The 69512-nt window shown below is 40.1% G+C and overlaps 4 protein-coding genes across 10 annotated transcripts in view; 2 read left to right on the top strand and 2 right to left on the bottom strand.

The window, feature by feature from the left end:
• The window catches only part of LOC108274609 (venom phosphodiesterase 1), a 55621-nt gene extending 52663 nt beyond the window's left edge, over positions 1–2958 (bottom strand). The window contains exon 1 of the mRNA XM_053686017.1: positions 2797–2958. Coding sequence (XP_053541992.1) covers positions 2797–2841 — 45 coding nt within the window. The 5' untranslated portion in view covers positions 2842–2958. The remainder of the gene's footprint in view (positions 1–2796) is intronic.
• A 6897-nt stretch (positions 2959–9855) lies between these two features.
• On the bottom strand, positions 9856–35296 carry LOC108274607 (ectonucleotide pyrophosphatase/phosphodiesterase family member 2). The gene is made up of 25 exons (XM_017484822.3): positions 35141–35296; positions 28617–28725; positions 28358–28504; positions 28073–28198; positions 27792–27852; positions 26381–26478; positions 25233–25312; positions 25002–25121; positions 24743–24798; positions 22402–22467; positions 22226–22298; positions 21781–21889; positions 21000–21122; positions 20820–20851; positions 20594–20721; positions 20384–20453; positions 20214–20301; positions 19532–19704; positions 16633–16690; positions 16369–16508; positions 15811–15946; positions 15552–15629; positions 14407–14539; positions 14087–14240; positions 9856–10558 (listed from the first exon to the last, which is right to left on the bottom strand). The coding sequence occupies exons 1-25, from the start codon at positions 35156–35158 to the stop codon at positions 10388–10390; spliced, it is 2547 nt and encodes an 848-aa protein (XP_017340311.1). The 5' UTR covers positions 35159–35296; the 3' UTR covers positions 9856–10387.
• An 8161-nt stretch (positions 35297–43457) lies between these two features.
• On the top strand, positions 43458–52753 carry LOC108274614 (DEP domain-containing mTOR-interacting protein). 2 transcript variants are annotated; one of them, XM_053686019.1, is made up of 5 exons: positions 43458–43614; positions 44385–44445; positions 46411–46481; positions 46690–46794; positions 49339–52753. In XM_053686019.1, exons 2-5 carry the CDS (start codon positions 44442–44444, stop codon positions 49465–49467), a joined length of 309 nt encoding a protein of 102 aa, XP_053541994.1. In that variant the 5' UTR covers positions 43458–43614; positions 44385–44441; the 3' UTR covers positions 49468–52753. The 2 variants fall into 2 exon arrangements, with proteins under 2 accessions (XP_053541994.1, XP_017340315.1); XM_017484826.3 differs by having other exon boundaries at positions 44385–44486.
• Positions 52754–62788: 10035 nt separating this feature from the next.
• The window catches only part of LOC108274605 (collagen alpha-1(XIV) chain), a 99188-nt gene continuing 92464 nt past the window's right edge, over positions 62789–69512 (top strand). For all 6 annotated transcript variants that reach the window (XM_017484819.3, XM_017484820.3, XM_047159964.2 and 3 more), the window contains exons 1-2: positions 62789–63088; positions 65018–65127. In XM_017484819.3, coding sequence (XP_017340308.1) covers positions 65043–65127 — 85 coding nt within the window. In that variant the 5' untranslated portion in view covers positions 62789–63088; positions 65018–65042. The remainder of the gene's footprint in view (positions 63089–65017; positions 65128–69512) is intronic.

The following is a 69512-nucleotide window of genomic DNA, read 5'->3' as shown; positions in this document are numbered from 1 at the left end:
ATCCCCTCACTGACTTAGCCATTAGTTTAAATACATTTGTTATTTTTTATTTAATATACAAAATTGAGATTTAGGGTTTGTGGTACGGCAATGGATAATTCTGACTTAGCATCGTATTATGTTTGTTGTGCCTAAGGTTGTGTTTGCTCTGATGTCTGCGGTCACGTGTAAAGAAGGAAAAGCTATATGTGACGTCGGTTAGTTTTTAGGTGAGCCGATGGAAAAACGGGGAGCTCGGTGTTGGATAAGATTTTTGATAGAAATAAAACACAAGGGGCAATAAAATATGGAGAATGAGAATTTAGTGAGAATAAGGGAAAAAGCAGAGTCATGCTCTCTTCCTTATAGACAATGTCTCTTAAAAGTTCATTATAGCAAGGCCTAGGGCCTGACCAAAAAGAGGATGTGCAACGCGCAGCACACACACCCAAGAGCATGAACTCACTCATACACAGACCCAGAGTAATCAGAATAACAAAGTAATGGCTAATGATTATTTTACTAAATCATACTGTACATATGCTAATGACAATGCAGAAAAAGCAGAAGTTGGCTTTAAAAAACAAAGCACCTAAATGTGCAAACTCAACAGGTCTCGAGAAGTCTGAGGCAAAAATAAGCGGATTGGAAAAGGATCTAAAAAACCCCAGACAGGACATCACCCAGACATCAGATGTAATGGTATTTTGGACAAACCAGTTGTGTTTCAACTGTATAAAAAGGAAGCCCCGTTTCAGGGGACTTTCAGATCACTCTTGAACGTCCCTCTGTGCGGATTTCGTGTGGTGAGCAACAATAAACCCTTGCTACTCACGGCTCGCTGTGTTTTTTGTCATCCTCACACTGATGTACGGTGCATCTGGAAAGTATTCACAGCGCTTCACTTTTCCCACATTTTGTTATGTTACAGTCTCACTCCAAAATGGATTAAATTCATTATTTTCCTCAAAATCCTACAAACAATACCCCATAATGACAACGTGAAAGAAGTTTGTTTGAAATCTTTGCAAATTTATTAAAAATAAAAAAGAAAGAAAAAGCACATGTACATAAGTATTCACAGCCTTTGCCATGACACTCAAAATTGAGCTCAGGTGCATCCTGTTTCCACTGATCATCCTTGAGATGTTTCTACAACTCGATTGGAGTCCAGCTGTGGTCAATTCAGTTGATTGGACATGATTTGGAAAGGCACACACCTGTCTATATAAGGTCCCACAGTTAACAATGCATGTCAGAGCACAAACCAAGCCATGAAGTCCAAGGAATTGTCTGGAGACCTCTGAGACAGGATTGTATCGAGGCACAGATCTGGGGAAGGGTACAGAAACATTTCTGCAGCATTGAAGGTCCCAATGAGCACAGTGGCCTCCATCATCCGTAAATGGAAGGAGTTTGGAACCAGCAGGACTCTGAGCTGCCGCCCGGCCAAACTGAGCGATCGGGGAGAAGGGCCTTAGTCAGGGAGGTGACCAAAAACCTGATGGTCACTCTGACAGAGCTCCAGCGTGTCTCTGTGGAGAGAGGAGAACCTTCCAGAAGAACAACCATCTCTGCAGCACTCCACCAATCAGGCCTGCATGGTAGAGTGGATAGAGCGGTCTGAAGGATTCTCAGACCATAGTTTGAACAAAGATTGAACTTTTTGGCCTGAACGGCAAGCGTCATCTCTGGAGGAAACCAGGCACCAGTCATCACCTTGCCAATACCATCCCTACAGTGAAGCATGGTGGAGGCAGCATCATGCTGTGGGGATGTTTTTCAGCGGCAGGAACTGGGAGACTAGTCAGGATCGAGGGAAAGATGAATGTAGCAATGTACAGAGACATCCTTGAAGAAAATCTGCTCCAGAGCGCTCTGGACCTCAGACTGGGGCGAAGGTTCATCTTCCAACAGAACAACGACCCTAAGCACCCAGCCAAGATAACAAAGGAGTGGCTACAGGACAACCCTGTGAATGTCCTTGAGTGGCCCAGCCAGAGCCCAGACTTCAACCCGATTGAACATCTCTGGAGAGATCTGAAAATGGCTGTGCACCGACGCTCCCCATCCAACCTGATAGAGCTCGAGAGGTCCTGCAAAGAAGAACGGGAGAAACTGCCCAGAAATAGGTGTGCCAAGCTTGTAGCATCATACTCAAAAAGACTTGAGGCTGTAATTGGTGCCAAAGGTGCTTCAACAAAGTATTGATCAAAGGCTGTGAATACTTATGTACCTGTGCTCTTTTTTTGTTTTTTATTTTTAATAAATTTGCAAAGATTTCAAACAAACTAAGTTGAGTTAAGTTTGATGTCGAGGTTTAATTATCAACAACTTTTCATTCATCTTTTGGTTTCTGTAAACAGACACTTCATATCAGCGGTATGCGAGGAGTGTGTGTTAATCCAGCCAGGCTTCCGAATTTTTTCTGGAATGCAACAAATGATCGACACGACGTTTCTTAGTGAAAGATGAAAACCTACCATCACTTAGTTCACTGCGGAAAAGGAAGAAAATCCAACCCATGAAACCATGCAAATCATAAATACCAGAAAATTATTTACACATACTGTAATGTGTAAATAAAATTATTCACACATACTGTAATGTGTTATGACAAGACTCCTGTTTCAATAAAAGTTTATGTACGTTTATTACAAGATGGCATGACGTGTTAAGTGTTACCAAATAAAACATTTTTCAACTCCTCCAATAAATCAATAAGTAACCCAAACACACACACACACACACACACACACACACACACACACACGCATGTTTTATAAAGTCATCAAATCTGGCGCTGGCTCTACTCACAATAATGCGTTTCCTGTTGTTTTTCAGAGTCTTTGTGAAGTCCATGCTGGTCTATGAAGTGTCTATTTGTTGTTGAGATGAACTGCAGGAGATCAGTGTGTGAGTGAAGATAACAGAAAATAAATATGTGCAAAGTGAGCAGGGCAAGTACTCGGTAACCTTGATAGTGTGTGTGTGTGGGTGTGTGTGCGAGTAAAACTAAAGATAAGCTGTAACTTAATTGATACACCATAGGGAGCATTCACGTTGAAACAGCAGCACAAGTAGGAAGAGTAACATCAAAGACAGGAAAAGAATTTCCATATGTAGCATAAGATACAAAAACAAAAACAAAACAAAACAATATACGATAGATAGAAATCATAAAAATAATAGAAACAATGAAATAGATCAGTGTGTATGTATATAGTTCTATTTGTATATATGCATGTGCAGTATCCTTGGTATTTATATACATGTGCAATATCTGTGGAATGACAATTAAGTGTGTGAGTGTGTGAGTGTGTGTGTGTGTGAGAGACTCAGTCAGTGGAGTAGGAGGTACTGGGTACTGTTGCATTGTGGCGTCTGATGGCTGATGGCAGGAAATAGCCCCCCAAACAAACCGTCTTGAGGCACATGGGTGAATCTGTGGGTGAACATGCACTTCAGCTCAGCGTAGAGAGTATGAGAAGGATTGTCGGTGATTTGATCTGTTCTGTAAACATTAACTCACATCACGTCATATATACTGGTGATATTACCGTATTGTTTAGACTATACATCACTTTTATTTTTTTGCTCTTTGGAAGCTGCTGTGACTTATAATGTTTAGTCTACCTGACTTCAACAGCTCCTGAGCTTGTCCTGATTTTTGTATGAGTATGATTGGGGCCTTGCCAGATGTAGAGGGTTTTCTCTTGTATTTTTGTATTGGATTGTAGTTTTCCTCACCAGTTTGAGAATTCTTATCAACTGAAGGCTAAGTTCTACTACTGACGATGGCCCCAAGAGGTGTAGCCTGGAGATTGCTGAGATTGGCGCCACTTAAAGTACCATAGGAAATGGTTTTCAATCTCAATTCCACATGGACAGTTGCACTGTGGTTGCTGGGACTACGGTTGCTGCGATAGCGTTTGGACTGCAATTACCACGTACAGAACAGTGGATCAGTTCGACAAAACAGACTTCATATAAAAACCATAATGAACTTCCCTTTACTTTCACACTCTTCGTTGTTACACAGATAAGGACGGGTTCCCGTCTGAGTCTGGTTCCTCTCAAAGTGAAAATCATAAATACCTGGTTGAATACATTAGAAAGTGAGAAATACTGAGAAAAGGTTTTGTTTATTATGTTATGACTTACCTTAACAACTTAATGGATGACTTATGACTTAATGGATTAATGAAGAACCTTGTAATTGAAAGGCATCCAGGTTCCTGGTCCAAATCTCAGTACCTGGGCAGCATTGAGACATATTCTGCTTTTGAGGCTTGTCTCTAACTGTGAGTTTACAGACACGTTTTTAGTTATTGAAGACAGCCTAATCAGCATGGCAGACTTCTGGCTTCAGGTTAAGACAAGGTAAGCAAAGGTATCAGGTATCTGAGGGTAACAACACTGGAGCTCAGAGTTTGGGCAAAACAGCTAGTCTGGACAAACATCTTGATGAAAATACACACACACGCATACACTGACACCTATCTCTAAGAATATATCTTCTCTGTCTCTGTGGCATAAACACTGCACTCACCCCTCGCATGCTAAAATGGTTTCAGTGTCTAATCATGGCACACACCAAAGCCAGCATCCCAGACGCCACAGATCTGACTCAGTTTTCCTTCCAGACCACCTAGAAGCAGATCATGCAAACTCGCTGCCACGCGCATCACACGAACCCACTTTGATTACAGAAACTCACCTTGGACGACTTCAAATCTGCATTTAACCTCTCAATGCCTTAAGCTTTGTTGACACCGACACAGCCAACAAACAAACAAAGATAATACAGCCCCTTTTGCATGTGATTTCAATTCCTACTGAAATTCCTGTGGCTCATGGTGGCACGCTCTCTGTGGGTTCTCTCTCCGGCTTCCTCCGACCTCCCAAATCCTGATGGTAGGTGGATTAGCAACTCGAAATTGCCTCATGTCCAGTGTTCCTTTAATAGGCTCTGGATTCACTGTGACTCTAACCAGTATAAAGTGGTTACTGAACATGAATGAATGATGAAATGAGTGAATGGCATGCAAGTATTCTCCACTGTAATGCCACCCTAGAGGGCAATTTATGTTTTATCTTTCATAAGAGCACCCTACAGGGCACTTCCACTGCTTTCTGTCAACCATGGGGGCACCTGTGCAAAGTCTTATAGTCCGAAGAATACGGTAATACACCGATATCACACGCACTGATGTGATTTTCAATAAAAAGATAACTGGATCAAGTCCATTTTGGGGTTAGAGTTTTATTGAAGTGTGCTAAGGCTTTAATGCGTTAGATAAGAAAGTCTGATGTAAACAAAGCTGTGTTTCATCTAAAGTGCAAACGCAGCACGAGGTTCGACCTGCTGTGTTAATTGTCCGTTGAGGAGACACTTTTTACTTCAGAAAATGAGGGCCGCATAATCGAAAGTGTGCAGCGTGACATCCATTATAATTTATACAGAAAACAAGATAAAGCTACAGATTTTCTTACAAATAAAACACAGCAGGAGATGAGGTGGATCATGTGTAGAACTGTGAACACATACCTGTGTGGGTGGACCAAAAGGGGAAAAGTGTCCTCATAACTGCCATGATTTTAGAAAATAATTCAAGTTTTTACACACACACACACACACACACACAAAAAAAAAATTTTTATAAAAGAGGCAAAAGATTTTCTTTGTTAAGCGTCAGAGTGACGTGGAAATCAAAATGGGGTCTTTCGGAGTTGTTTTTTTTTTTTAACCTGTTACTTAGTGTTATGGACGCTGATATGATACTACAGTATATATGAAAGAAGAAATACTTTTGGATATATTCTTTATTTTAATTTGGCAGTTTATGACGTGAACACGATCAAACATTTATGTTGACCCATATCCACGCAAAACGTAGTGATCATTCAATTAACCGCTCTCTGGAACCATATATCCAGCTTGTGGAAGTGTGTCTTGCTCTGCAGCAGTAGCTTATTACAAGCAAACGTGGTTCGTCAGTGGGTTTTTGGCTGTGTGTCCTCCAACACACCTTTTCCAACCCTACACTGGCGGAGAAAGAAAACATGGTTGTAGTTTATTCGTTTTGAACAGGATGGAATTGGCAGTTTTGCATCTTCGGACACTTCAGTGTCGGAAGATTTCGCTTCTTCTGACGGAGTGAGAACATGACTATATGTTTTCACAACGTCAGAGCTTCTCGTCAGAAAGATTCAATAAAAATCTCGTTATTCTCTTTGCCGCTCTCCATGTTTAGCTATCTCGCTAAGCTACCGTCGGTTTTGTTTAGATTTGGCATTTGTTTAGTGTATCTTGAATGCTACTGGCTGTTGTGTATGTCAGTCACGCCCTTCAACATGATGTCACCCTCGCGTCCCGTTTCAGAAAGAAATACGTCGACACATTAAAGTTAAGAAGCCATTTTCTGAGGACTTTAAGTGTCTGTTTAGGTATAGTAGTGAATATAGGGACGTGTTGAAGCGTGTTAAAGTGACATGTAAAAATTTTCTGAAGCTTTATAATATCTTGCATCATAATGCATTAATGCAAAGGATTACATGTCTGATGTTTTCTTTATTTTGTTTGCACTGGAGCATTATGGAAGTCTGACCCCCCCCCCTTTATTTTGGGCTCATTTACTTGCTGGAAAGAAAATTGGCAAGCTTGATGCAGAGATGAAGCCCAAACACACATCGGACGCTAAACATGCCATGGCTAGTCATCTACACACGGAGCAACGGGAACGTTGTGTACCGTACATTTTATTTCTGGATGAATTGTTCCTTTAAGCTTCTGTGCTGATCATAATAAACATCACGTGAGACACTGTACTCAGTACTTGTTCCTAATAATCATGCTCCTACACACATAAGAGTTTATAATCTGATTGTAAAAGTATATATCTAATAGTGTGTATTGCTTTATATGGTATGTATGCTGTAAAATGAATGGACACAATTTCTTGTAAGTAAAGATCATTTACCGCTTCATTATCGGCAGCTTTTCATTTATGCTAGCATTACCAAGTAAAGATAGGGCATGTCTTATCTTTGGAATTTAGTGCCACACACACACACATACAAGTTCCTACTGATCTGACCCTAGACATAGACAGATTTTTATTTTTTTTAATTATTTATTTACCCAATATAGCTGTTATGGTCAGTGAATTTTCTTTCACGTCAGGCAAAAAAGAAACAGTGTCACTATCATCACTTGTGGCAGTTCTAATGTTCATTTATTATATATTGGGTTAGTCTTACTAGCATTTCAAACTACCATCCCTAAATCGACATTTTTATAAAACCACACATCTAGAACGTAGCCATAATAATATTTCTGTACAGTGGACGTTTGTGACAGGTGTATGGGAATGAACATGTGGACAGATGCAGGACGTAAATATATTGCTAGCTGGCCTCTTAACGTCTTAATCACATGCAGGTAAGAGATCATTTATCATGTTCGCTATACTCACAGCGTAGCACACAATTGCAATTCCAGTCAGATCAAGTGGTTGAATGAAATCAGCTTGAAATCAGTTGAAATAAAATCTATGAATTAGTTTTGCTGCATGACAGACGAAAGTCTGAATAGTACATTCACAAATGTACATTAATTGGCCTGTCTTGTAGCTAACATGTTTTAATAATCATGTGTAAATCATGTGTGTAAATTTAATGATATAATTCATTCCCATGGTTACATTTATCTAGCTAATGTGATGCAACTGAACAGGCAGCATATGTAAGTCGCTAGCTGGTATTAGTTATATATAAGTGCCACCACAAGTCACCAGAACATCTGCAATGCACCTTGGGACGGATTCTACAAGACTCTGGAACTGTGATAAACCTTGTTCTTCCAAAATGAAATTCTCTCGGTTGGTGTTTCGAAGATGGGAGCGGAGAGTGCTTTCTAAAATGTCGTTCTAAAAATCTCAGATTTTCAACACAGATGTTCGGCTGAGATCTGGTGACGGATAAGGCATTTCTCTACATCTTCATAGAGCACTGAATGTATTTTTCAGCAATGAATTGTTTTTCTATTGAGGGAGTACGTGCACTGTTACTATAATAGCTCTCTCTATGTAGTGTGAAGTGTCACAGCGAAACTTTGGACTGATCACCTTTATCCTATGATGAAACATTTCTATTCTGATAGGAGCCGTTTTGTCCAGGATGACTCCGCCCCCATCCACGGGATGAAAATGATGTAAAATCATATTCCCTTCACAGTCACCAGATCGCAACCCGATTGCACGCCTACCGGACATTACGGTGCGACATGTTAGACAGCGCTCTCACCACCGTCAAAATATTCTTTTCACTGAATGTGAATTTTATGAAAACGTATTAGAACATGGTTACTCTGACTGCGCAATGCATTTACAAATATAGGCTAAGTGTTTGGCTTGAAGCTTAAATTGTCCTAATGGTGTATGTAGAAGTCATTACAGTGGATAAATTTAGCTTGAAGACATCATCCTGAACAGATATGTGGAAACTCTGTTGGAAACATTAGCTATCTAGCTAGCTTTTCTGGTTCATTTGCATTTTAAAACAAAAGATATTGACACCATCATACTGCCATTGTCAGACCCTTCAGTAAAGCCCTAAACACACTCTGCTCCAGGGATGCAGAGACCCTGTATACTGACCCTAACGTCCTAACAAGCTGGGATATGGATTTCTCTGTACTATATGTGCATATTTCACAATAAAAGCTTTCTTCAAACCCTATTGTACCTCGATCGTTAGCATTTACAGGTCCTACAGAAGATACTGTTTACACTGATCAGCCATAACATTAACACCACCTGCCTCTGAACCATCAAGGCATAGACTCCACAAGTCCTCCGAAGGTGTGCTGTGGCATCTGGCACCAAGATCCTTTAAGTCCTGTAAGTTGCGAGGTGGGCCTCCATGGATCAGACTTGTTTGTCCAGAACATCCAACACACGCTCGATTGGATTTGGGATCTGGGGAATTTGATGCCAAGTGAACTCTTTGTCATGTTCCTCAAACCGTTCCTGAACAATTTTTGCAGTGTGGCAGTGCGCATTATCCTGCTGAAAGAGGCCACTGCTACTAGGGAATATCATTGCCATGATGGGATGTGCTTGGTCTGCAACAATGTTTAGGTAGGAGGTATGCATCAAAAGTAACATCCACATGAAAGCCAGGACCCAAGGTTTCCCAGCAGAACATTGCCCAGTGCGTCACACTGCCTCCGCCGGCTCGCCTTCTTCCCATAGAGCATCCAAGTGCCATGCCATCTCCACAAGACCTGCCGTTTTGGAGATGCTCTGACCCAGTCTTCTAACCATCACAATTTGTCCTTTGTCAAAGTTTCTCAGATACTTACGGTTGCCCATTTTTCCTGCTTCCAACACATCAACTTTGAGAACTCGCTGTTCACTTGCTGCCTAATAAATATATCCCACCCCCTGCCAGGTGCCATTGTAATGAGATAATCAATGTTATTCAATTAACCTGTCAGTGCTTTTAATGTTATGGCTGATCAGTGTATACAAACTTGTAGTGTAAACCCAAGCTAAAGAGCTATAAAGTTCTGACTGCAATCCTGCAGAGCTTCCTCTTCAGTTAAAGGAGCCATTTGGAATGAGCAGATTAAGTGAAAAAAACATATATTTATACCTAAAGTAATCATATAATCTCAAAGATTGTATGTTAGAAATATTGATTCGCAATATTATTTATAATATAATGTAATGTTGTGCGGTGGATATCAGTAGCGTCTTCTTTTTTTAATATGTCTGTTTACATTTCTCTGGCCTGAAATTAGCTTCCTCTCACAAGGCATACACAGTTTCAACAAAGAGGGTGGGGTCAGCTGGTGGAAAAGGGGGAAGGTTGTCTTTTTTTTTTTTTTTTTTTTTTTTTACTTTGCAATTGTGAGTCACCCCACAACCAGCAGATGGCGGTAGTGATATTTTAAGAATACGTAAACATTAAAATTTCGCAAATACATTATTGTAGTAACATTGTAAACTATGATGAAAAGGACTATGGTACATGCCTTGCTGGGGGTTATCTGTAGGGGAATGTTACTATGTGGTAACATTATTATCACAGTAAACTGGAGCACTGAGCGCCACATAAATCCTCTCCACATGCTAGCAAACACATGCTAACAAACTGTTAACTTACAACACACACGCACACACACACACACAAAGATACTCACAATAACGCAATGTGTTTCACGCTCTAAACAGATATATTTAGTGAGTCTAAAGTTGAACTGTTTGAAACATTGTACCATCAATATTTTGTTTGAAATGAACAATAAATATGAGAAACTGTATAAAAACTATACACCTAATCATCAGTGGCTCCAGGAAGAGAGGTGATGTGGTGTTTAGTGATGTTGCTCCGCCAGGTGTTAGACATTTTCCTCGAAAGTGTGCAGATAGGTTTTCAGCGTGAGTGTGTTTGTGTAGGGCAGCGCGACAGAGCGGTAGAAATCGAGTCCGGTGAGCAGTTCCACGTCACGTACGCGAGCCGTGTGAGTGCGCAGGATCTCCTCCACCCAGCGAGACGGCTCGTCCGAACTCTGAGAAGCAAAGCGCAGCAGAGGTCAGAGGTCAGACATGGAGTTTTCCTAGAATGATGGCAGAATTTTAGCTCAGTAGTTATTATTGAAACATATCTCCACTGAGATTCTGAAGCAGCCATTACGTGAGAAAATGGTAGTAAACTCAGATCAGATTTAAACCGCGTCCATACACAGTCCTTATTGAGATACATATTCAGTCCATGGCTCTATGATCAGACCAAAGTTCAGGTGTGATTTCATTTGTTCACTTGTTTCAGTGCTTGCTTCAATCCTTGCTTCAATCCTGCACCCACAAATCTCTCAACACACGTGTACCAATAATAACTGCAAAAGCACCAATCATTATACACCTCCTGGCTGGCTCACCAATCATTCAATATATAAACGGATCCATGTATGTCATGCAGCTCCTGGCTGACTCACCTATAATTAGATTTTGTTGTCTAAAATCTACTTATACTTCAGCTTAGTCACAGCTGTATAAAAGTAAACATCTGGCCTTTAACCCTCTTACCCCGTATGGCCGAAAAACCGGCTTGCCCGTCTTTGATCTATTCCCATAAGGACGATATACCGGCTTGGTCGTCTATGCCAAATACCCGTAAGGCCGATATAGCGGCTTTACAGTGTAAACGTTATCCCCGTAAGGCCGGTGTACCGGCATTACTCTGCTATGATTCCTTACTTATTTAATTATTATTTTTTAACCCGGAAGGTTGATGACGTCATGAAGTCACGACGTGATTACGTTATTACGCCGGCATTACGATGAAGATCCGAGCGTGAATATTGGTGTAACAGTAGAAGTGTACTAAAAATGCCAAAGCGAAAAGCTAATCGTGTTCCAGCTAAAGTTACACCTACAGTGAACACAGGTACATCTAAAACAGTGAAGAAAAAAGAAAACATACACAGTCACACAGACGAGAGCGAGGATTCTAGATAGTGACAGCAGTGAAAGTTCAGGCGATGTTGAAACCGAAACCGAAACTGATAGAGACGCAAACTCTCCTGATTCAGACCCTGATCCGTCTTCATCTTCAGCATCAACCAGTGCGACTGACACTGCAGGGGTCTGGAGTCATAACCTGACCATCTCTGTGCATCCGTGAAAACACTACCTGCTGCTCTGATTATCACCAGAAACTTGACTTTTGGCACTAAAATGCATTTATTTATTTATTTATTATTTACTTGAATTTATTCAAAAGGCATTGACCACGCTGATGCTCGTATGGCACTTCTAAATGAGTAGAAGGATTTTAGCGAGCATTTTTCATCATTTCTCTAGTTAAGAACTGTGCTCTAATTGGAGTAAAAACACTGAACTGCTTCAGTTTCAAAGTAATATTACACAAATACATTATTATAAGTTGTTTCAAGGCCTAAAAGTGTTCAAATTAAAATGTTGATTTTGGGGACAATTTTGGCAGATACACGACTGCGCATTGAGATCATGTATATTATTTATGTGTTAATAATCATACTTCATGGCGTTGCCCATTAAACTGTTTGTTCTTCTCCCACCTCTCATCACAGTGGCACAAGTGGCAGCTTCTCCAGAACAAATATTCTTCTAAACAGAGACTTTTAATGTGAAGGTAGTCATAAAGGATGTCTGTAAACGGCTGATAGTAGCGCCGGTCCTGTGGGATAAAAAGTTTAAAACCTGCCAACATTTTACAACCTTTTTATTTACAGAAAATCAAAACGATTTGGTTTTGCTTATGAGGTTAACGTTATTGTTGTGGTAACTGAGGCTTGTAAGGCACCGTTATTCTGTTCCACACAAGAGGCCTGCTGACCCGACAGCTGGTTACAGTTGTTCAATAAAGTCTGGTCAATTATTTTTAGAGAATTCTTCTCACATGCTTCCCAGCTTCAAATAACATCTGGTCAGAGAACATCTGCTCTTGCTGATTCTACCCTAAATTTCTGCTCTTGATCTGCTGATTCTACCTTTAATTTCTGCTCTCGCTGATTGTACCTTTAAATGTCTGCCTTGTGGTGAATATATTATTAACCCTCTTGAGTCAAATTGGAATATTGTTCACATACACGAAAGTCTTCACCCCATCCCCATGAGATTGTGAGTGCAATCAATCAATCAATTGCGACTCAGTGAGATCACCAAATTATTGGTTTCTTCTTTTGGGATGCTTTTCCAGGCTTTTACCGCAGCCTCTTTCAGTTGCCGTTTGTTCCGGTGTGGGGGTGGGCTTGGATTCTCCCTTCAGTAGCCTCTTCAGGAGGTTAGATGTGGGTGATTGTCTTGGCCAATCTAAAATCTTCCAGTTTTCCCCCTGATGGAGTCCTTTGTTGAGTTGGCAGTGCGTTTTGGATCACTGTTTTTCTGCATGATGAAGTGCCTCCCAATTCATTTGGATGCATTTCTCTGTAAACTGGCAGACAAAATGTGCCTCTAAACTTCTGAATTCATTCTGCTGGAACCATCACGAGTTGCATCATCAGTAAAGATGTGAGATAGTGAGCCCGTTCCAGAAGCAGTCATGCAAGCCCAAGCCTTGACACTACTGTACCTCCACCTTCTTTCACAGATGAGCTTCAATGTTCTAGATCATGAGTAGATTATTTCTTTCTCCACAGTTTGACCTTTTCATCACTTTGGCAGAGGTTAATCTTGGTGCCAGAACTGGTTCATCTCATCTCTGTGTTTCTTTGCGGATCTGGCTTTCCGATTCTTACTGCTGATGAGTGGTTTGCATCTTGTGGTATATTTCTGCACTCGAAGTCTTCGAATGGTGGATCGTGATACTTTCACCTCTACCCTGTGGAGGTTATTGGCGAGGCCACTGTCTGCTGTTTTTGGGGTGGGTTTTTTTCACAGCTCTCACAACGCTCTGAGAATTATGCTTCATGAACCGTAGCACACAAAGTTTCCATGGAAACAGTTTCCGTAGAAAAGTAGTGACTTTTATGTGCAAGCAAGGCAGTTCAGGGCTGAGACTGTTTCTCTGGAAACGTTGTGTATTACATAAAGTTTTTATGGCCCTTTCCCAGCACTGAGTATCCAATAAACATCTCCTTACAGAAAACTACACCGCATCAATGATTACACACATTATTTAATCGATTTATAACAAGACTCCGGTATAAAATTCCCCGTGTAAGTTGCTACTATAGACATGCTCAAGCATTAGAATAAGTTCATATATAAAATATAAACCTACTACTGTCATAGAAAATGAAACGACACCTTCTGACCAATCAGAACGGACGATTCAACAAAGCCGTTGTTAAAAAAATTGCTAATGAGATGCTTTGTATTACAATACTAGCTTAATGTTTCTTAACATCGTACCCTTGACCATAAGCATAACGTTAACTCCAATAACCAAAATCTAAAAGTTTTATTTTTATCTAACTATGACATATCTGAAGTATCACTCCTGGAAGGATGACTACAGATAAAGAGATAGAGATGTGTGTGTGTGTGTGTGTGTGTGTGTGTGTGTGTGTGTGTGTGTGTGTGTGTGTGTGTGTGTGTGTGTTTGTGAGACTGACATTGCAGCTTTCTGAGTTATCTGGCCGATGATGGAGGATGAAGGACACCGGTGAAATGGCTCCATCGCACTCCTCCACTGTTGTGTTCTCTTCCTCACAGCTCGTTATTATCACGTAGAAATGAGTAGGGACCGGGGCAGAGTCACCTGCATGTCTACAGCACACACACACACGCGCGCACACACACACACACACGTATATTTATGTGTGTGAACGAACATAAGAATGGTTAACACATTGTTAAATTAATAAATTGTTTAATGATTACTGTTTTATCATCCACAGGTGTGTGTGTGTGTGTGTGTGTGTATGTTTCCTACTCTTTGATTTTCTCCACCGTGTCTCTGAGTCCATCAAAGTCATAGTCAAATATGGGTCCGGTCACAACATTAATGCTGTTCCTCTCTTCACTATAGCGCTTCAATACTGTCATCTGCAGGTAGTTCCATATTCCTGCACACACACACACACACACACACACACCAGAGTGAGGAGGATGTCTATTACGCTTGATCTGTTACTCTGCTCCATGCTTCTGTTGACATTATTGAAATGATGTCCAGCGCATTTCCCAAGAGTAACACGGTGGAATCAAAGTGTTCAAAACGGCGACTGTTTGTAAATCGGGAAAGAAAAAAAACGGGTTTATATTCCTGTCCTTTTTCCTCCATCTGTTATTTCCACCTGCCGTCAAGATGACTACCAATCAAGATATTATTTCGATCACTAATAACAAACGAATATCAGATACCCTGAGCAGCCATTACATCAACCTACACTTTCTAGTAGGGGTGTAAGAATTCAATTAATTATGCATGTAATGCAGTTGCACTGTTTGAACACCAGAGGTGCCAATCTGCACACAGAGTTAAACTATATACAGACCGAGCTCTCTGGTGACATGATCACATTCTTTCATGGCGAGCCTGCAAGACCTGCACTTGTGAAGTCTGATAGCCCGATAGCTCCGGATCGCAACGACCGGAGCGTAACACATTATACAGTTACACAACTATGTTATAATGGTTAATAAGACCTCTTCAGTAGCTTTCATTTTAGCCTACTTTGGAGCTCTATTTCTGCTATGGAGCTCATGTTTCACAAATATATTATATTAAGTATATTAAGATACGTTGCGCCTGTTGTACATTTTGTTTACAATATTAAACCTCTATTCATAGCCATTTTTTTATGTACTTAGTTTTATACAGACAAAAATAGCACATTGTTTTGCATAGTTCATGATTCAAAAATGGAAAAAAAAAAAAAAAAAAAAAAGTCTTTTCAGTCAGAATATTTCTTCATTCAGATTTTGTTCAAAATATTCCGTGAATCGAATCATTGATCGGGGTGTATCGTTACAATCTTACTTTCAAGGTGTAAAATTGCTCACTGTATCCTATCTGTCACAATATATTAAACTGGAGCGCAACTGGTGGATTTACACATTGAAAGCTATGCTCACTCTTAAAGGCAGGGTAAATGGGCACTGTGTTGGTGATCAGTGAAGCATCATATCTGGATTCAGGAGTGATGGACAAACCTGTGGAGAAACGACAAACGAGAACCACGGTCATCTATAGTTCAGTCATTGAATACATTGTTTCCTTTGTTCAGATGCCTAGTCTCTTTCCTCTGGGCTTAGATATCTAATGACCTTTAAGCATGTGTGTGTGTGTGTGTGTGTGTGTGTAAGAGAGAGCGAGAGAGAAAAAGACACTAACCAGGCGGGTACAGGAATCCACGGATGATCTTGTTCTCCTGGTTGTTGGAGTCGCAGGTGGGTGTGTGTTTGGGAGGAATTCGGACGTCCGCTCTTACACACTCTGAGCCTGGAAGAGGTGATGCAGTGCTCTCTATCTGCAGAGATAAACAGAACATACACACTCACACACAATATTGTGCATACAGGGAACAGTATGATGAGGTCAGCACCGACCATACACTCACATTACAGCTTTAATTCATTATATAAACACCAAATTTGAACAACTATCATACTGTAGATACTAAATCATTATTTATTATACTGCAGCCTCACACACTGTCTTGATTGAGCAAGCCAGAAGACACAGTGGTGAGAAAAATACTCTGACATGATATGTGGACGAAGCCTCGACCGTGAAAGCAGTATACGTACATAACGAATACAGTTCTGTGCAAAAGTTTGCGTACCCTTCTTCAAAAAAATGAAGAAAATAAGAACGAAAAATGCGTTTTCATGTCACATGGTATAGAGCGTGTGCAAGAGTGTAGGCTTGTACTGCAGGTGTGATTTGTACCTGTGGTGTGATGGTGAATGCTGTCCACAGAGGCATGCGCAGCTCGTAGCTGTATGCGCCGACGTAGTCCGAGTGCTGCAGTAAAGAGTACGAAGTCTGGAACAAAACGGCGGGCCGGCCGAACGGCAGGTGGGTGACATCTACAACACACACTCGGCAATGAGTCTTGCGTGTGGTTTTACGAAATGACTGCTGTGAAAGAATTCCTCACACATCAGTAACGAATTAAGTCTGCGTCTTGTTCGGTACGATAGAGGGCTTAACTGTTTAACGAAGCAGCTCCTTCTGCGAGCAATCCATCAGTGCTCTCTTCGATCATATTCTGTGGGAGATCGACAGAGAAAAACGTTCCAGTGTTAGCAGTGCGTATGTGAGCAGCGGCGTACAAACGTCCTCCAGTGATCCGATGATGGTGGAGATGGTGGAAGAATTAGCCCTTTGGCTGGGTGTTTTGAAATTCGAAGAATTGTTTGTCAACCGTTTGGAGAAAGAATATATATTATATATTAACACACAAGAATATATATTATTAATTTAGGACTGTAGTTTAATTCAGTACTTTTTGTGAATCCATACAAAAATAATGCATAAGTACTTAAACTCCAGTCCTAAATGAATAATAAAAACTCTTTCACTGCACCTTGTGGTTTCTGTTACTCGCTGCCTTTAGACATATTTTACTTTTGATCGTAGTGTTTTAATTAGACATTACAGATCTTACTCGCGCTACACTCTGTATCACCGCCTCTGCATCGCGCGTGAGGAGCAACGCGGCCTCGTTACTAACGCATCACTCCCGTTATAATAAAGAACAGAAGTTACACTGCAAGCGCGCAAATATACACCACATAAAGACAATAAACTTAAATTAAATTAAACCTTTTAAGCAGCTCGCGCCCGCATCACTGTCAGGCTTCCGTGCTACACAAACGCCGCTTTATAAAGTTTATAAATCTTCTCGGCGGTGTTTAATATAAAATTTACCCCTGCCTTAGAGGTCGCACACGTTCTTCCTCGGTCACGTGACGATTACGCCTCCGTCTGATGAGGACTGAGGTCACGTTGGGAATAAAAGGTAACGCTGACAGAAACAGTAAACTGAAGAACGTCAGCGTCGGTGACTCTGAGGCTAAAGCTAGCGGTGTCGCATTACGTGCGTGTGACGTCATGCGTCGTCGACTAGGAAGCGGCTTATACTTCCGGTTAGTAAAAACCCGCTAGCGTTCCATTTGAGACGATATTACCTTTCTAAAATCCACACACTACACGGTAGAGTACGTAGTGTATAGTGCATAGTGTAAGTACATAGTGTATAGTACAGTGCACAGTGTAAGTGTACAGTACTTCAATTGGGACACAAGTTTAGTATTTACTCTCCGAAGCGTGTTTTCTTAACCCATGTAACGTAATGATTAAATCTCCCCCGTGCCGCGCAGACCAACTAATCCACGATGAGATTCGATGACGATTTTCATAATCGATTATTATCGATTTTATCGATTAGTTGTTGCAACTCTAGTCTGAATGCTCGATTCTGATTGGCTGGAAGGTGTGCATTCAAACCGTATAATGCACAGGGAGTTCCAGTCAGTCTAATCACCTTTCTAAACGAATGCGCCGCCTATAAACAAGTGTGACCGTAGTAACATACGGTTCCACGTAACTCGCGGCTTCGTTATTAGTAGAGACGCGGCACAGACGCAGGTAACTCTCTCTTTCTCTCTCGAATATAATAACTGATTATAATTCATTCAATAAATGTAATCTTATCGCACTACTTTATCTCAGTGTATGATTTAGAGCGGGCAGAATTCTAGCTCTAAAGACCCATATATGAAATAACTAACAAAAATAACGTCTTTAGTGGTCACATATACGTTACAGCACAGTGAAATTATCTTCTTCGAATATCCCAGCATGCTAGGGAGTTCGGGTCAGAGCGCAGGGTCAGCCACGATACAGCGCCCCTGGAGCAGAGAGGGTTAAGGGCCTTGCTCAAGGGCCCAACAGTGGCAGCCACGACCTTCTGATCAGTAACTGAAAGCCTTAACCGCTAAGCCACCACTGCCCCATTAACTGACACTAATTTGATACTTTCAGTCAAATTATGTGCTGCAAACATCAACGACAGCTTTAACTTGTCAACGCTGTCAAGTGACCATGGTATAAGCGGGATAATCCGCGGCTAGCTGTGCATTACACGGTTTTAACGTACTCCGCTTCGTGTCAGGTGGTTCTTTGCCTCCACGTTGTGCATTAAAACCATGTAATGCACACCTAGCTGTGGATTATCCCTCACTTATACCAGTTTAAACTGCAGTTTAGGAAAATCAACATATTTAACATAACACAAAAAGAGTCCAAGTGGTGCAATCAGACCGACACGAACCGATTGTGGGCATCTGTGATCTCATGTGGAAGAGGGCAGCCAGCACACAGCTCTAAGTTGCCCTGTGATGCAGCAGTTCAAAACCATGCACTGGCTTCACGTGGCTCAGAGGAACCGCATGCTAGCTTTCATGTTCCCTATTTAGTAGCTACAGTGTGATGGAGTAAAACTGCCAGTGGGTGGAAACTGACTAAACTGACTGAGTAAAAATCCAAAATATAGCGTCCAGAATGATTTTTAATTATCGCATGAAGCTAGCTGAAATGCTCCGAGGCACACGAGTACTTTCAGAACAGTAAAAGTCGGATTCCTTCTTAATGACCGTAGACAGTTACATTTATTTACAAGATGATATCGTGCTGAGCCACAGGTCCAAACAGCACTGTTCTCACACACACACACACACACACACACACACACACACACACCACCTTCTTCTTCTTATTATTATTATTATAAAAGGCAGCTTAGGACTGAACCCTGAGGCATGCCTCAATTCCACTGCAACTCCTAGACCTCGTCACTGAGCGTGTGTTCATTATTTATTATTGCTCAGAACTATCTCCACATGACACCTGAACCTCTGAACCCTCTGTAAGAGCAATGACTGAAACTGTGCTTTACTGTGCGCTTTATCGTCATAATACTGGTGTCTCAGACAAGAATAACTGGAACGTGGATAAAGGTCTACTAAGCCCCACATGCTCGATAGTATTATAAATGAATAAATGAGATCTGCATGTGTGTGTGTGTGTGTGTGTGTGTGTGTGAGACCTCATCATCACAGCTGCAGCCCAGGTTGTAGGGTAGTGAAGTTTCAGCAGGCTCTAGAGGTGCTGGTGATGTCACTTCCTCCGGCTGTATGGGCTTGTAAGGAGGGTCTTTAAGCACGGAGTTCAGACTGCCGCGTGTGCCATTATTAGGTGCAGGAGTCAAGCCCAGGAGGTCTACACACACAAACAGTATTTGAATGTTTTTTTAACGTTCACACTCTTAAGTAGATCACCATTCTATGCAAATTAGATCTGACACATCAAAAGGACTGGCTCGAACGATCCATCTGACCAATCCAACGGTTCTTGTGGTCTGACGTTTCTTCAGTTCCCCACTCACAACTTTAGTACCTACCTGCATTTAGTTCGTATTACCGGTTTAGAATAACATACAACTGTGGTTTCGTCTTATCGTGTCATATCTAAATGTATATAGAGACATCACGAAGCAAAATAAAGCTTGTAAAGAAGTAGCAGAGCTCGTTGGTGCGTCTGGTGAGTGAATTATTTCGTTTGTGTAGTTTGCAGTAGAAGCTAAAAAAAAAAAAAAGAAGAACGAACATGAAAACAACGGTAGCCCTCTCTACACACACAAAGAACACCAGCGACTTGCCACTGGCTTGTATGAACACTGGGAAAGTGGTCTAGAAAAAGTCACAGACGTGACGGATATTGAATCTCACCACACATGACGTTGTAAAGCTCAATATTCTCAAACGGAGGAACTTCCGTCCTGAACTTGAAGCTCGGCCCGTATCCCAGAAAGATGGTCTGTGAAGAGGAAAAGGAGGACAATCAGCTCGAGAAGTGGTTTATTAGGGCATGACATTTGTGTCGAACTGAACACACTCACCTGCATGCTGCTGATTTTGTTATCGAAGCCGTGATCGCCAAAGTAGCCACAGCTGCCAGGTAACCGGTTCCTGCAACACATTACAGCACCTTTAACATCAACCACATCTTCACACTGTCTTACATACTTATATAGATGTGCAGAATGTGGTTGTCACACACATTAATACACACACACACACACACACACACAGAGATCCCCAGTACATACATGGCTACGAGCCACTTCCTCTCCATGAGCAGGTGCACGTCCTCGATCCTGCGGTTGTTGGCGTAGTGCAGCCGTTTGGGCAGGTGCTGCTTCAGATAGGTCTTAAAGTGCTGATTAGGCATCTTACACTGCAAGACAGAACACACAAACACACACAGCGAGATGCAATGGGGCGATCAAAAACATGACTTAACACAGAATGAGATCTAAAACGTTCTACACTTACGGTTAAATTGGCTGCAAGTTCCTTTGGGTCGTCTGAAAAAGAAAATAAATGGCTTGGTAAGTAGGAGATTTTATATATATATATATATATATATATATATATATATATATATATATATATATATATATATATATATATATATATATATGTGTGTGTGTGTGTGTGTGTAGTGTCCCTCACATGGCACGCTCTGGTTTTTGGGACGCAGTCTCCCAGATGATCCCGGGATGAGTGTGAACTCATTAACGTTTAGTCCGTATGAGCTGAGATACTCTGTACGATCACAGTGGGCCTCCTCCATTCCTTCTCACACACACACACACACACACACACACACACACACACACACACACATATAATTATGAAGCTGAACCAGTGTATAGGCATTGTATTAGCAGGTGTGTATAAGTGTTTATAGGTGTATATAAGTGTGTGAAGATGTGTATAATTGTATATAGGTGTGTATAAGTGTGTATAATTGTATATAGGTGTGTATATAGGTGTGTATCAGTGTGTACAGGTATGTATGTAAGTGTGTGTAGATGTGTATAAGTGTATATAGGTGTGTATAGGTGTATAAGTGTACATAGGTGTGTATAGGTGTATAAGTGTATATAGGTGTGTATAGGTGTATAAGTGTATATAGGTGTGTATAGGTGTATAAGTGTGTATAGGTGTGTATAGGTGTATAAGTGTATATAGGTGTGTACAGGTGTATAAGTGTATATAGGTGTGTATCAGTATGTATAAGTGTATATAGGTGGGTATAAGTGTATATAGGTGTGTATAGGTGTGTATAAGTGTGTATAGGTGTATAAGTGTATATAGGTGTGTATAAGTGTGTATCGGTGTATATAAGTGTATATAGGTGGGTATAAGTGTATATAGGTGTGTATAAGTGTGTATCGGTGTATATAAGTGTATATAGGTGGGTATAAGTGTGTATAGGTGTGTGTAGTACCATGATCGCCCACTATGATGACATTTACACAGCGGTGCAGGTTCATCTGTTTCAGACCGTTCATCAATTGACCGATGATGTTATCAATTTCTCTTAGCGGGTTATCCAGCTATCCAGTACACACACACACACACACACACACACACACACACACACACAGGAACACGTATGTAAACCAAGCACATTTTCTGTGTGTGCGTGTGTGTGTGTATATTTTATTTATATATATATATATATATATATATATATATATATATATATTTCATTTTAGAGTGTTAAATTAGCCACATTACTGTAATATTGTTTGTTTTTAAAATCTAGTTCTCTAGTTAAAGGTCTCATGAATGTAATATATGTACGGTAACATGATTTCATGTAACAGTGTAGTTCCATGCTTCAGATCATGTGATTTGTGCAGTTTGTGAAATAACTGTGCTGATCTTACCTCGTTGCTGAGTGGCCCCAGTCTGTGGCCGAACGCATCAGGCTGCTCCGAGTGGACCGCATACACATACGGCCTGAGAACAACACACAGGCTTTATCATCCATGTGCAACACTAATTTCAGTGTTCAGTGAACTCTTCTAATGTGGTCAAGTACGTATGAAAGCAGATGGCTGACCTTTCATCATCAGGCAGGTGGAGCCAACTTAGCATGGTCAGGATCCTTCTCTCCAGTGGAATCACCCTGCACACAGAGAGGATTTATTCGACCTTGAAAATAAAACAAAGGCTTCTCTGTGTCGACCGGCAGACGCTGACATCACACACATCTGAGCACTCAACAGTCCGTAATGGCCATTACAGTACTCGCCCTACTGTCTAGTGCACTTCTTGGTATCCACATATTTGTTCAGGTTTAACCTTTGAGTTCTTTTTGTTAATCTAATGCTTATGCTTTAGACAAGTGGACACCAACCCTGTTCCTGGAGATCTACCTTCCTGAAGACTTTAGCTCCAACCATAATCGTGCCCACAAGACCATCTAATCAGCGCTATGAGAGGTTCTTGAGCTGTGTTCGATTTCGGTTGGAGATGCAACCTGCAGGAAGTTAGATCTGAAGGAAGAGGGTTGGTGAATCGAATGCGGTCTGACTTCGGCACTGTTACAACAAACTTGATGATGACATGTACTCTCAGAATCTTTCAGAATATATATATATATGTGTGTGTGTGTGTGTGTGTGTGTGTGTGTGTGTGTGAGAGAGAGAGAGAAAGAGAGAGAAAAGAGAGCAAGAGAGAGAGAAAGAAACAGAGAGGACCCATAAAATCGAGAGGAAGAGAGAGGACCCCTAAACTTGAGAGAAAGAGAGAGAGAGCAAGAGAAAGTGAGAGAGAGAGAAAGAAAGAGAGGGAGAGAGAGAAAAAAATAGAGCGCGATAGAGAGAGAGAGAGAGAAAGTGTGAGAGAGAGAGAGCGAGAGAGAGAAAGAGAGAGCGAAAGAGAGAGAGAGAGAGAGAGAAAGAGGACCCCTAAACTCGAGAGAAAGAGAGAGAGAGAGAGAGCGCGAGTGAGAGTGTGAGTGAGTGAGAGGGAGAGGGAGAGGGAGAGAGAGAGAGAGAGAGTGTGAGTGAGTGACAGAGAGAGAGACAGAGAGTGAGAGAGTGAGAGAGAGTGAGAGAGAGAGGACCCCTAAACTCCTTGAAAATAAACATGGCCTTTTGTTAGTTTATGAAACTCAAGTCGGATAAAGGGGTAAATCAGTTCAGCAGACAAGGATGAATAGCCTGTGTGTGTGTGTGTGTGTGTGAGAGAGAGAGAGAGAGAGAGTGTGTGTGTGTGTGTGTGAGAGAATAAGAGAGGGAGATCTTTGTTCGTGTAGATGCCTGGAGGAGACAGACATGCCATGTGCTTGTTGGATCATGTTCGTGCGGCTCACGCTTCTCTCTACACCCGACTGACTCAAAACAGAAAGAACACAGCAAAGCAAACACACTTCTCTAACACACTGTCCATCCTTTCATCAGCAACAAAGTCCCCAAAGACACATGATTCGATGACAGTTATCAAATCCGTCTCAAACTCTGACATGACAGATCAAAGATCAGTGTACAGAAACGAGAAAAAAAAAAGTGTGTACTTTGCAGCACGATCAGTACTTATACAGCCATGTTTGCTCTAACCTTTGACCCTCAGCGAAGGCTTAGTTAGCCACTGCGTTATGATTATACAATGCCAGTATCACCGATGTAGCACACACAAATAAATAAATGACTAAAATAAATTCATGCCACAGTTGAAGACTGGAAAATGACCAGGTGATTGATTTGTTTATCTAATCTTCAGCTGTCCAGCGTCGCCCACGATAGCCTCAGAGTCCTGTTCTCGTCTGACAGGACTGGAACCTAATGCGGTCTTCTGCTGTTGTAGCTCAACCACCTCAACGTTTGATCTTCTGTGCGTTCCGAGATGCTTTTCTGCTCACCACGGTGATTATTTGAGTTTCTATATCCTTCCTGGCACCTCTGACCATTTTCCTCTGGTCTCTTTCATGAACAAAGTGTTTCCGCCCACAGAACCGTCACCCACACAACATTTTCGTTTGTCTATCTAACCTATACAGACTGTCGTGCGTGAAAATCCCAGAGGATCAGCAGTTTCCGAAATACTCAAACCAGCCCATCGGGCACCAACATCATTGCCACGGTTAAAGTCACTGAGATCAGACATTTTCCCCCCCATTCTGATGTTTCATGTGAACATTAACTGAAGATCTTGACCTGTATCGGCGTGATATTATGCACTGCCACATGACGCAGGTGTAAAGGTGTTCCTAATAAAATGGACGGCGTGTGTATGTGGTACTTTTACATAAGGCTCCACGTAAAATCGCATTGATGAGGCAGACGCGTTAACCATCCAAAGGACCCTTTAGGAAAATCTTATTTCTCAGAGATTATAAACCCCAGTATAGTTATATAATATACCAATATACTGGTCATACTGCACGTCGATTTGCTCACCATGGCCAGAAGAACGTAGCTGCTTTCACCCCCTGCTTCTCTGCCGTTATCCAGATCTGTCGGGGGAATGAATCCAGAAAACAATAAATAAACACAGAAGCTGTGATCACTATTCGAATACATATAAAAAATGTCCTCTGTGCTGTACTATTTTAATCCACTCATAATATTCAGTCAAACTTATGCTCTAAACCAGTAGGCACATTTCAGCTCTGATGATTATCTATATATTGATCAAGGAGGAGGAGACCGAACTCACGGGTTGCCCACCCCACCAGCGAGGATTGAGCTTCTCTCGCCCACGCAGATTGAAGTTCGCGTCAAACACTGGGTCGTACATGGAGTTACACACAATGCCGTGAGACTCCGGGTACAGCCCCTGCACCGAGACACACCCAAACCTCAATACGCAATCTTTTACGGATATGTTTATGAGAATCTTTAAGGGAGGAAAAAAAATAATTAAAACAGGTTCAACGTGAGCGTTTACCGTGGCGAGTGTGTAGAGGTTGGGAAACGTCTTCGAAGGGTACACTGGTCTCATATGAGGAGAGCGTGTCCCACACGTTCCTATCGAAAAGCCGAAAGCATCAGATAAACCGAGCGTGAAAACATTCGCATAAATGTGACGAATGAAAAATGACAAGGTTAAAAATATGCAGATGATTTAAAATCCTTCACTATCGAGCCAACATTAATGTTGCCGATGAACTCATAATTGTATTTACATGGAAGGAATTACAGCAGTTATTGACTACAGAAATGTATTCATGTGAAAAATGAGAGAAAATCATACTCCTACTGTTTTAATACATATTCTAACAGTTAAAAATATTAGAAAATCAGACTTGTAACGTATATGTTGTGTAATGCTTCTCCAACCAGAAGTTCCTCAACGTACTGAAAGAAACACATGATATTGGGATGTCTGATTATCATACAGCGTCATATTCAGAGTCACAGCAGTATTCAGATCTCCGATGTAACTAAGGAATTAAATACTATAATAATGTAAATACATTACGAATCTAAGGAATGCCGTTTGAGGTCGGTATTAAATAGGATACTATGACTAAATTCAAATCCACAGCGTATTAAATGAAGACGCTGCTCATCTTGTGGAATTCATTTATCACGGATTAAATTCAAACAAGCTGTAATCTGGGAGTGCTAGGTCAGCTTATCCTTTAACCTGTGCTTCTTCGGTCCGCATTTTCTAGCCTCTGATTCGTTCTGTGTTTAAAGACAGTATCGGGAAAAATCTCTAAGACACGTCTACTCAACCAAATCTGGTATCCTCATTGCTTTAAACTATTCACAGGTCATTAAACTATTCACAGGAATAATCTGAAAACTTTAACCCGAGTCTGAATACTAGGAACTTTCCTCGCGTAACTGTCGGTGCAAGCTCATGAATTAAGTCTTGTATTTACACACACTGTAAATCTGAATTTTCTGTCGTCCGGGCAGAACATTTCAGGAGAAAGGAGGTACGAAAGTACAAGACATTTAACATCGAAGTGTGGTGTATGTTGGATTGCGGCCGTTCCCGCTAAAACCACTTCAAGAAAAACATCTAACAGTTATGTTCTTCCGAATTCTTCATTCCTGACTCGGATGTCTGAAGATGGTTCATACTCAGTTTATGGATGTTGGGAATGACAGATTTTCCTTTCTTAATGTAGGAGGCGCGGAATCCGTCCAGAGAGATGATGAAGAGAGGAGGACGCACAAATCTGCACAGAGAAAACACGACAGTTACGAGTCAGAGAACTGACCGTTTACTGCGTTGGTATTGTGTTAGAAATGATATCATTTACATTCCCCACTGAAAGCATTGGAACCGCAAGGCCAAATCTAGTACTGTTTTTGTCTAAAACCTTCCACTCCCCCCACCCCCAAAGAAATCCTTTGTCGAGTTGGCGCTGTGTTTAGGATCGTTGTCTTGCTGCATGATGAAGTTCCTCCCAATTAGATTGGATGCATTTCTCAGTAAATTGGAAGACAAGTTGTTTCTGTAGACCTCTGAATGCATTCTGCTGCTACCATCATCAGTAACGATTAGTGAGACTGTTCCAGAAGCATCCATGTGGAGCAGTGGTGGATTGGTGGTTGATGGTCTGGGTTACTGATCAGAAGGTCAGGGGTTAAAGCTCCAGAACTACCAAGCTGCCACTGTTGAGCCCTTGAGCAAGACCCTTAACCCTCTCTGCTCCAGATCTACATATGATCAATAAAGACTCATTATCATGCAAGCCCAAGCCATGACACTACCTCCACCATGCTTCACAGACGAGCTTATACGTTTTGCATCATGAACAGATCCTTTCCTTCTCCACACTTTGGCCTCTGAGGTTCATCTTCGTTCCAGAACTTATGCGGCTCATCTCCGTATTTCCTTGCGAATTCCAATCTGGCTTTTCGATTCTTACTGCCCATGAGTGCTTTGTATCTTGTGGTATGGCCTTTAAATTTCTCCACTTGACGTCGTCTTCAAACTGTGGATTGTGATACCTTCACGCCTGCCCTGTTGTTATGGGGTTTTTCTTCACAGCTCTCACACCTTTCTGTCATCAGAAACCATGTCATCGTGCTTGTTGTTCCATGTTTGGTTGTTTGTACACCAGTCAGTTCTGTTCATAAAGATATACGTGAATGAGATTCCCTGACGAAACGCTCTTGGCACTGGATGAGCATTTGCAATATCTAATATGAACCCAACAGACTTCCACATTCTTGTACACCATATCAGATCCCAAAGTGAATTTCAATCCGAAGTAAACCTCACCGCGGGTTCAAACGTAGTCTACTGACGTACGTCGACGCCATTGTGTATTTCGAAAGCTTTAGATAGAAATGCTTCAAACTGAACACACGGTTAATTAAACAAAACGCACAAAACACACAGCTCGTACATGTAAAAGGTGCAATCCTGTTGCACTGTTTTTATGGGCGTTATCCGGTTTGCGTTGTTGTTTTTACAACCACAAACGTTTAGTAAATCAAGGACAACAAGGTTTTTTGACATCGGGAAAATTCTGCCACTCACCCTGCAGGACATACAGGGGTATTAATCTCCTCACAGTCTCCGTCCAGCCACTGACTCCCACCTGTAAACCACACACACACACACACACACACACACACACACACACAATGTTCTAGAATGTATTTAGACATGTAGCTCGTGACAGTGTGTGTGTCTTAATCTAGCTCTCATCTAATTCTCATATATCTCTACCATAAGGAACAATTTAAAGTCTTGAATAAGTCGGCCAATTGAAATTGCCTCTTTCCCAAGTGTGTGTGTGTGTGTGTCTTTTGTCTGACCTTTGCAGAGAGCATTATAGTTGGTGCAGCAGTCTCCTTTCTCCAAACAGTCCTCTGAACACTGACATGCATAGTCCTCATTTCGGCTCTCTCCACACCGCTCCGCAGTACACTCAAAACCTCCAGCTAGCCACACACACACACGCACACACACACACACACACACACACACACACACACACACACACACACATTACATTATGCATGTCACCATAAAGATTCTGCACCCAAGTTGTTTTTTGTGCACGTCTTTAAGTTCGTGAGAATATTTATGTTTGTACTCACCGGTTTTGAGGCACTGCTTATCAAAGTCTGCGCAGCAGCTATAGTACGTTTTACACAGATTATCACACCTGCACCCGGGAGGCTCCGCCTCTACCAGCTCAAAGCACCGCCCTTTACAAGACCCAGCTGTGCTTTCCCATATAGATACTGACACACACACACACACACACACAGAGAGATGTTAGAATAGGGTTAAACATTATTGACTTTCTCTCATAAATATCATGGAAGGAAAGGTGTACAGCTCTGCAAGTCTCACTTTTAGGGTGTACAGGAATCTCCTCCTTTTCTTCTGTTGGCTGAGCAGCCTGGAATACGTAGCCCACACACACACGGGGGCCAAGCACTAGCAGGAATACACAAACAACCTGGAGAGAGTAGCAGACATCAATGTACGTACAAACACACACACACACACACACACACACACACACACACACACACACACACAGTGTAAGCTGCAGTTTACTATATTCACAATCATTCTGCAATATGAACATTTATTCACTTACACAACCTGTACTGTTAACTGTGCAATAATCCTTTTATCACCATCTGTATATAAACGAGGTGCTACTCACCTGTATATACTCATTTGTATTCATCTGTACATACATTGAGGTGTTCATAGTGTACATATTACCATTATTGTTATTTTTACTTACTTATATATATATAATATACATATACACACACACACGTTTTTTTTTTTTTTTTCTTTTAATCAATTCCTATTTAATGTGTATTCTTTCTTATTTGGTGTGCGATCACTAAAGTTTTGCTCTTATCTTATCTGTATCTTACTAGTGCTGCAATTTAAGCCCTCTTTACTCTTGTCCTATTTACACATCATTAGCAATAAACGATCCTGTAAAGGATCTTCGAGGAATCAGTTCACCTCAGAGTGCGACTGTATGACAGACTTTCAGTGAGAACACCACGACGCAAAGCGGTCACAAAGAGTTTCTACGCCCCGACGATATTTACTTAACCGTGAAAGTGGGAAAGAGAACACTCGAAGCCAGAAACTGCTATTGCTACAACACAGGACGTTACAGGGCAGCCGGGTACGCTGGATATATAGCGAAAGGCCATCCTTCATTCCCACAAGGAAAAATCACAGTTATCTTCTCTCAGACTCCATGTATATCTGCAGCATCATCAGGATATAAACCTATCGACGATGAGGTGAAAAACCTAGTCGAGAATCTCTTTAAACCGAATGGCTGGGAAACAGCAGTACCAAAAGGCTGCCATTGTTGGACTGTAATTACGGTTACATCTCATAGGGTGTTATCTTGCTATGCTATTGCTTTTAATCAAACACTTCTCACATTAGTGTCAAATCAAATCAAATGTGACCCTCACCCTCATTCCCTTGAATTTGTAACCGTGATCACATATTTATATATCTAAATATAAGAAAATAATGGACACCCAAATTCATAACTGGCCGTATTGACCATGGGCATGGTGTAATATAAACCTTTAGTCTTAACTAGATGTCCTGATAAACCTTCTGGCAAAAAAAAAAAAAAAAAAAAAAAAAAAAAAAAAAAAAAAAAATCATTTTTCCCAACTTATTAAGCAATAAACTGACAGTTCAGCATAGTTTAAAAACATAAAACTGTTCTTTAGTAAATCGAGCATAATCTAATCTCATCTAATCTAATCTAATCTAATCCAACCTGTAACTAAGTGAAAACATTCATACGTTCATTAAACAAACAGACAAGCACACAGTGAATAACAGTGAACTATCTTGATCAGAGGTGCTTCACTCTGGTTATTTCCTCACACACACACACACACACACACACACACACACACACACACACACACACGATTCGTCTTTTCCGTTAATGAGGTTAATGAAGTTCAGCGGGTGTTGGAGATATCTGAAGACAAATAAGACTATACTTGGATACCGCTAACAGATCTCGAGTAAGGTTCACAGTGGTCAGGCTGCCCCTCGAGTCCCTCACTGCCCCCTCACTAATCATGAAGCATGTCATAGTTTACCACATCATCAATATATGGCAAAAGACTTCAATAAATCTCAAATAAAGGGAAGCTTTCAGGCCAGGTTGTAATACTGCCCTGAGATACCTATACATAAATATTTAGGGGGCCAAGCACTGAAGGTGTGTAGGCACTTAACTGTATGTGTAATTGTAAATTATATGTTTTCTTTTACTTCTTCTTGTTCTTCTTCTTATTATTATTAGTAGTAGTAGTAGTATATTTTGACATGAGAGTCTACGGTAGCGCATAGAACGCTTCATATGTTTGTTTGTTTTTTAATGAAATCCGGCATAGTGATAGAGGACAGCAATTTTATTGTACACCCCTCACGTGCTCTAGCACCAGCAACATGGCAAATTTGCCCATACAGTACTACACATGCAATAATAACTCTGCAACACAACTCAGTAGAGGCGTGATTTTACTTTCCTCAGATCCTCTAGGTCATGCCAAGTTCGGAGTATACCATGATGTTAATATCTGCCATAATGAACTTTCTGCCATGATTTTTTCCCCCAGAAAAATTGTCACATCATCGACTACAAACTTTATCCAATCATCACCCAATTTGAATCACGACATCCGAAGACCAATCCAAACCAAACTCGACTCTTGGATTTTTCAGAACATGTCTCAGCAACAGTAGCTATGTTTCCATCATGCACATCAAAAACGAAACAAAACAAAAAGGATCATTTTTTAAATTCGATAAGAAGATATGCGCATAAACTACGATGGAAACACATTTACCGAATAAATTCCTCGATGCGAATAAAAAAAAAAAAAAAAAGTCATGTGACTTTGCCTCAACAAATCATGTGATTGGTACCTCAGAAAAGTAAAACTGATGGAGAGCGAGATGCAGCAGTTTCGCCGGAAGTGACGATTTTGTTCTCTTGGACACATGGGATGGAAACGCTGCTTTATTGGCGAATGTTTTTTTCCCGATAGTCAAAATGTTTACATAAGTTAAATTCGCAACTTGACTGGAAACATAGCTAATGAGATTTATTCAGAACAAACTTCGTATATGAGTGAGAAGACCTGGACAAAAGGGATTCCAAGACGTTTTATTTAAATTCACCTCTAGAGGCACTAAATTTTATTTTTTTTTTTTTAATTATTAAAACCACTCATAACTTTTGACCCACTCAACATCAAATCATGATTCTGCTGTCTACTGATTCACTGAAAAGTGCCAAGTGTTCTTGATGTAATGAATTTGTGATTTTCCCAAACAGGAAGTCGGCCATGTTTTAACCGAAACGGTCATCACAGAATTTGGATCAAAGCATCATGGGACTAACAACACTATGGTGTTGGATTTTTGATATCCGGGACATTTCGTTGCATATTGCACAAACTAATCTGAGAGAGGATGTGAGGGCATGTCTCAACAAAAAAAACACACTTTTACGCATTGTTATCAAACTTGCCATGTGACATGACCTGATGTTAAGTTCATGTGCGTCTAGGGCTACTGAAAACAAGACGTCATGCAATACCCGCTGTAGAGGTGCATCTCAAAAAAAAAAAGCGAAAATCGTGGGAAAAGTTCATTTTTTCCCGTAATTTAAGTAAAAAAAGCGTGACTTTCATATATTCTAACATTCATTACACATAAAGCGAAATATTTCAAGCCTTTTTTTGTTTTGTTTCGTTTTAATCTCGATGATTACGGCTTCCGGCTCATGGAAATCAAAAATCCAGTATCTCGAAATATTCGAATAAAGTTTTGAGATGCACCTGTATACGCTGTACATATCATACTGGGTAAAAAAATATTTATCTGGCAACAGTGTGAAATTGCTGGGCTCAGACAGACGGTGTGTGTCGAGAAAGAAAACTGCTTACAGTACAGTACGAATGAGGCAGCGTGATGGATGTATTATGTAAATGCTGCACCTTAGTAAAAAAAAAAAAAACGAACATTTCTGGTTATGAGATTATTAGAAAAACACCTGACCCTATCAGATTCTTATAGTAATGTAGGTAGAGTTCCAGGACGCTTTGCTCCGTTAGTTATGCATGCACAGCGGCTGAAACAACACAGAAAAGTTTGGGTGATTTAAGCCAAAGACCACAGATTATTTACACAACTGCTGGCCGATTCAAATCAGTGTTTAAAGGTCATCTTGTCCATCTATTTATGTTAAAATGTGTTTCTCTCCATTAAAGTAAATAAGAACCTGGTTTTGTATGACTGAATAGAACGGGCCAGGAGTGTCGCCAAGATGTCCGTCAAACGGACAGACTTTGGCTCAGATTTATCGTTTAAAAATCTGAATAGACGTCCAAGTCTGATCTGAGGCCTCTAAAGTTCACTCGTACGGAAATAACAGCTTTGGGTGCGATATGGAAGCCTGGCTGATTTACGCTCCCATGCAGATCAGACCATGAATCCGGGATGGAAAATGCTGCTGCTACGGAATGAAATTGATTCTCCGTGTCATGGCCTGACGATCTGTATGCTGAGTTTTATGGAGCACAATCCAAAAATCGTAGCAGAGAAACGGGTAAAAGGTCAAACACTCGGTCAGGTTTCAATGTCCAAACAAACAGCGCTAATCCAAAAGTGGAGTCAAATAAGCATACACTGAAAGAAAAGGAAAGAAAAAGCTGAGTGAATTGACTTAATACAAATTGGTTCCACGTGATCGACGTGAGTTACATTAAGACTGTCTGATTTCGTACCTCCAAGGCGATTTGATCGTGTATTTTCAATACAGTGAATACAATCAGACTCCGAGCTCTCACCCACACTGAGGATCGAACTCGGGTCACTGACGGACTGCGACAGCCACATTACTGCTGCGCAGTGAATATGTAAGTACTGAATATATAATTAAGCACCACTGGGGCAGTGGTAGCTCCATGGTTAAGATGTTGGACCACTGATCAGAAGAGTTGAAATCCCAGCACTGCCAAGCTGTCACTGTTGGGCCCCTGAGCAAGGCCCTCAACCATCAACTGCTCAGATATATGTATGAGATTAATATAAGTCACTCCGGATAAGGGCATCTTCCAAATGCCATAAAATGTAAAAGCTTCCATCAATCCATCCATTTTCTGTACCACTTATCCCAGACAGGGTCACAGGGAGCCTGAGCCCACCCCAGGACTCAGGGCAATGCCAGTCAACCTGCAAGCATGTCCTTGAACTGGGGGAGGAAACTAGAGTACCTGGAGGAAACCCCAAAAGCGTGGGGAGAACATGCAAACTCCATGCACACAGTGCGGAAGCAGAACCCCAAACCGCAAAGGTGCAAGGCAAATGCGCTAACCACTAAGCCACCATGCCCTCTTATAGTAAGTTTATGTTATAATATTTTTTATATGTTTTAATATTAGTACAAGCGTGATCAGATAGGACATCATGGTAGCTAATCGTAGCCATATTTACTCACCTACTTACATTTAAACAGCATTATACAGTACATGCTTGCGCTTATCCCAACTTGCACAGCTGATGGGCGCAAAAATAAACAAAAAACATCCTGGTACTATGGAAAGTGTTTTACTGAACTGCAGTTTTAGATTTACTACACGGAAGAACTTAATTTATACATCTCACCGTACTGTCGATAGATATACTGGTACCTTGTGTGATATTATTCATTTTTACTCTTTGAACTGCTGAAAATCACCAAATAAAGGGTTACGTCTACTCAGACGTAATTAACCGGGAAGGAAATATTAGACGCAAAAACCAGGAGGAAATCAATAAGCAAAAATGAAAAGATGATGGTGTAAACTGCTTGAGATTAAACTGAATTCCTAGAAGTAAACAGCTGGGGAAATTAGAGATTTAAATACAGAAGAAGAAGAAAAACCTGCATGCATTTTCTTTTATTTTATTTTTAGTTATTTTCCTTTTTTTATGATAATTTTAACAGCATCTGTTTTTTTTTTGTTTCTAAATCTTTGTGGCTTACTACAAGGATGATTTGTTGTAGTTTATACAACAGCTACCGTAATATTTTCGTCATCCCTTATTATAAAAATGCAAATATTGCAACTGAAAATTTTTAAAAAAAGAAGATTAAATAGGCCTACTGTATTTATTTATTTATTTTTTTATTTTTTTATTTATTTTACTACTTATATCATGACCAAGATCGTGCTATAAGGATATAAAGTATAGGCCTACTATAACAGCTATAGTAAAAAAATAAAGAATGCACACAAACATTTTCCCTTTTCTAATTTAAAAGGTTTTTGTTCAGAGATGATTTGTTGCGTCTATTGGAATATTTCTGAACCGAGCCCTTATTATAAAAATGCTAAATATTGCTACAAGAATCTTCTTTTTAAAATAAATAAATTAATTAAATTTTTTTTTTTTTTTTTTTTTTTTTTTAAAGACCAGCATTGTGATGTGTGGTTATAAACTATATAATTATCACTTATAGTAAGTTGTTTGTTTGTTTTTAAATGTGGGGAAATCTTGTTTGTGAAGCGTCTTGCGAAATCTCTGCTGACTCTCACAGTGCAAAAGTCAGATCTCAGGTCTGATCGTCAGAGCTACATCAGATGCGTGATGTCCTATTAAACAGTGAGGCAAAAACAGTGACTGAAATCAGTACTCTATTACAGCGCTTATGATCAGGGCTTCGTCCTAAACCGCATCCAAGCGCACAGAACACTTAGTGAACGCTGCACAACGCCACGGACATTGTCCTAAACCGCACAGTGTGATTAGACGCCGGAGATTGGACACTAATAACCCATATCTAGCATTCAATCGTCTTACCGTACCAGCTTTCCGTGCAACATTGTTCCGCCGTGTCTGTGCTGCAGTAAAGTCCGCGAGGCTTTACCGAGGTTCCGATGACCGGACACGCACCGGGGGCGCGCTGGCGTGTTGTTTACCCTCACCCACGTGCGCCCTTCTCCGCCAGCCAATGCGCGCGCAGTAACGATCGCGCGTGCTGGTGCCGCACCGAGACGCCGCGAGTTGTATAAACACGTGTCAGCGTTTAACTATGCAGGATGGATCGGGACAGAATTCACCTTTGAAGAGCTCTGTGTCTGTGCTTATGTTTTGATTGATGTATAAGAAATAGACTATTTAACACTGGTCTGTTTTGATACTGAAGCTGGTTATTATTACTTAATAATAATAATAATAATAATAATAATAATAATAATAATAATAATAATAATAATAATAATAATAATAATAATAATAATAATAACAACTCCGGAGTGCACGGTGGGTTAGCGGTTTGCATGCTGGCCTCACACCTCTGGGGTTGGGGGTTCGATTCCTGCCTCCACCCTGTGTGCACGGAGTTTGCATGTTGTGCTTCAGGGTTTTCCTCTGGTACTCCGGTTTCCTCCCGCTTTCCAAAAATATGCATTGTAGGATGATTGGAATTTCCAAATTGTCCGTAGTGTGCGAATGTGTGTACGATTGTGCCCTGTGATAGGTTGGGACCCTGTCCAGGGTGTCCCCCGCCTCGTTCCCTGAGTCCCCCGGGATAGACTCCAAGATCCCTGTGCAGGATAAGTGGTTCAGAAAATGGATGGATAATAATGCCAATGCCAATGAAGCTGATAAATACTCAGAAGGTTGTGGAGTTCTAATCCCAGCATTGGGCCCCTGAGCCCAAATGACTACTGCAAAGACTCACTATCCAACAGCCAGTCATTGATCATCACTACACGACTGCAATCCGATGGTTACCACTACCCAGTGGTCGAACATTCACTATTCATTACGTCTACCCAACAGCCTGATCACCTTTACCTAACAACCAATCGCTAATCACACTGACCAGTCAGTGATCACCAAGTAATGAATACTGATCACAGATACTTCAATCGCTAATCACTACTACCCAATGATCAATCACTGATCACACTGGTGAATAAGCAATCACCAATCACGACTGTTTAATGATCAGTCATCTGATTACCACTACCTAACAACCATTCACTCATTACTACTACCCAATTACCGATCACAGTGTTCAATGACTTACAGTATCACTAATCACCACTGTCCAATGAAAAATCCAGTGAACTCATCACCACCGTTTAAGGACCAATCTCTGAAAACCAAGACCAACAACCAATCACTGATCACCAAACTCCAATAAATAATAATTAAAACTACTTTAAAGCCAATGACTGAGGACAGCTATACCCAGTGACAAATTACTGACCACTATTATTCAACGCTAAGCTTTCTCACCACTGTTTATGGGCCAATCTCTGACCACAACTGACCAACAACCCAACACTGTTCACCCAGTCACAACTGCTTAACAACCAATCGCTGATCACCACTACCTAACAGTCAATCCCTGATCATGTTCTTTATCAGTAATGTTTATATTGTTTAGAATTATATTGTTAATATGTGTCACCTGTTTAAAAACGTGAAAGTGGAGAAGAGAGGAAAGGGTAAGTAAAATTTTGAATCAAGTCACTCAGCATATTTACCTTGCCCTCATATTGACTGCACTCCTACGCGTGTTCAGTCACTGAATGTTTAAACTGAGGAAATGTACCATTTAAATTTACATTTTCAATGTACCATCACAAAAAAAACAGACAGGAAAAAAACGAAAAACTGGGGGAAATTATTAGGGCAGTGGTGGCTCAGTGGTTAAAACAGGAGACTCGTGATTGGAAGGTTGGGAGTTCAAATCCCATCACTACCAACCTGCCACTGTCGGGCCCTGCCTTAAGCAAGGCCCTTAACCCTCAGTTTTATAAAATGAGCTCAAATGTAAGTCCCTCTGGATAAGGGCCTCAGCCAATTGCATTAAATGTAAGTGTCACTAAAAAGAAAATTTTGCCACTAAATAGGTTACTTGGGAACAGGTGAGTAACGTGATTGGGTATAAAAAGAGTTGCTTAGAGAGGCAGAGTCTCTCAGAAGTAAAGATGGGCAGAGGTTCACCAATCTGTGAAAAAACTGTCTGCAATTTGTGGAACAATTTCAGAATAATGTTCCTCAATGTAAAATTGTGAAGACTATGAACATCTCATCTACAGTACGTAATACCATCAAAAGATTCCGAGAATCTGGAGAAATCTGTGCGCAAGGGACGAGGGTGAAAATCAATACTGCATGCCCGTGATCTTCGGGCCCTCGGGCGGCACTGCATTAAAAACAGGCGGGATCCAGTAATGGAAATCACTGCATGGGCTCAGAAAAACCTCCAGAACTCATTGTGTGTGCCATCCACTAATGCTGGTTAAAGCTGTATCATGCAAAGAAGAAGCCAGATGTGAACATGATCCAGAAAAGCCACCGTCTTCCCTGGGCCAAAGCTCATTTAAAATGGACCGAGGCAAAGTGGAGAACTGTTCTGTGGTCAGACGAATCAAAATTTGAAATTCTTTTTTGGAAACTATGGACGCCACGTCCTCTAAACTAAAGAGGACTAAAGAGGACTAAAGAGGAGAGGGACCATCCGGCTTTTTATCAGTGCTCAGTTCAAAAGCCTGCATCTCTGATGATATGGAGGTGCATTAGTGCCTCTGGAATGAGCAGTCTGCACATCTGGAAAGGCACCATCAGTGCTGAAAGGTATATACAAGTTTTAGAGCAACATCTGCTTTCATCCAGATGATGTCTTTTTCAAGGAAGGCCTTGCATATTTACATAAACCACGTACTGCATCTATTACAACAGCATGGCTTCATAGCAGAATAGTCCGCGTGCTTTCACCAATTGAAAACCTTTGGCACATCCTGAAATGAAAAATACGACAAAGAAGACTGTTCAGGACTGTTCAGCAGCTAGAATCCTGTATCAGACACGAATGGGACAACCTTCCTCTCCCAAAACTCCAGCAACTCAGTTCCTCAGTTCCCAGACATATACGGACTGTTGTTAAAAGAAGACCGGATGCTACACAGTGGGACAGTGTCCCAAGTTTTTTTTAGAATTGCGGTCGTAGAAAAGTAAAGACAAACAGTACTGAGGCTCATGAAAGAATGTTCAGTATCCATGTTATTATCCACTGAAGGAAGAGTGAGACTTTTTCTTTAGGGTGTCCATGTGGGACTATCCACAGCAGCAGAGACTGAGTGACAAGTGCAGAAGCTCGAAGCAGAAGTAGAGCATCAGGGCAAATTTTGGAGAAATTTAGCAACAGGTGGAGTACCATCAGTATATGTTAGTTTATGTGGACAAAACCAGAATTGCTCTGAAAAGCATGACCAAATGTAATGCTGCCTAAACAGCCTGATTCCTCTCGTCATATTAGGAAATATTCTATATGGCGAGCATAACTACATACTACTTTTTTTTTTCTAACTACACATTCCATACTTTTAACATTGGATGTAACATGTCTCTGGGAAAGCATACAGTTGTTTTATTAGTTGTTGTTGTTGTTTTGGTTTTTTTGCCTAATTAAAATAAGCAGAATAATAAGATTTAGATTCAGTGGTTCATTTGCTATTGACGTTGACGGTAAGCTTCCCACTCGAGTAGGGTGCATGTTCCTGGTGAATCCTGAGCTCAAACACACAGCCTCTGTTTGACCAGGAGAAGATTTGAGACCTCTGGTGAACTTTGACCGGAGACGTGCAAACACGGTTGCACAAAAAAAGTGCACAGGAAGCACATTTCTCACTTGTAAAAAAAAAAAAAAAACCCGCAACCGTCTCCTTAGAGCTGTGCGGGAGCCTCCTGCAGACAAACATACAAGCGAATGTAGACACAGCCTTCTTCTACAAAATCCACACACACACACACACACACACACACACACACACACACACACACACACACACCACATAAAAAGACGTTGGACAGACATACATACGTTATCCATTAATGTTGCTGGATGAGTTCTATACACACACACACACACACACACACACACACACACACACACACGCGCGCACACACACTTATGGAGGCAGTATCAGACTTGAACATGGCTACATGAGTGAGAAAGAAATTCAGCACCATTGTGTACAGAGTGCATCCACATATGCAGTGGGTTTCAAACGTATTTGTATTCGTCAGGCTGTGTTAGTCCTCAGTTCTCTGACCATGCCGATCAATACAGCTAGTGTTTCAACAGACCTCGTATAAACTTTTAGCAGTGCACAAGTCAAAAGCTGGGAGTGTTTAAGGATTTTTGTCTGCTTTCCCTCATGAGCCAGGAAAATTCTGCATACACAAAGTAAGGAATAGAACACTTGAGTGCGTGCCGTTATCATTTTTTTTCGATATACTATTGAACATTATGATCATTAACTGTTTATTTAATGTTATGTAAAGTCTGTGAAAAAAATTCAATCTCCTTAACACTTACAAGTCAAGTGGCTTTATTGTCAATTCAGCCATATACAGCTGGTACAGTACGCAGTGAAAGGACGTTCTACTACATAAAGTACATGTGCAAACAACCGAAACAACATCCATCCATCCATCTTCAACCGCTTACTCCTTTTTCAGGGTCACGGGGGAACCTGGAGCCAATCCCAGGGAGCATCGGGCACAAGGCGGGATACACCCTGGACAGGGTGCCAATCCATCGCAGGGCACAATCACATACACATTCGTACACCCATTCATACACTACGGACACTTTAGACACGCCAATCAGCCTACAATGCATGTCTTTGGACTGGGGGAGGAAACCGGAGTACCCGGAGGAAACCCCCGCAGCACGGGGAGAACATGCAAACTCCGCACACACAGAGCTGCGGGAATCGAACCCCGACCCTGGCGGTGTGAGGTGAACGTGCTAACCTTTATGGAAGGCTCCTAATATACTATGATTAGACTATTGCTTCACCTGTTTCACATCACCTTCTCATTTCAACTCGTCACATGGCTAGTAGTCCTAAATTGCCCCTGTCCCAACTTTTTTGGAATGTGTTAAATGCATCAATTTCAAAATAAACGTTTATCTTCAAAAGGTTATGCAGTTGAACATCAAACACCTTGTCTTTATACGTTTTTGTTTTAATACAAGTCAAAGTACATTTACAGATCACTCCTCTTTGTTTATATTAGCATTTTCCATACTGTCCCAACTTTTTTGGAATTGGGGTTGCAGATAGATAGATAGATAGATAGATAGATAGATAGATAGATAGATAGATAGATAACTGAATATCTGAATGAGGAAACTCATGTATATTCTCTTCTTCCCATATGATGATCTCAAGATTGTGACCAAATTATGTGAGCTGTGTTTGCAACACTACACAAGTCAAGCCATTCTAGAGTTTAATCAAGTCATATGTCCGTCACTGTGCGACACAAGCGCAACTCCAGTCCTCATCCTCATCATTAGTGTTTATACATAGAGACTGTGGCCCAGATTTGGGAAAGCCTTAGCGAGGCTGGACTCAGGTGGACTTCTTCACCAGTACCAAGTCAACACATAGCTGGTAGTGGTTCTCCGTGACAGAGCTTAGATGGCCAGGGAGACCTTGGTTTCCAACTTTCTTCCCAAGCAGATGTGTTCTCCCAAATGATTAGAGAGCTTCAGCACCCTCATCTAGGTCTCTTGTATCTGTGGGTTTACTCACTCCCTTGCGCTGAATTGCCAACTGAGGACTACTACCTTGCAGTTCAACAAACACTTCTGAACACAAGAGTGCATAACACTCAGGCTTATAAGTGGAATTTGTTCTGTGAAAAACATTTATCTCTTCTGCTGGACTTGATGCATTACCCAGTTCTTAGGATTTTGACTTTACCTCATGACAGTAACACCTTTTCTATTCGTTTTACTGTAGTTACTGAATAATTCTTAAATAAATATAACATAAATACATATATAAATACCCGAGTAATAATGGAGAATGGGAATGGAGACAATCTAAGTTTTTGGATTTAGTTTTACGTGACAGCGACATCCAGTGTTCAAATCAGGAAGTTTAGGTTTTATTAAGATTTTTAACACTGCTGAAAGTAAGCTTTCTCAGAAGAGGAAAAATGCATGAATGCACCCTGAATGCATGCTGGTTTCATGTTTTCAGAAACGATACACTGGAAAAGAGAGTCATTCAGAGTCAAAGCTGTTAGATGGATGCTTTCCTGATTTATGCATCACTTTTTTAAAATAACTATTTGAACCTAGATGGCTAAATTTGATTGTTTGGTCTTTAAACTGTCCCTAAAGTGGTAAAGACGCTGATGGGCCAGGGTGTTATTTGGACAGGTCCGTGACAAGTCCGGCATGATGTGGACAACAAGGTACCTGAAAGTGCCCACTCTCTCTACTGGGGCACTGTTGATCTTAAGGGGTGGTAGCTCCTCTCCTGCTTCATGGCCACTATCGACTCCTTTGTCTTGCTGACATTCAGTAGGAGGTAGTTCTCTTGGCACCAGTTCTCCAGACTTTTAATGTCCTCCAAGTACGCCTTCTTGTCATTATTAGTGACCAGACTCACCACAACAGTGTTGTCAGAAAACCTGACAAGAGTTGGAAGTGGCCACAAAGTCATAAATGTAGAATGAGTACAGCAGGGAGCTCAGAACACAACTCTGGGGGTGTCCAGTGCTGAGCATGAGCGAGAATGTGGCATGTCTGCCCACCTGTACTGCTTGTGGTCTGCCTGTCCCAGGTCCTCCAACTTGGTGGTGAGTTTAGAGGGGCCTATAGTGTTAAATGCTGAGCTGTAGTCAACAAGCAGCATTTTAACATAATTCTCTAGCTGGTGTCCAAATGGCTCAGTGCTCTGTGTGTAGGAGGTGTGTGATAGCAAATCGGTTGAGTGATTGGGATGGTATGTGAACCAGGGTGTCAAGTAATGAAGAGGTGATGAAGTCTCTGACCAGTCTTTCAAAGGACTTCATCACAACTGAGGTCAGGGCTACTGGGTAATAGTCACTGAGGCATGCAGGCTGGGTTTTCTTTGGGACAGGAACAATAAAGGACTGTTTAAAGCATGTGGGAATTATTGAATGTGCCAGGGAGATATTGAGGGAGATATTGTTTTCCAGAGACTGGATGTTATCTAATCGGATGCTAGGCAGGGGAGCACAGTGTGCTCAAGCCCTCGGCCCGCTCCTGATGCTAGCTCGTTTCCTTTAGGGCCAACGCTTCAGGTCATGTCCTTTGTTACGCCTCAGGATCTTGCGCAGTCAGCATGGATCCGGTATTAAAATTGTAAACCGAAAGTGTGTATCTTATCATTTTAAAGAAATTGTTTACTTCAAGTTATTGTTGCTAAAGGTGGTTCTACATGTTACTGAGCAATAGGATGTACTTATTTTTTTCCAACTGGTTTCTGAATGTTAGTTTACATTTTGGGGAAAATAACTACATATTGAAATCTGTGTTTTTTTTTTGTTGTTGTTGTTGTTGTTGTTGTTATCACCTGAATTTTTTTTTGTAGTAATAATAATAGTAATAGTAGTAACGCAAATTTAAATGCATCAGATTTAGCTGATGGGTTAGTTTCCATCCTCAAAAATCAACCAGTTTTTAGATCTGTCTCTTTCTGTCTCTCTCTCTCTCTCTCTCTCTCTCTCTCTCTCTCTCTCTCTCTCTCTCTGTTCTTATCATTTAACTTTCAGATATTGATGGTTACAGCTGCAGTGTGGGTGAACCCTGGAACATCCTTACACGAAACACATTTACACGAAAAACTCCAATTCTGACACAAAGTAAACTCACACTGATCTCACATTGATCTGCAGGGGTGTCATCATTTCCAACACTAACTTACTTCCTGGAGTATTTATTTTGCTTGTTATTGGCAAGTAAAATGAAAGCCTTTAATTGGGTTAAAAGTCATCTGGTTGAGATGATGATGATGATGATGATGATGATGATGACGTCTACTGCATGGTCCTCATCAGTGGTAATGAAGATGACAGTTGCAGTAATGACACTGAAGCTGGTAATGAAGATGATGGTGGTGATGATGGTCATGAAGGCCTCTTGGATCATGGAATGCTGCTCATGCGTCACTGAGCTGTTTTTATCTTAAAGCAAGTACAAACTGGGATACACAGTGGAAAAAAAACAATGTGTGTGTGTGTGTGTGTGTGTGTGTGTGTTCAGTTCTAATCTCATCCTGTCAGAACCTGGCAACCAGACGCTGTAGCTCCTTCAGCACCCCCACACTGTGTACTCTGTAGTTTAAACATTTACACACACACACACACACACACACACACACTCCCATACACCTGACACAGACCTTCGCACACACTCCTCATACATCTCTGAAGCTCTAGGTTTTTAGTTGATGAAGGTGACAGAATAGCAGAATGGGACCTCGCACAGCAGGTGAGTCTATAAACACACACACACACACACACACACACACACACACACACACACACACACACACACTTATACATCCATATACACATTTACATTATTTGTATGACAGTTAGTGTGTTTACAGGATGTTCATTTGAGCAAATTGTGAATAAGAGTCAGTCAATAACAGTGTTTATATTGTACATCAGTGTTCTTTGATGCATTTCTGGAAATAAACAAAGCCCACTGAAAAGAATTTTGTAAACAAAGGCAACTAGGTCAGGGGTCACGAGTTTACAAAGCTCAATTGATCTGTAAAATACCCGTGTTGCAGTTTTGCTTTTTGAAGTGATTACAGTTTGACAGTATTTTACATTATTATTGATATCAGTAACATCATTAGACAAGCACAAATACAGGTTTCCCTTCTTTTCTCTTTTCCCCTTCCTTTCTTCCTTCTCGTTCTGTTTGTCTTTTTAACAGTTCATGGCATAAAAATATCCCCTGTATGTGTCTTATTTTCTTTTTCCTTCTACTTCCCTTCTTTTTCTTCTCTTTTTGGTCAGATCTGCCTACAGGAAAGTTAATGGATGCAAGGAAACATATTAGCTTGCTATATTTATTTGGCCTACACAACTTTTGATTAGGTGACTCTCTCTCTCTCTCTCTCTCTCTCTCTCTCTCTCTCTCTCTCTCTCTCTTTCTCTCTCTCTCTCTCTCTCTCTCTCTCTCTCTCTCTCTCTCTCTCTCTCTCTCTCTTTCTCTCTCTCTCTCTCTCTCTCTCACTCACCCAGTCGGGCCATCCAAACAGATGAAGGTCGCCCCTCAGGATCGTCGTGGTAGCAGGAGTGATGGGTATTACAATGATTCTCCTGTGCTCAATAACCCAAAGTCAGGTGTGTGTGTGTGTAGATGTTTGTATGTGTATGAGTGTCCATAGGTGCATGTGCTTTAACAGCAGTGCTTTTGATTTCCCTCTTCCTCTCTCTGTCCTGTTCTTCATCGTTAAAAAAAAAAAACATGTTTATAACCTTAGTAAGTATGCATCATAACCCGGTGAAGAACGGTGATCAATAATACGGTGTGTTTTGAGTGGAGCACGCATGCAGTCCGATTCGGAAGCGTGGGACAGTCACATGACCAACCACTTGACCAACCGTGAGTCAGAAACACATTAAATAAAACCATGTATATAAAAAAAAAACACTTTAATGTATGCGTCTGTATCCGGATTACAAAACACTGTAAACCTGCATGATAAATGTGTGTTACAAGTCGGGAACATACACGACCAAATCTTGAGCAAACTCAGTCTAAAGGGTTTCAGGGTGAACATTTCAAACAGTGATTTAATGTTAATGACTGCATTTTTCCGTTCCAATGTGATATGGAGAAAGTATAACCTAAACCTAACTACATTAGTTCATCAATTTTGCCAATAGGCCTAAATTTCTCTCCAGAGAGTTCTTCACTTGCTACGTAACGATGCTAAATAGCAAATGGTCTGCACTTATATAGCTAAGGTTCTCATTCACCCCAGTCATGGCTGACTCTGCTTCCTGACATTCCTGACACTCACCCCAGCTTCCTGACCTGCTGGGGTATGTGAAGAAAAGAATTTCACTCTGCATATGTATATGTGATCAATAAAGGCTTATTATCATGATCATTATCACCCATTCTTTCACACTAATGGTAGCGGAGCTGCCACGCGAGGCGCTAGCTTGCCATCAGGAGCAACTTGGGGTTCGGCGTCTCGCCCAAGCACACGTTGGCATGTGGAGTCACGTGGGCTGGGAATCGAAACGGTCAACCCTACAGTTAATGGACAACCCGCTCTACCACCTGATCCACAGCCACCTGATATGATGTTAGATACTGTAGCCTCTATAACCACTATAATCCCTATAGACCGTATCTTTCCTATGATTCTGCAAGTAAAAACTCACACTGCAAAGTTCTCAATGCTCTCAAAATGTTTCCGGTGAAATACAGCGCTCGGTTTTATTTATACCGTACAGCAGGCTATTATGTGTAAAGAACAGTAGTGACGTACATTCTTAGATGTCGATATGAACTGAGTTAAGGCGTGTCACTAATCACGAACTAACGAAGAGCTACAATTAACTACGACGTGAGTCTCGTGAATTCACGCGTGAATAGCGACCAACGTGCTCGGGTATGTTTGTTTAAACCAAACCAAGCATGCTGTATAAGAACGGATTTGAATTACACGTACATACACGTATAATTTATCATACGCCGCTGCATACACAGACATCATTAGATGGCAGTGGATTACTTTCACAACACTGGGTTTAAATGTTGATAGATACTAGCGTCTGCTAAATGAATCAATGTTGTAATGCTGTATTCATTTCACCCTTCTGGGTAAAGGAGCAGCGCCCCGGGCCTGAGCCCGAGCCACCCGGATCATGTACTAGTACTACAGTAGGCTTTGAAGAGAAACGGATGGAGAATGACGCAAAACGAGGATCAGTGTACATTCTGAAAGTAATCCAGCACCATTCGGTGATGTTTGTGTAGCAAATTATATAAACAATTTGAAATGATTTACGTATTTTCTTTGAGAGCGTGTTTGATTAAGTTTACACCTGAACGTTAATTCATACATTAACTAAGAAACATGTACTAACATACTTAAGCTGGTCGTAAATTCACAAGACTCACATCGTAGCGATTAGTTTGTGATTAGTACATGCCTTAACCCTTCATTAGTTCATAATTAAGCCAGTATTAATTCAGGTATTAGTTATTGGTTATAAGTGGTGAGCATTTCTGTGTGTGTGTGTTTATCAGTGTTGAAGAGGCAGGTGAGTCCAGAAGAGCTGCAGACACCTGGAGGGAAATATCTAAAAAGGATATTCACTGTGAGTATCCGTACACGCCGAACCAAACTAACTGTGATTGATCCACACGCACGTTTTCACCAGAGGAACTCGGCCCAGTTTGAGTTCCAGTACACTTTTTAAAAAAAAAACTTTTCTGGAGTGGAACTTGCCTGTACTTAATATTAATCAACACAAATCTTCACAGAAATATTAACCCTCTTGCCTGCTATTGTGTGTTTGTGTGTAGATCGTCGGGGATGCTGTGGGCTGGGGGTTTGTTGTGAGAGGCAGCAGTCCATGTCACATTCAGGCTGTGGATCCAAGCGGACCAGCTGCTGCTGTTGGAATGAAGGTGAGAAACGCTAAAGTGTGGAAAATGCGAACAGGGAAATGGGGCGCTCGTTTCTTCGTCTATACACCGTGCTAGGGATCTCAGAATCGGAATCAGTTTTATTCGCCTAAATATATACAGACGTTCACAACCCCGATTCCGAAAAAGTTGGGACAGTATGGAAAATGCTCATAAAAAGAATGAGGGGGGATTTTGTAAATGTACTTTGAAACGTATAAAGACGAAGTATTTGATGTTTTACCTATTCAACTGCATAGTTCTTTGAAGATACAGGTTTATTTTGAAATTGATGCATGCAGCACGTTCCAAAAAAGTTGAACTGGGGCAATTTTGGACTAATAGCGATGTGACGAGTTGAAATGAGAAGGTGATGTGAAACAGGTGAGGCGATCGTGTAATCATAGTATATTAGGAGCCTCCAAAAAAGGCCTAGTCCTTCAAGAGCTAGGAAGGGTCGAGGCTCCAAATCTGCCAACAGATGCGTCAGTGAATAAGCCAACATTCCCCAAAGACAAATCGGTAAGATTTTGGGCATTTTACCTTCTATAGTGCACAATATCATTAAAATATTTAAGGAATCCGGTCAAATTTCGGTGTGTAAAGAGCAAGGCCGAAAACCACTTCTGAATGCGTGTGATCTCCGATACCTCAGACGTCACGGTCTTAAAAACCGTCATGGGTCTGTAATGGAGATCCTGACATGGGCTCAGGAATACTTTGGTAAACCTTCGGCAGTCGACACCATTCGCCGCTACATCCACAGACGCAAGTTAAGGCTTTACTAAGCAAAGCAGAAGCCATACACCAACACTGTCCAGAAGCAGCGCTGACTTCTCTAGGCTCAGTCTCATCTGAGATGGACAATAGCACAGCGGAATCCTGTTTTGTGTTCTGACGAGTCGACATTTCAAATAGTTTTTGGACAAAACAGCCGTCGTGTTCTCCGGGCCAAAGAGGAAAAGGATCATCCAAGCTGTTATCAGCGTCAGGTCCAAAAGCCAGCGTCTGTCACGGTATGGCGGTGTATCATATGTGTTATTAAATGAAAAGGTGATGTTACACAGTGGTAATCAGTCGACTGTCCCGACTTTTTTTGGAGTGTGTTGCAGACATCAGATTTGAAATGAGTGTATATTTTCAAAAATAAATCAAATTCACAAAGTAAAACATCAAATAATGTGTTTTGCATATAGTACAGGGTGAACTGAATTTTCAAATGACTCTTTTTGCTTTTTTTTTTGTCGCATTTTCCATACTGTCCCAACTTTTTTGGAATTGGGGTTGCAGAATTATGCGCAAATAGTTCGAACTTGGCCTCATCAGACTATAACAGCAGGCTTAGATGTGTGTGTGTGTGTGTTTCATTAGAAAGGGCCACCCTTAGCCCACAGCCCCGATAGCCCAGACAAGTGAAGAACACACATGCAGGGAGCTCCTTTAATGTTGCCGTAGGTGTCTTGGCAGCTTCCCTGATATGTTTTCTTCTTGTCATTTTATCAGTTTTGGAGGGACATCCTGTTCTTGGTAATGTTACTGCGGTCCTCCATTTTCTCCTCTTGTTGATGATGGCCTTCACTGATGACTCAATTTCTGGTGACACGACTACGTACTCGCGTTGTAAAACATCACACCTGGCGTTTATCAACAACAGGCAGGACCGATATCTTTCTGACATTATACGATATATCAGTTGGTAGAGCGGGTTGTCCACTAATCGTAGGGTTGGCGGTTCGATTCCCGGCCTGGGTGACTCCACATGTGACTCCACATGTGACTCCACAAAGTGTCTCCACAAAGTGTCTCCACAAAGTGTCCTTGGGCAAGACACTGAACCCCAAGTTGCTCCCGATGGTGAGCTAGCGCCTTGCATGGCAGCTCCTGCTACCATTGGTGTGTGAATGGGTGAATGAGACATGGTGTAATGCGCTTTGGATAAAAGCACTATATAAGTGTGCCATTTCAAGCGGGATCATAGGCTAGCTAGTGAATTTTTTTTTTAAAAACATTAAACACTTAAACGATTGCTTACATTAGCGATTAACTTTATCCAGCGTCCTATATAGCGTTTGTTTGGGTCTTACGACTTTTGAGAGCTACAACAACGATAACAAGCTACTTACATTTGTAGATGAAGTCGGCTGAGCGTTCGTCATTCTTCTTTGCCATTTTGTTCGAGCTGAGAGGATTCAGAAAATATGATGTCATTTCCAGTAAGGGAACATAGCGAGCATCGGTGCTCCATGGTTTTTGCAGTGCGTTGTGGGATTTTATTAGGGAGCAAATGTTCCAGTGCCCTGGAAGGATTTTGCGATCGAGACAGCCCTTAAACTGGCCGACTCCCTGATCCGTGCCCCGACTACTGAACTAGGGAGCTGATTGAGACGCACCCTAGGTTTACATGTTTACATGTTTACATGTTTGAGCTGAGTAATAGTTTACATAGAGTAATACACTCTATGTAAACTAGATAATAGATCTAACATTTGAATGAGCACCCAAATCTGATGTGTGTGTGTGTGTGTGTGTGTGTGTGTGTGCTTTCAGGTATGTCAGTTTGTAGTGTGTGTCAACGGAGTGAATGTTTTGGAGATGGACTACCGGACGGTCAGTCATCTCATCCTCACCGGACCTCGCACTGTCGTCATGGAGGTGATGGAGGCGCTCGATTGCTGAGGATATGACTAAACAAGCTACTCTAAAAATTCAAAGAAGTAATTCAAAAACAATTGGAAAAAAAAAAAGTTCACTAACATACAAGGTGATGAGTTGCTGCAACAGACTGCTAAAAAAAGAAAAGAAAAAAAAAACCCTGTAAATTGTGACAGTACCCATCATATTTGTAAAGAACAACCCTTTGTGTTTGCTGTTTGTAAAACAGCTCAGGTGCAGAGGGACAATCTTTGACCCCAACGCCGTCTATTGCATGGCAACGTTTATAAAATGATAAATTGGTACGAAACAAAGAATGGTTCTCCGTATTAGATTTTAAACATTAGACAGTTTGTAAGCAGACCTGAAATACCGTGAGGGGAAATAAGTATTCAGACACTTTTGTTTTTGTTATTTAATATACGTCCTGTGCATATTTCCGCTTCAAATGTACACTCATGATGTCTTTTTTTTTTCTTTTCGTTTTTATAAATATGAACAAAAACACGTATAGTCCTAAGCATTAAACAATTATATCTTTTAAGAAATTGACTAGATTAAAACATTTCAATATATATCAAAGGGAAAAAATATATATATTATGTATAGAAATCAAATTAAAAAAAAAAAAAAAAAAAAAGAATAAAATTTGCCCTTGAGCAAATTGTAGATTATTATTGGTGACATTATTATAAAAGATGTTGCATTTGGTTGGGAAGATTTCACGCAACAAGTAGCAATCATGGTGAAGGTGAAGGGGCTTCCTAAAATTCTCAGGTACAACATCACTCGAATGGAAATTAGCTACAGAGCCACCGCGAAGAACTTAAACATCCTCTTAAACATAGAACCATTGTTTTGATGATCTGCAGGTGCGTCACACGCAGTATTTCACAACATGCCCTCAGACTAATGATAAGGAAGATTAGAGAGAAGCCAACAGTCGCTGGAAATGAGTTGCAGGATGACCTGAAAGCAGCAGGAACAACAGTGACACACAGAACGAGAAGCAACGAACTGCACCACAATCATCCTCATTCCTAAACCTCACACAAAACTAAAAGAGAAACATCTAAAAACATTTAGAATCAGAATAATTTACTGACAAAAACAAAGCACTCTTTGCCAATACTTCAGCTCATCACGTGTGGAGAAAGAAGCGTCGTGTCTGATCTTTAAGAACATTATGTCCACGGTGAAGCATGGGGGTGGGAGTTTCGTGATATGTTCTGCTCCTCTGCAAACAGTACCGGGGCGTTACACGTCATGATTGCCAGAAACACGAATGAAGTGATGTACTGGGACATACACGACATACAGATCAAAAGTTTGTGGACACTCGACTCAAATGTCTCTCATGATGTTAAAAAGCTTTTGATCTGAAGGTGTGTGATTAAACAATTTATTTACAAACAAAATTTATTTAAACGGACGGCTCGGAGGGAAATATTTCCGAAAAGCAGCCGATAAGAGTCCGGCGTCGGGGCGAACTAATAATACTTTAATGCTGTTTAAAAAGCATCTCGGGGAAATTCCTCAAGAAATCAGTTGAGAAAACGCTTCTTCTAGTCAAAAAGGGCGTCTGCTTTGAAGATGCTAAAATGCCCTTTTGGGATTTTTTTATCACAACACAATTCACATAGTTCCCTTTGTGTTACTCCAGAGTTTTGATGACTTTATTATTATTCTAAAATGTGGGGGGAGGGGAAATAAAAAATAATGAGTGTGCCTAAACTTTTGACCGGTAGTGTATAAGAGGAGAATTTAATCTCATCAGCTAAGGAAGTGAACCTGGGGTGAAGCTGGACGGTTCAATAACCCCAAGCATACAGCACATAATAACACACGTGAGAAAGAAAGTGAAGGTGCTTGCATAGACTAGCCAATCTCCTGACTTCATTTATGGAGGACTGCCAAGAGGAATGCGCCGAAATCGGACCACGATGCTGCAAAAAGAGAATGAATTCTTACCATAGACGTCTCGAATCTGTGATTTCCAACTAACGTTACTAATATGATTACCAACCGTACTAATGTTGATCATTCATGGTGTCTAAATACTTTTCTTTTTTTCCTTATCTCTTTTGTTTTTAAACATATCTTTGTTTATGTCTATACATGTTTTTTTTTTATAAAGTCATGTTTATAAGTACAACGTCAAAGGATACTATGTGTCTAGATTTGTAGTGGATATATGCACTGGAAGTATATTAAGTGCCTGAATACTTATTTCCCCTCACTATATTAGCAGATATTGATTAGTAGATCTAAGTTTTCAGTAGACGTTATCAGTACTTATCTTACAGATTTTAGTTATTGATTATCTGAGATATTGATTCGTAGATTTCCATTTTCTCAGCGGTTCCTAGTTATCAATTATTTTGGTAAAGTCCCAATTTAAACTAGCATACTGTAGACATATACATAACAATATATACACATCTATACACATTGATTTAGCTGGTCAGTTTAACCACAAGAGCCCTACAGGTAGAGTGGGAAACGGTCAATTTTAGAAAATTTACCTTCTGACCAATGAAATATGAGAATTTAACAGTGCTGTGGTGTCATAACTTAAAAATATCCAGGTTATACCATAATCGATTCTTATATTAACTAACCTAACTTGCTGATCTATTAAGCAGCGGATATTTGGCCCAGTAAACTGAGAACTCCAGTTATAAACGTGCTGTAATTATGGCTTTTGCAATAAAACCAGTATACACCTTTAAAGCACCCTTAATATTTAGCACGAACATTTAAAATAATACAAATTAGTGACGGACTGCTTTAATGTATTTCTTATTAAAAGCGTATTATTATAAGTACAAACTATACAATGTAAAGTACACAATAAGCATAATTAAAACGATTTCGTTTGTAAAAATTTAATTCCAAACATAATTATACGTTGTCACTTAATTCATGATAAATACATGTGCCACAGAAAGTATTACCCAGAATATATTGCTCATTTGTTCTATATTCATTGCTTTACAATGATGAGTTTTTACTTCAATAGACAGTTAATAATGATGATTTCTGTAAATGAACATACTAAACATACCTCCGTCTCGTTATACTGCATGTACACACTGTACTTAATTTAAAGATGCATGTGATTGGGTTTAATGTGTAATGTGTGGTTATGGTAGAGTACTTGCCTGTGCCGTGTAGTTGTAGCATACAGTCTCTTCGTTTAACTTAGGAAAATATATCCGGTTAATTGGTTTATTCTTTCTTTAGGTTTCTGCTACAGTTATATGTCTTTGTCCATGTGTGCACTTAAAATAAATTTCTATGCACGCAACTCGTTTGAATGTTCTTCATTTTCACACTTCATATGGACTTTTCATATCCAAACTATACAAATATGCAAAAGAAAATACACACGAGCACAAATCTGCAACCAAGAACCTACACACCAGAGTTATCGACTCCCAAAAGAAGGAACCGATTCTGAACAGCTGAAACGAGTCGTCAGTGATTCCAGACTTTACTTCCTGTACAGACCTTCGTAGGTTTGTAACGAAAAGCCCCGCCTCTGGTCTTCATCGGCCGCTCGCTGACAGCGGTAGAACAATCACGACACACTGGGACGTCTGACCAATCAGAGCAGAGTATGCTCTCTGAAAGGAGGAGTTTAGAATGGATCCTGTAGAACGAATCATTGAACGAGTCGTTTGTGACACTGGGGGGAAAAAAAGGTAATGCTGCGGTTTAAATTATGAGCACGTTAAAGTGTTTTTTTGACCTTGGATGCATGTAAGTCTATCGTACGAGACCTTTAAAACAAAATTAGGAACGTTTAAAAACCATAATAGGTGTGCTTTAAGGCATTATACAAGCTTTCATTCATACGCTTATTCGTGGGGAATGAAATGAAATATTTAATACACAAATGCAGCGATAAGCGATATATTGACCCTTGTCCTGTGTTTCCAGGTTAACTCATTCAGGATTTAACTATACAAGAAACAAAGATTGGAGATATTGTCACGTTTGTTAAAAACCCCATGCTTTAGGTGGTTAAGGTGCTTGCATAATGACAACAAGATTGTGAATTCAAATCCCACATTTGTCAAAGAATCACTCTTAAGCCCTTGAGCCACATCCTTTGAAGAATAGTTTATGAGGCTGATGTAAGTGCTATGTAACAGAAATCTCATCCAAAATCTGTTGTTCCATATACACATCCACTGTAAACCCTCGAATCAAATAATCATGACTCAACATTATTTAAAATGTTGCGTTTGGACCCATAAATATAAGTTTGTTTAACTTATTTACCCACAAAATACATAAACTCGAGATTTATTTCAAGTTTAATGAAGTGAAAATCACGATTTATAAATTTTTATTTATTTATTTATAAATTTATCATACAGATCAGTTTTCTGATACTTCCTAGCTACTGATTTACTCAATACAATAGAACTAACTTAATAACTAACTAACCCTCAAATGCCTCATATATGTTCTGATGATTTGTGAGTGACATTGGAAAAAAAAAAAGTTTGATTAAAATGAAAACCTGGCAGGGTCAGTCAGGTTTTCATTTAATATCTGTTGATATTTGATAGAGTCCATGATGTCATGTATCCTAACAAAATGTCCAGGTCCTCTGGCAGAAAAACAGTCCCAAAACATTAAAGATCCACCTCCATATTTAACCGTGGACATGAGGAACTTTTCCATACGGCTACCTCTCTGTGTGCTCCAAAACCACCTCTGGTGTTTATTACCAAAAAGCTCTGTTTTGGTTTCATCTGACCGTAGAACCCGATCCATTTGAAGTTCCAGTAGTGTCTGCACACTGAAGATGCTCGAGTTTGTTTTTGGATGAGAGTAGAGGCTTTTTTCTTGAAAAACCCTTCCAAACACCTTGTGGTGATGTCGGTGACTTCGGATTGTAGTTTTGGAGACTTTCTGACCCCAAGACACAACTAACTTCTGCAGTTCTCCAGCTGTGATCCTTGGAGATTTTTATCCACTCGAACCGTCCTCTTCACAGTGCACTGAGACGATATAGACACACGTCCAATTCCAGGTTGATTCATAACATTTCCAGTCGACTGGAACTTCTTAATTATTGCCCTGATGGTGGAAACGGGCGTTTTCAATGCTTGTGCTATTTTCTTATAGACACGCCCATTTTGTGAAGCTCAACAACCTTTCGCCGCACATCACAGATATATTCCTTGGTCTTACCCATTGTTATGAATGACTAAGGGAATGTGTTTATACCCCTGTGAAACATATATATATATATATATATATATATATATATATATATATATATATATATATATATATATATATATATATTACTTGAATAAGGGGTGAAAATGAAATCTGTGCTTTACTAAAAGCGTTAAGATGTACAGTTGTGCTATAAACTCTAGATGGCAGTATTATCTTTATTTATACTTTGTTTTCATGAAATGAATACACATTCCTACAAAGTTATGCTCCATTTCAAAATAAAGTTTAATATGCAGTTGCTAGTTCATTTGTATTAGATAATTGTATATATTCTTGGATTAAGCTTGGTTTTCACTCAATAGAGGACACCCTTGAACCTTATACTGCAGCCTGTTCCACTGAAAAAACACACAACTGTGACATTAGATTAGACATCAGGCAAGAGCAGATCTTTTTTTTCTATGCAAAGTATTCCCCAATTCATATTCATAGTAAATCTAAATCAGAGCTATGTGTAAGGGAGCTTGTTTGCCTCGCACCTCCGGGGTTGGGCTTTCGAATCCCGCCTCTGACCTGTGTGTGCAGAGTTTGCATGTTTTTCCAGCGCTTTAGGGGTTTCCTCTGAGTACTCTGATTTCCTCCCCTAGTCCAAAGACATACACTGTAGGGTGATTGGCATTTCCAAACTGTCTGTGTGAATTGGTGTGTGAATGTGTGCGCAATTTTGCCCTGCAATAGGTTGGCACCCCGTCCAGGGTGTCCCCCGCCTTGGGCCCCGAGTTTCCTGGGATAGGCTCCAGGCTCCTCTGTGACCCTAGACACTAGAGCAATAGTTATGATCAGTACATGACTTAAAACAGGACTAACCAAGATGGCAGGTGAAGTGTAAGTCTGATGGATGAGTATAACTTTACCATGCATGTTACGCTTAATAAACTAATTTTTATATATCCTTATATATCGCTGTATATCATTTCTGTAGTGTAGAGCAGGTTGGCTGTGGTGTCTCGTGGTTAAAGGCTCTGGGTTACTGATCAAAAGGTCATGACTACAACTGCTCAGTTGTATAAATTAGATAAATGTAAGTCGCTCTGGATAAGGGCATCTGCCAAATGCCATAAAATGTAAATGTAGAAATGTTATAGCAATAACTAATAGCAAGAGAAGCTTGTGATAGGCTGGTGAAAATGGAAAACCTCATCCTGTAAAGCAAGTAGCATAATATTTGTGACAACCCCACACTGTGTTGTTGCAAGGTTTTTTTTAAAATTATTATTTATTTAATTTGTTAAAAAAAATTATTTATTTATTTATTTTAGATTAGCTATGTCAGTGGTTTTCAATGTGGGGTCTGCGGCCACCAGGGGGCGCCCAGGGGGCCTCAACAATTTGGTGTGCCCATCCCTCCCAGTAGTATGTTTTCTCTTTCTCACTCTCAGACAACCACTCACACACACACACACACACACACACACACACACACACACACACACAATCAATTCCTAATGTAATGTAATATAAAGATGTAAGATGTAATTATTAATAAAAAAAAAAAGAGGGACATATTCAAAAGTCTATATTTTTAATGTGTTTTAAAGACATTTTGCAAAAGGGGGGCCTCGGTCAAATGTTAATGCTATTTGAGGGGCCTTTCAGTGGAAAAGTTTGGGAACCCCTGAGCTATGTAACAATATACGTATAGCAATAGTGTTTTTTTCATACACACTGAGTTGCATGTTTATTCGCAGTAATGTGTCTCGATCTAGCTGAATTGGAAACACCATGAAGGAGTTAAATTGTTGAATGTTAATGTGTAGATGCACCTAGATACAAGTCCATTATTCAATAATAACCTAAAGATATTCTGCTAATGAGAAACCCGGAGGATAAACACAGGCTTTCAGATAAGAAATCAAAAAGATGGTTGTTTATTCTGCCCGTTCCATCTTTTAAACACATTATCTTACATACATTCTTGTGCCTTCTAGCTCTAAGTGTTGCATCAAGATCACACACACACACACACACACACACACACACACACCCTGACAGTATACTCCTATATCAACATAGTATGATAAGGAAATCTGGAAAAATGATATACAGATTCCACTTGTATTATTTTTCTCTCTTTTTTTGTATCCCTTTTTTTCCGTTGTCATTGTTTCCTCAAAGTTTTTTTTTCTCTGTGTTTTGTGCATAATATATTTTCTCTTTTCTTCACTTTAAAAAAAAAAAAAAAAACTTTATTTAATTTTATTTTTGTTTTCTTTTGCTTCATTTTCGTTCCTTCTCCCTTTCTGATAAGTGGCGTTAATACCACATAAGAACTTTATATATTGCTATCAAAATCCTTATTGGCCTACTTTATACAATACTGGTATGAATGATGATCACAGAAATGTCAATGTGGGCAACTGCGTAAACAGCCTGTTTTGCCTATTTTCAAACCAGGGTCTATATCTTGCTCCGAAAAACTGACTGCTACAAATCTACACATTGAAATATGGATTGCAATCACACTGTAATCTTCAAGATTCTGAACCTTGTGGCCAGAAAAGTGTAAAAAAAAAAAAAAAAAAAAAAAAAAGAGTCTTATTAGCAATCTTATAAAAAATGAAAAGCCTTTAGACACCAAAAATCGTTGACGTATTTGTATGGATTAGTTATGTTATAGTTGGAGCAAGGAAGCATAGCCTGGCATAGACTTTTATCCAGAGTGTGGCAGAATCTAATCCAATCCTCTTAATGGTTAAGAATTTTCCTCAGGATTTTCCTCAACATATTTGATATCCCAGCTTCCTGTCACAAGCAATAAACCTTAACCCCTGAGCTCCCACTGCATGGGTTAACACTGGACATGTGACTATGACATTGTGGGTCATGTGACCATAGATTTTGGTGGGGCAGGCCAACATCACACTTGATTTATGCTATAGGTTACTACCTAGTGAAATTTTTAGAGTAATAGGCAGTTGAGTGTCGACAACATACAATCACCCAGCATACAGTCGAGCATCTTATTTTGCGTGGTTTTAAATGTACCTTTGTCCAACAACCTATGTTCCATGAAGCTGATGTGCTTCCAATCTTGACAAGACCTGAAACTAGCCACAAAGTGGCTAGTGGCAAGTCTGCATTGGAAAAGGGAGACAGCCATGTTTCTCAGCCTTTGCACGAGAAACAAGGTCACCACAGTATGCACACATTTCTGATGTAAGGGCATTATCCACCCATAATTCCCCTTTCCCTCTCCCAATCTTTCCAATGTATCAATAAATACTTTGAAAATGATTTTGATCATAGACACACACACACACACACTGCCTGCACTTACACCTTAGTTTGCAGAAATGTATTAGATTTAATTCTGATTGTTTGGGATTATAACAAGAGCTCCTCCTCCACTGAAAATGTTCGTAGAGTGAGCATAGGGCAGCATGATTCCTGTGCCTGTATTAATGTTGATTGCAGTTCCCATGTTTGACCACTAGGTGCAAGAATAACTCTATAGAGTTAAATAGGGCAATGAGCATGCTGCTCCATAATTTTCTAGAAAGGTGAGGAAATTGATGGAACACCAGCTTATATCTCTCAAATAACAATTTTTAAACATGTTTAAATCAAAGTAACTAATATTTCAGAGGAATTTAAACCGTATGCCATTGTAAATAATGACATTATGGAGATCAACATTGGTTGAAGAGCTGATAGATATACAGGAGATACGTATATTCAGGATATACCTGTGCTCATCATACTGAACATGCGTTTAACACACTTATTACTCCTTGCCTTTATAACAGTTGCAGAAGAGTAATGATTTATAATCGTAATCCGGTGTCACCCAGAAGAGGACGGGTTCCCATTCGAGGCTTATTCCTTTCAAGGTTTCTTCCTCGTATAGTCTCAGGGAGTTGTTACTCAGTGCTGAGTTTTTATAAGCACATTATTCCACATTCCTTTGATGTCTAACTCGGAGTGTTACTTCAAGGTCAGTCTCTCTCTAACACACACACATTTACATGCCCAAAGTTCCTCTGTCATGGGGAAAAGTGAGTGATGAAATTTATGGAGAGTCATTCCTGTCATGGCTGTGACCTGGTAGTCACAGTGATCTCGAACTCTGCATTCCTCTGCTTAGCTCGCGGCCTGTTCAGGCACATCCAACATGGACGACAGTCAGAAAGGGAGAGCAAACGAGAGAGAGAGAGAGAGAGAGAGACTTGCTTTATAGCCTATTGGGGTGCATTCCTCTGATTCACAAGATAAACATACAGTATGACATTTTTTTACCAGAAAGAAAAATTGTGATACCATCATCTTGTGACTGTGGAATTATCTGTAGAAATATTTCTATGGCACTAAAGAGGTTTTATACCAATAATACTAATGATGTGTATCCTCTCACCCTGTGGACCTGCTTGATTCTTCCTAATGCTCTTATCCTCCTGCATGCTTCATCTGGAGCCTTCTGCGCTTCTGACTCACCTTCTGTACTTGTGGATAATCTCACAAGGACACCCTAAAGCCGCAGCTAAAATTCGTAACAGTCAAGTTGTATAAAATTTCTTGCTTGCAAATGTACAGATAAGCAACTAACATGGCTGCATGTCTAAAGCAGTCAACGCTTAATGTTTAACCCTTAATTGTTTGTTTACGGCTATAAACGAGGCAGTTTGAATCTGGAACTTTCTGGAAAGTTGTACAAATAACGTAAGAAAGAATGATTCTTTTTTTCTCCCCCAGTAGACTGGTGTCCCAATAAGCAGATGACCCTGAATACTACAATTCTCTTGGCTGAAACAACCCCAAAACACTACCTAACTATACACTCACTGTCCACTTCATTAGGAACTCCTATACAAGTGCACATTCATGCAGTTATCTAATTAGCCAATCATGTGGCAGCATGCAGCGCAATGCAAAAAGAAGAAAAAAAAAACCATGGAGATGCAGGTCATAAATTACCTGCATGAATGTGCAAGTGTACAGGTGTTCCTAATAAAGTGGACGGTGAGTGTTTATATAGCTTTTGGCCAAGCTCACCTAGCTGCATGTGGTCTGATGATGGATGGGATGCAAATAGCTGGTCATGTGCTGCAGGTGTGAAAGGGTCTGGAGGCAAAGTTCTGACAACAGTTCTCCCAGGCAGGGTTATTACAGTAAAGTAAAACTAAACTGAAAACTGTTCAAAGGAGAGAAGGAACCTATCAACAAGAAAGCAAAAACTGGATTGGATATGGAGAAGTACAAGAAATGTACTATACAAAAAATATGTCGAAAACAAACAAACAAACAAACAAAAAACAGAGAGAATAAACATGTGGAGGAAACTCACATTTTGCAATATACAAGTAACCTTGTGTATCAAACCTCAACTAGCTGCAACAATTCACATTAAATAGCCTTAAAATATGTTTTTAAAGAGTCATCGTATATCTCTCAGAAAATAAATACCCCAACAGTTTTAACCAGCTAGTTAAAAGAACTTCATGTTAAAGAGAATGTTTACTTTCACACATCGGTATAGCTAAAAGCATAAACATATAAAAGTATAAAAGTGGTACCACAAAGTATTTATTCCTGTGTTAGACCTGAATTATTAATAATAATACAAAATATTGTCTTTTTTTTTTTTTTTTTTTTTTGCAATCGCGACCATTGCTATTACTGATGCACATTCATAATATAATTAGTTCTATTTCACAGGCATATTTTAACAGTTATGGAAATTAATATTCATTAATTCATGCAATTGTTCATCTTCAGTAACTACTTTATCCTGGTCAGGGTCCAGAGCCTAATCTGGGAACACTGTTCATAAGATGTAAACACCATCAGGCCATCACAGGGCAACACACACACACACACACACACACACACACACACACGCACGCACGCACACTCACTCACACCTAGGGGTAAATCTAGATTCGCCAGTCCACCTGCTGGCATTTTTTGGGGAAGTGCACAGGGAGAACGTGAACAAGTCCACACAAACCATGACCCAAGCTCGAACCCGGGACCCTGGAGGTATAAGGCAGCAACAGTTAAAGGAACAGTTAATTGTAGTAAAATTGAACGTATGCATAGACAGGATATATATATATATATATATATATATATATATATATATATATATATATATATATATATATATATATATATATATGTATATGTGTGTGTGTGTGTGTGTGTGTGTGTATATATAAAGGTAAAAGTTTGTGGACACCTGTCTGTTACACTCATATGTGCTTGTAAATCTCATTACAGATTTAGCCCCCCTAAATAGTAATTGGACTATTAGTAATTGGACAAACTAACATGATCATAAATATTACGATTATTTTTATTACTTTGATGCAAATCCTTTGCAGTCAATGACTTCCTGATATCTGTAACCCATGGACATCACCAAATGCTGTGTTTCCTCCCATGAGACGCTTTGCCAGGCCTTTACTGCCGCTGCCTTCGGTTGGTGCGTTTTTGTGGGTCTTTCTGCCTTCGGTTTTGTCTTCAGTAATTGAAAAGCATGCTAAAATGGGTTAAGGTCATTAGATATTTAAGAGCATTTAATATCTTTCGATCAGTTCTGTCAGTTTTGGAGCATTTGACTGAATCTGAGCAGAAATTATAGCTCTAGTCATGTCATCAATAAACACCAGTGACCCAGTTCCATTTGCAGCTGTACATACCGATGCCATAACACCGTCTCCACATGTTTGATAGAGGATGCGGTATGCTTTGGATCATGAGCCCTTCCTTTCCTTCTCCATACTCTTCTCTTACTATCATTCTGGTACAAGTTAAGTTTGCATCAGAACTGGTCAGACTTTTTTTTTTAAGGCTTTTATTTATTTATTTATTTTAGCAAAGTCTAATCTGGTCTTTCTGTTCTTGAGTGCTACCATTAGTTTGCATCCTGAGGTAAACCGTCTGTATTCACATTCGCATCTCTTGATTATAGACTTTGACAATGATACCCCTACCTCCTCCAGAGTGTTCTTGACTGTTCTTGGCTAGATGTTGTGAAGGGGCTTTTCTTCAACAAGGAAAGAATTCCACAATCACCCACTTTAGTTGTCTTCCGTGGTCTTCCCGGCCTTTTGGTGTCGCTGAGCTCGCCAGTGCATTCCTTCTTATTAAAAACGCACCAAATTGTTGACGTGGCCACTCCTAAAGTTTCTGCCATCTCTCTGACAGGTCTGTTCTTTTTTCAACCTAATGATGGCCTCCTTCACTTGCACAGTTGCAAGTCGTTGCAGGCCAATATGCGGTCCAGCACCTCGTTGGACCGCATACGGAGAGTTCCCATGAACAGCTAGCAAAAACCAAACTCTTGAAATCAACTCCATACCTTGTATCGCCTTAATCTGTGATGAAATAAAAAGTAAACAGGCCACACCTGGCCATGAAACCGTTTATCAGTCAGTTGTCCGATTACTTTTGAGCCAGCGACAATTTACGGACTCTGTACAAAATGGCTGTAATTCCTAAACGGTTAATGTATTTTTTTCTCTCTCGATGAACCCCTTGAAATAAAGCTGAAGGTCTACACTTCAATCGTATCTTGACTGCCTCATATCAAATCCATTGTGGTGGTGAAGAGAGGCGAAAGTACTAAAAGTGTGTCACTGTCCAAATAATTACGGATCTGACTGTATGGATGTGATGGTCAGGTGTCCACAAACATTTGCCCATATAGTGTATCTATACATTTCCTTACTTTAAAGAAGCAAAACTTTCCTAAGAAACATGGCTACAGTTGTGGTATGAGGGGGAAATGTGTAGATTTCATTTCCTTTAAGAACTTTTAAGTGCCTAAAGACACTGATACAGAAAGAATGAAATGAAGAACCCTGATGTACAGAAGTAAAAAAAAAAGAAGAAGAAGAAGAAGAAGAAGAAGAAGAAGAAGAAGAGGCAGAAGGAAAGATGAGAAGCTGAGAAACTGGCCAAGAATTTGCACCCAGCAGTGAAGGCGCGCGAGCTTTCTCTCAGTTGTAAATCCAGTAACAGTGCGCTCGAGGCGTCGGTAAGTCACGTCGCCCTTAAATACTGATCGCCTATGGGACCTGTGTGCGCGTGTGTGTTTCTCTCCTCCCTCCTCCCCCGTCACGCGAGATTTAACGAGGTGAAGGAATGAATAGCTGGAGGGACTGACGGGTGAGCGAGCAGCGCGAGCAGAGCTGCATGAGCGACGCGCGCGCTCCAACGCCAACACGCACACCTTTAACACTGCCCGTGAACTGAAGAGGAGGAGGAGGGCGCGAGCTCCGGACAAGCAGCTGTGGCGCGCGCGCGGAGGTTCTCAGGAACAACAACAACAAAAAAAAACAACAACAGCAACAACAACAACAACAAAAAATAACATTTAAAATCTGTGGAATTCTACTGAGACCGTTGACCAACCGTCGTTTTTTTTTTTTTTAAAGGGGTAAGAAAACTATCAATTATTATTCTTTTCTTTAAACAATATCTTTCAGTCTCTTAAAAAATAAAAAAGTTTAAAAACGACCAGTTTAAGAATTTGTCCATTTTAGTCTCGATAGCATAATGCTAATAGTTTCACAATGTCTCTCATTCTTCTTATTGTCCTTAACTTAAATAGGTCACTGTTTGTTTATTTATTTATTTGTTTGTTTGTTTGTTTATTTATTTATTTATTTTTAGAAATAACACTTCTCTTCAAGGCACTTTTACATTTCTTAAGCCACTTTCTCATGTTAGTTAATATCTGGTCATACTGTTCAACATTATTCAACATTATCAACCACCACTAATATATATAATACATATCATAAAAATAAAATAAAAGTCTAACAGCTTAGTGGCTTTTGTCAACCTCTTAACATTTGATTATTTTTATTATTATTATTTTTAAATACATCACCATGCATGAACAGGCAGTAAATATAATCAATAATAATAATGTTCATGTCAATAATAATATTAACATATTTTTTTTCAAAGTACTCAACCCCAGTTGGTTAAACCAAAATTCAGCTATTATTAATCCTATTTCACACCTGTGTATAATTGTGTACACTTTCTGAAATAATGGTAAGAAACTGTACTTTTCCTTGTTGTTGGAAGGTACTATCAAGGTTACATCTTTTATACCTTTATTTTACTTGTAGGTGGGCACGGTGGTTTGGTGGTTCGCGTCGCGTCTCTGCCTTGTGTGCGCGGACTTTGCATGTTCTCCCCATGCCCCGTGGGTGTGTGTGTGTGAATGTGTGCGTGATTGTACCCTGTGATAGGTTGGCACCCCGTCCAGGGTGTCTCTCGCCTTGTCCCCGAGTCCTCTGGGATAGGCTCTAGGCTCTCCTCGGCGCTCTGTAAGATAAGCGGTACAGAAAATGGATGGATGGATGGATTTGACTTGTAAAAGTGAATGTACTTTAAGGGATGTAACTGAATACCAATACAGTATTTGGAACAAACAATTCAAATGCACATACGAATCAGAGAGGCACAGCTGCATTTATAGGCTTGCGTGAGAGATTCACAGGGCATGTGGTTGGTGTGCATCGGGTCTGGGATCCTGTGGTACTCAGCAAAAAGGTTCAGCAAGTGTAAGGTTTATATAAGTGTGAGTGAGCTGTTAGGTATGAAACTTGTCGGACAAAGAAAGATCACGTTCATTAACGTGAGGTGTTCATTCTTTCATCTTAGGTTACTACCTGTTCAGGTTCATAGTGGTTTAAATTAGGCTACTAGTTTGTTTATAGTTTGGGAACCAACTCAATTTGCTAGAAAAAAAAAATAACTGTGTGAATGGGATTAAAAAAACACGGTTATGAACTGGAGTGATGTAGCTGAGGTTGAAGAACTGTCAATCACGTGCCATGCTGATACCTCTGCCATTTTTATCTCTGTTTCTCCGGAGTGGTTCTAGTTTAGGCCACGCCCCCTTTTGGAGTTTAAATCCAAATCCAAATACAGATATGGATATTTGATGCACTAAACAGATACAGATCTGTTTAGTGCATTGTGTTACACCCTTAGTATACTTCTACCAAGGTACATTAAATTATACGTCTATAATTGGTCCTTAGACCATTGATGTACCTTTAAGCCTTTACTATAAAATCTAATTAAAGCTACACCCATGTGCATCTTTCTGGGTAAAAGCATGGCAAAATAAAGCAGAGTAAAGGTACAAAAGATGATCCTTTGATAGCTACAGTCCAGCACGGAAAAGTACAGTTTGGAAACCTTATTTCTTAGAGTGCACTGAAATATATCACAATACTGTAGAACCATGTTGCTTATCAATACAATCTTGTCTGCTAGTATGATTTGCGTTTTTGGATTTAACCGCTAAATTACAGTTTTTTTTTTCTCTTCTTCTGCATTTTAGCTCTTGCCCCACACTAGCTGAGAGGATGCAGGCGAGGGGGATCAGGGAATTAAGTCCAATTCTTCTCTTGGCATTAACATCACTGTTGACCAAACCAACACATGGACAAGGTAAAACCTATCTTTCTCTCTATTTCTGTCTTTCTCTGACTGCCACCACACACACACAAAAAGAAAACTCAAACGTCTTGCATTCTGTTGCATTGTCTGGTTGTGCATACATTAATTAGTGAAGCTTAAGCTTTGAGGTTTTGAGGTACCATCTGTGCTTGCATGGAAAAAAAAATGGTTCTAGTCAGGAAATGTGATGAATGGAAAAAAAAGCCCTTGATCTTTATGAAGTGTATCATACTGAGTGTCAGTACCCATAGATCTCCTCTAAGACCCTTTAAGAGTCAAATCTGTCAAGATGGAGCTTTACCACAAGCCATAACTTATGGCTGCACATCAGAATGACATCGCAATTGCACCGGATTGAACAAGCTCTTTCCAGGTCTCTCTACTTCTGTGTCTCATACACAAGCTGATATTGTTTTGAATTATTCTTATTCAGTCCCTCCAGGATTTAGCAAATCAAGCAAACTCTGCGATACTCGGAGGAGCTCGACTTTTTTTTTTTTTTAAATTACCGCAGATTTTCCACAGATTTGGGTGAAGACGTCATCACAGCACGCATTCACGCAGCTCTTCGTTTCACCTGCGTCGAACATGAGTACAGCTGAAAAGTTTTAACATTTACCAACAAACATTACGTGAAAGACCGTGCAAAAGAATTTTGTGCAACTGCAATTTCGCCAGTTCAAGTAGCACCGCATTGCAAATTTTGTAAAAAAATAAAAAAGAAAAGACGCAGCAAGATCGAGCATTTCTGGCCGCAACAATCACAAAAAAACTGCAAAATCCTGTATGGACTGCTTATCGATGTGTATCGTCTCACTTAAGATCGTTCCAAAGAACCAATGTGATGAATTGTGTTGTATTTAACCTTAACCTTTTTTTCCCCCCTCATTTATTTATTTCTCGTTTACTTGCTTTTACAGTTCTCAGACACTTCGATACAGGACTTGAGCAGAAAATAAAGGGCACTATGGCTCAGATCAGTAGTATTTAAAGGCTGGGGTGCAGAATGGATTTTAAACTGAACTTTTTGAAGAACACATTGTATACACAATTTAATTTCTGTTTAGGGTATGGGACCAAACCATGTTAGAGTCAGGGACACAATTCCTTGTACAAAGCAGAAAGTCAGATCCACGACAGCACATAGTAGATCCTTTTGATCCTTTTGTGTGATGTGCTCTAGTATACCTACAGTATTTAAGGAATCATTTGAATAACACCACTTGAGGCATGCTAGTATAGGAAAATAATCAATGACAGGATGGTTACCAGCCAAAGTAATAGGACATCCCAGAGTGTGTTCTCCTGTAATACCACAGAAATTTTATTATTATTTTTTTTTAATAAAGATTATATATATATATATATATATATATATATATATATATATATATATATATATATATATATATAATGTGAGTGATAAAAGGAACTAATTCATTTAGGGGCGCTCCACAACATTAAATGTAAGTAAATAAACAAATTTTTTTATTTACTTACATTTAATGTTGTGTAGCGCCCCTGAATGAATTAGTTCCTTTTATCACTTACATTATAACAGCTATAAAGAACTATTTCCTCCCCAGCCTCTTTTTTCTCTCTCTCTTGAAGTTAGTATGAACATAAAACTCTACTTGTCACTGAGAAGCTGCAGAGCCCTCTATTCTGAAGGCCTTCCTGCGTCAGAAAACGTCAAGATTTCTTGAAGCTTTACCATGGTCTCTGACACTGGAGACTCCTTCCGTAAATGCTAAATAAGTGTATTCACCATATCAAAAATGACACGTGTTGATTGTTACTATAGAAACAATAATGTATTAGAATGAGAATAAGAATGTAAACCTTGCAGCTGGCAAGCTGCTGTTATATGAAATGAATCGACACTTCCCGGCCAATCAGAATTGAGCATTCGACAGTACAGTGTATATTCAGTATACATTATATATGTATATATTACAGTGTAATAGTATGTACTATACTGTACTATACTGATGGGTGACAAATTAAAGGAATAAACACCACCCAAAGGTTTTGTGCCACCATAAGCTGCAAGAAGAGATTTGATACGGCTTAGCACGGATTCTCTCAGGAACTGTACTGGAAGGATGAGCACCGTTTAGTGGTGACGGTGATGGAGAGCACTGACTAAAACATAACTCTAAAATCTCCAACAGGTGTTCATTTGGGTTGAGATATGGTGAGCGTGAAAGGCCATAGCATATGATTTACATGATTTTCATCCTCAGTCAACTTTTCAGTTAGCCCTGTTGCCCTGTGAACGGGGGGCGGAGTCATCCTGGAAATGACCACGTCCCGTCAGGATAGAAATGCTTCATCATAGCATGAAGGTGATCGGTCAGAAGAACGTTGTATTGATTTGCAGCGACACTTCACTCTGAAAGAAAAAGTAGACCCACACCATGCCGGCAAAACAAACAAACAAACAAACAAATAAATAGGACCATCCATCCATATTCTATACCGCTTATTCTACAGGGTACAGTATTTCAAACACAACAACCATTAGGTCAACAATTTTGAATATCAACTGGTTCTACCTCCTGCAACTTCAGAAGTACTTCCAAAGATAAACGTTTGTCCCAAACTCCCTGTTTCTCTTTATTGTGTACAGTGCATTTTTTTCTTATATAAAATTTTGCTTGAAGATCTGAGACAATTACGTGTGGCAAATATGCCAAAAAATAAGAATCTGGAACGGGACAAATACTTTTCCATGGCACTGCACGGTGCAAAAACTTTCAAATTTATTACTAAAGTAGTCAGAATTTTGTATTGTTCGCAAGAGGTAGTATTCGTTAAGATGGAGCATATCGAAATTGGTTAAACGTATGCCGGGTCTGGCAGAAAAAAATGGCTGTTTTTATAAAATGTCCACCTGCTCAGACAGTTTTATACTAAAGCGGCATTGACGTTCAAACATTTTCAACTTGTGTGTCTCCATTGGTCTAATTTGAAAGTTATCTATTGAGAGAGTGTTCATGCAGAGAACTGTCTCACCTGGAGCGTGTCCATTGGGCAGGTTAAGATCTGCCTCTGACTGAGCAAACAATTTCAGCCCCAAACCTTCTCTCTTCATTCACCTGCCATATTGCCACATTGCTCATCGGCCCTTATCTTCCTGTGGAGAGATACTACATACGGCATTGCTACAGTTCTAATTAGGTAGGAAATTATCATTCTGAAGTATTAAGTCCTGCACAGTCATGCTGACTGAATGCCTCAAGCCATTCATTTATTATTAACCACGGTAGCACTTTTGACTGTAAAGCCACAGGCAGTAAATGTCGAAACTAGCACCGGCAGAGATTTCTGAACTAAACGAATGCTTCACGGAAATATGTCATTTTATGTACGTTATTTAACACGGCTTTATCTGTAATTAAGCACATTTTAAACTATTAAAAACAAAAGTTTTGTCTCATTAATTCCCCACTGGGACTTTGAAGCCCTGGCATTTGGACTTGAACTGCCGTGATTAATACCGGATTGATGGTAGCCTATAACAAAATTGGCTTGACATTCATGTGTGGTTGGTTACAAACGGAAAAATAATTAATGCTGCTTTTGAATTGACCGAAGCATTTTGGAGCTGACAGTCACATCTGTCATCCTAACAGTGCTCTCATCTGCTCTTTCATAGCAAAACGTGCCTCATATTTTATATTATAATTCTCGTACTTGACCTTTAAACATTTCCTGCAGCGCTTGCACTTCGATTGGCTCACATTTTACAGTTCACCGCTACAAAACAACTTCTTTGATTTCCCCTCGGAAAACAGACTCTAAACACTGATGTCAAAACTGAGAATCCAAGTCTTCACAACATATCTTCAAGCCAGTTTTATTTTAATTAATTTGTTTATTTTTAAAGGCCGTAACTTCATTTTCCAGCTGACAGTTTGAGCTGGACAAGCCGGAGTCATGGCAGTAGAACCCGCCTCCTTTCCAGGATTGTCAAGAAAGTTATGATACAGGAGAGATCATTTCGTACAGCCTTCACTGAATTCTCCAAGACATTTGGATCAAATCCAGGTGCCACTTTGAGATTTCATTTAAAAAAAACAAAAAAAAAACAGAACCTGTTTGGACTTCTTGTATTTTAAAAACAAAAGCATGAAATGGAAATCAGAAGAAAAAAAAAAATGAATCCATAGCGTTATGCATTTCAAAGTAAGACGTTCTCAGCATTTTAAAGGGATGGTGAGGTGAAACATGACATCATATTAGGTAGGAATGTGTTTTCCTGCATGGTGACACTCAAAAGTTAGGAGTTATTCAGAGTTCAATAAATGTCATTAAATCTTATTGGAAGATTATGGAGGAAAAAACAACAACAACAACAACTTGCTAAAACA

Source organism: Ictalurus punctatus, chromosome 14, assembly GCF_001660625.3.
Source record: "Ictalurus punctatus breed USDA103 chromosome 14, Coco_2.0, whole genome shotgun sequence".
Lineage (NCBI taxonomy): Eukaryota > Metazoa > Chordata > Actinopteri > Siluriformes > Ictaluridae > Ictalurus > Ictalurus punctatus.
The sequence above is the reverse complement of the archived record's forward strand: the minus strand, read 5'-3'. Positions and strand labels throughout refer to the sequence as shown.

Bases quoted from the DNA above. Each gene is read 5' to 3' on its own strand.
- LOC108274607 (XM_017484822.3), bottom strand. The intron at 26,479-27,791 runs GTGAGTGGCAGA...TTCTCTGTGCAG, and splicing joins ACCCCTGTATGTCCTGCAGG to ATTTGTGCGTCCTCCTCTCT. The intron at 15,947-16,368 runs GTACAAATCACA...TTATCTCTGCAG, and splicing joins CATTCACCATCACACCACAG to ATAGAGAGCACTGCATCACC.
- LOC108274614 (XM_017484826.3), top strand. The intron at 46,482-46,689 runs GTGAGTATCCGT...GTTTGTGTGTAG, and splicing joins ATCTAAAAAGGATATTCACT to ATCGTCGGGGATGCTGTGGG. The intron at 46,795-49,338 runs GTGAGAAACGCT...GTGTGCTTTCAG, and splicing joins CTGCTGCTGTTGGAATGAAG to GTATGTCAGTTTGTAGTGTG.